The sequence below is a fragment of the Rhinichthys klamathensis genome, unplaced genomic scaffold (assembly GCF_029890125.1).
Source record: "Rhinichthys klamathensis goyatoka isolate OS25496 unplaced genomic scaffold, OSU_Roscu_1.1 h1tg000446l_1, whole genome shotgun sequence".
Taxonomy (NCBI): domain Eukaryota; kingdom Metazoa; phylum Chordata; class Actinopteri; order Cypriniformes; family Leuciscidae; genus Rhinichthys; species Rhinichthys klamathensis.
In genome coordinates, this window is record NW_026606941.1 from 902,922 (window position 1) to 975,010 (window position 72,089).

The window sequence follows — 72,089 nt, forward strand, 5'->3', positions numbered from 1 at the left end:
CATTTTGCCATTGTCGATTCAAGTTAAAAAGAGAGACTATTTTAACAGAAATGTCCAGAAGTATTTTCTGTCTCTGTTTCTCTTTATAGTTTCAGATTCTTCAAAAGGTCTGGTTCAGCCTTATATACGAATTTGAGGAATGATGCCTCCTTGTGGTGAGTTTGAATAGAGTTTGCTGAGCTGAACCATTTAAATTCAATTCATATTCTGACATAAATCACAGTGTGACTAATGTCAGAACCAATTAATTCAGAAATAAGAAATAAAATGACATTTATTGGACATGTTAGTTTGTACTATATGAAGAATTTAACTTTGAGTGAAGTTTTTACTTTTCATTTCCCTTACAGTAACCACACACACAGGTGTTTCAACAAGTGTAATTATATTATGTGAATTATAGATTGTGGGTTTGATGTGGCTTGGCATCAAAGGGGCAAAATTAATACGAGTTTTTGTACAGCTTCACATAGATTTTGTATCACTGGGCTCCAACTCTTAGAGCACAGTAATAGAGAGCTGAATCTGACAGAGTTACTCCGTTAATCATGAGTTCAGTGGATGAATCTGATGTCGTCGACTGAAAGCGAGGATCAGAGGGGTTCCCACTTGTAGTAGCTGATCCGGCAGGTTTAAATATTAAATATTGAGGTTCACTATTAGCATACTGTCTGTACCAGTAAAGATAACGATAACTGCTGCTAGTTGTATATGAGCAGCTGAGAGTCACAGTCTCGTCTTCCTTCTTTATGATGAAAGTTTCTTTATTTGGCCCAATCTGGTCGGCAGTCATCACACCTAAAACAATAAAAAGCAAAATCATTTGTGAGTCAATCATTTAGATAATTCTGAATACCACTGTAAGTAATTAAGAGTGATATTGTACCAGAAATTAGAATTAAAATCAGAAAAAGGTGTTTTTCCATGTTTATAGGTCAGATCAGTTGTGTATTAATCTGCTCTGTGTTCTGAGCTGTAGCTTTGTGTTACTGAGTTTCTGCAGTTTCACTCATAAACACACCGGAACTACTTTCATTGTGATGCTCCGTGTCTCATGTTTTTGCTCTGCCATTGCCTACCCCTAGAGGAAAACTTTTGCAACTGCGATAAATTATACATATTTATTTCTTTATTTAGCAGATGATTTTTCCTAAGAGAAATACAAATATGAATGATTAATTAGGCAATAATAATATTAACAGTGCTATGATAAGATTTTAACATGTCTAAAATAGTACTGATCTAGAGTAGAGGTATATTAAACCGTATAATTATAATATTATTATTTTGCAAGGTCAATGTCACTAATTTGATAGTGACCTAAAAATAGTTATATGAATCTTAAATAATTCTTGTTTATAGTGTCATAAATATTCTTGTTTTAAACGTTTCAAAGTCTAAATACTTTATTTCCAGATTCAGGTCCCCACTGCATATGCTCATGCATTAGTTAAATGTTCACTAAAGAGATGGACTTCAGGTGTTTTTGATTGTTGTGATGGTTTGAGGCTCATGTGATTGATTCAGATTTGGAAGTTCATTCCAAATACATTGAGTGTAAAAGTTTTTGTAAGATGTTGTACCTTTATTAGACCAATAACTGGCCGTGGAGCATGAATGCTGATCCAGTTTTGATCACACACACACACACACACACACACACACACACACACACACACACACACACACACACACACACACACACACACACACACACACACACACACACACACACACACACACACACACACACATCCTGGATTGTCAGAGGATTTGATCTTGATGTGGAGTCCAATGTCCAAAGGAGGAGCTAATGATCCTGTAATGAGGCTTGATACTGTAATATGAATATGTGGTTAATATGGTTACCCAAAAGCATTACAAAATGAGAATCAAGTTTAATTTAAGTAGTTTAATAAAGTCTGGTGTTTCTTCTCTCCCTGCATATTTTATTTTGTCTTGTTTTATTTTTTATAAATGCTGGTAGACGTTACATTGTGAAATATATTTAACTTACAGCACATACACTCACCTAAAGGATTATTAGGAACACCTGTTCAATTTCTCATTAATGCAATTATATAATCAAGCAATCACATGGTAGTTGCTTCAATGCATTTAGGGGTGTGGTCCTGGTCAAGACAATCTCCTGAACTCCAAACTGAATTTTCAGAATGGGAAAGAAAGGTGATTTAAGCAATTTTGAGCGTGGCATGGTTGTTGGTGCCAGACGGGCCAGTCTGAGTATTTCACAATCTGCTCAGTTACTGGGATTTTCACGCACAACCATTTCTACAGTTTACAAAGAATGGTGTGAAAAGGGAAAAAGATCCAGTATGCGGCAGTCCTGAGGGCGAAAATGCCTTGTTGAAACTAGAGGTCAGAGGAGAATGGGCCGACTGATTCAAGCTGATAGAAGAGCAACTTTGACTGAAATAACCACTCGTTACAACCGCGGTATGCAGCAAAGCATTTGTGAAGCCACAACACGCACAACCTTGAGGCGGATGGGGTACAACAGCAGAAGACCCCACCGGGTACCACTCATCTCCACTACAAATAGGAAAAAGAGGCTACAATTTGCAAGAGCTCACAAAAATTGGACAGTTGAAGACTGGAAAAATGTTGCCTGGTCTGATGAGTCTCGATTTCTGTTGAGACATTCAGATGGTAGAGTCAGAATTTGGCATAAACAGAATGAGAACATGGATCCATCATGCCTTGTTACCACTGTGCAGGCTGGTGGTGGTGGTGTAATGGTGTGGGGGATGTTTTCTTGGCACACTTTAGGCCCCTTTTAGGCCCCGTTTAAATGCCACGGCCTACCTGAGCATTGTTTCTGACCATGTCCATCCTTTTATGGCCACCATGTACCCATCCTCTGATGGCTACTTCCAGCAGGATAATGCACCATGTCACAAAGCTCAAAACATTTCAAATTGGTTTCTTGAACATGACAATGAGTTCACTGTACTAAAATGGCCCCCACAGTCGCCAGATCTCAACCCAATAGAGCATCTTTGGGATGTGGTGGAACGGGAGCTTCGTGCCCTGGATGTGCATCCCACAAATCTCCATCAACTGCAAGATGCTATCCTATCAATATGGGCCTTGTTAGCACCTTGTTGAATCAATGCCACGTAGAGAATTAAGGCAGTTCTGAAGGCGAAAGGGGGTCAAACACATTATTAGTATGGTGTTCCTAATAATCCTTTAGGTGAGTGTATAATGACTGTAATGTTGGGTTTGTACAAAGTTATTATGTAATTTTAAACATAGGCCTTTGAATGTGTTCTATCACTCTTGTTCTAAGTGTCTGAATTGGCAATTTGGGAATGTGATTATTTTGATTGTTATGTGCTTCAGTCTGTTAAGTAGAAGGCATAAATGCCTTTTCAGTGGTGTCAGGTTTTTGGACAGTGTTCTAGTGTTTCCTGTGACTGTGGGCTGCAGAGCACAGTAATACACAGCAGAGTCTTTCAGAGCAGCAGAGGAGATCTTCAGATCCACATGGCTTTGTTTTTCTTTTCTGATCTCAGAAGTGAATCTGGAATCTACATCAGACTTCTGAGCTTCTTTTGCACCGTCTGAGATGAGCGCAAGGAATTCAGGAGCTGATCCGGGATACTGACGGTACCAGTGAAGAATATATGCAGAGGAATAACTGCAGGATAATGTAACACTTGAACCCTCGTCAGCAAACTCCTCTGTTTCGGTTGGTTTAATTTCATTTCCATACGTTGCATCTGCAAAATCAAATCTTTAATGAACTGGTGTTTCAATTTAATCTATTTGAGATGTATATTTATACAATGCAATATACAACATAAAGGAATACACTTAATACTTGACAAGTATTCTGGATCCAGAATCCAGAATAATTGCTGTAGATGCAAAACACAAAACACTTAATTACTTACATGCAAAGGCAGAAAGCAGAAGGATAGAATGGAGTATCATTGTGTGTGTTTCTTATGGTCTGTCTTAAGTTTAACAACATCTTACCAAATATCAATGCTTTAAACCCTCCCTCTTCCAGAGAGCTCTTGTAGAGAGCAGATCAGTTTCATGTTCCAGTGTCATCACTATTGCAATAGCGAATAGCACCCTCTTGTGGTTACTTACAATCTCTGTCGTATAATATAAATCCACAGATCTCAACCTACAGAATATGATCTGCCTTATTTTGCTCATACTTTGGCTGTTACAGTATTCTAGATACATAAACCATCAGCAGATATTCTCTGTTTTGTGCATATGTACACAGCACAAATTTAGGGATTTATTTTTAGTGGTGCTAAAACAAGTATTCATCTGGTTTTGTATAGTTGGCACATGCATAGACAAAAAAGCTAGTTGAACTGTATATAAATGAACATTTTGTCAGTGATTTACATCCTAGAGTACAGTGTGAATAAATTTAATTTAAGGTATTAAGAAAAAATAAGCATACTTTATCATATCACTGCTTCAAAAGTTTTCACCTTCACATATTTATTTATATATTATGAATTCATAACCTACCTTTAATTCAGATAGATTTTTATGGTAGGAAATTAGTTGTGCACCTTCAGCTGTGTCAGGTTTTTGTACAGTGATGATGTGTTTCCTGTGACTGTGGGCCTCAGAGCACAGTAATACACAGCAGAGTCAGACACACGCACATCTTGGATTGTCAATGGAAATGATTTTGAAGTTTTGTTGAAATCGCTGTTAAATCTATCCTTGAACTGCTTGTCATTAGTACCGAATCTGTCCAGCATGTATTCTGGAAATCCATTCACTTTTTGCTGGTACCAGAAGAGATATGGTGAAACATCAGTGGTTTCATATTGACAGTTGATTGTTACAGCTGCTCCTTCAACAGCAGTTTGAAATCTTGGATTTTGTTCAACGCTGTCCAGAGAATCACATCCTGTAATGTATAACATCACTGATGAGGATCTCATATTCATATTAGAGGAATATTACAGCATATACTTACAGAATTTACTTACCCCAGAAATATGTGAGAAAGAAGACGACAATTTTGTACCAATTTGCCATCACAATAATTGTTAAATAATACTTCAGATAAAAAAAAAATGTTTTGTTGAAATACAGCAGACTCTTGTTTCAGCCTCTCTTTGATAAAGTTGTATTAACACTGTCACACATGCAGAGAACTGCAGGAGGAGTCTCACTGCACCACAGTTCCTGAATATTGAATGTCTCCTCCTTAAAGATTCTGGGTTTTTTTTTGTTTTTGTTTTTTTACTTTTCAATGTTCTGATGTTTGTTTTATCAGTCTCTTCACAGTTTTTCGTTCAAGCACAGATCTACATTTTTCTAGAAGATGGAGCACTTAACATAATTCTACTTGGGTATATTATGTGAAGAAGCTGTGAAAAATATTAGACCTGTACCATTAAAAGATTGAATGTTACTCAACTACTATCGTTTTTTATTATCATTTAATAACTAGTATTGATTCATTATGTAACATGTTTATACATTTGTCACCAATATATGTAAGAGAAGAGAAATGTGTTTTTGTATGAGTGTTGAGTGTGTTTGAGTCACAGTGGGCTTCAGAGCACAGTAATACACAGCAGAGTCTGACACACACACATCCTGGATTGTCAGTGGAACAGATCTTGATGTGGAGTTCAATGTTGCAGAAAATCTCTCCTTAAATTCATCCTCAGTAGTTCCTTTTCCAACTGTAAATTCACTCAGAATGAGTGTTGGTGATTTGTTTAGTAGCTGTTTGTACCAGAAGAGATAAGCATTTGCAGCACTCATGAGTGTATAATTACACAGTAAAGTCACTTGATTTCCCTCAGCTGAAGTCTTTTCTCTTAAAGGCTGATCAACACGGTCCTGTCCCCGGCACACTGAGGAGATGAAGCATAAATTAACAATCATATACAGATATACTCAAATAAATAAAGTGTAAATGATGAAAGACTGTTCTTACCTAAATCATGTGCCGTAAAGAAAAGAGTAATTATTGCCCATTTTTTCATTGTTGCTCTTGAGTTTAAGAGTGTGAGAGAGAAACAACTAATGCGAGTCTCTCCTTATGGTGAATATCTCTATCCTTAGTAGATTATCTTGATATTTTCAGCAACTGCACAGTCACACCAGAATTTAAGAGGTACTTCCCCCTGCTGGTGAATCTATTAAATTAACCACCTCAGTGTTTTGTAACCTTTGGAATAATTTGTGATTATTTATTTATATAAACCAAAGAGTGCAGTGTCCCTTTTTTGTACAAATTGTGCATATATGACATTATTGTGTAAAAAGATGTTGCATCGAATACATCTCTATGTATCTAAATTGAGATGTCGATGAGATGACAGGATAATGCGATTTTCAATCAAACATCTGTTTCTCTTAGTAGTTTTAGATTCTTTATTAGGTTCAGCCTTATAAGAGTTTGAGTAATAGCAAATTCCTCTTAAATTTGCTACATTACATATTTTTATGTTGTCAGCAAAGGTTTCTTAATTTGTTTTTGTAATTTAATCTTAAAATATGTTTGTTTATCGTTTGTGATATGTCCACATCTATGATAAAAATGTGAATACGTCAAATCTAAATTAATATTTGAATCCCAGATTCACCGCAGGACATGAATGCTGATCCAGTGGCAGTTTTTGAACACAAGTTATTATCTATTTCATGTTTTTGTATGAGTGTTGAGTGTGTTTGAGTCACAGTGGGCTGCAGAGCACAGTAATACACAGCAGAGTCAGACACACACACATCCTGGATTGTCAGAGGAACTGTTTTTGATGTGGAGTTCAATGTTGCAGAAAATCTCTCCTTGAATTCAGGCTCAGTAGTTCCTTTCCCAAAGGAAAATTCACTCAGAATGAATGTTGGTAAACTGTTTGATAGCTGTTTGTACCAGAAGAGATATGCATTTGTAGCTGTGGTAGAATAATTGCACAGTATAGTAACTTGATCTTGTTCATTTGCAGTCCTTTCTCTTGAAGGCTGTTCAACATTGTCTTGTGCCCGGCACACTGGAAAAAAGATTTAACTATTTATAATTTACATATATTGAGTACTAAAACAGATACTGAGGTGTAATTGATCGTCTTTCTTACCGAAGTCCTGTGTTGTGAAGAAAAGAGTAATAATAATCAGGTTTTGCATTGCTGAGATAGATTATTTTAATGTATTCTAATGAATGCGTCTCTCTGTCTTTACTGTAGCTCTATGTTTCCTCTCTGCTGCTCTTCTCTTGATATTTCAAGTCTTCAAGTAGGTCCTCACATGCACAGTTGATGGCACTTTTAAAGGATGCTGCCCCCCAGTGGTGAAATTATGTATTTCTAACACATAACCACTTTATGTTTACATTTTGTAGCAGTGGACATAGAGGACACACTTTTTGAAATAATGCCATAGGGCTAGATTTACTAACGTGCACTAGCGCAAATCCTATTTTGGCGTTAAAAAATGTCAGAATTTCCTAAGACATGCAGTGAAAAATTAGTAATGAAAGGGTGTGGACAGTTATTTTTGCAGCTGACCTCATTGCATGTGCTTCTAGAGGAGCTTTCCTTTCAGACGCAAATTGTATGTGGGGAGATATTTAAATAAATCATGCAATGTGATGTAGGCTAAGGTTTCCAGTAGTCAGTTAACTGGTATTTGCACTATTATTTGACGCAGGAAAAAATCATGTCTTAACCCATTTTGTGTTTGGAATGGCTGTGTCTTATGTGTTCTTAAATTTGCGTGTTGTCAGTAAATCACCCGCAGAACTTTCATGTCCACTTTAATAGAATTGTGGTCTAATTGACCCTGTTTAGTAAATCTGCCCTTTTCAAAAGAGTCATTTGTTATGGGTTAGGTGTTAAGTCCAAGGAAAATGAATGATGCAGGATGAACAATAATAATAGACTTTTAATGAACACAAAGAGCGATAGTCTACACATAATGATCGGTGGATGACATCAAAGTACCGCGAGAGCGTTTCAAAAGCATACAGAGCCATCTGCTCTCTTTGATCAGTCTTTCCAGCGCCGCTTCCAGTCGAACACACCTAGAACATGACTGTGACATCAGCTGTTTGCAGTCAGTTGAGGAAATACAGTGAAATTAAATAAATCAGCAGGTGTCACAGTTAAAAACAGAACAGAAGCCAAAGGTCTTCATCAACACTGATGATCAGTTTTACACCTGAATTTGCACTTTTATAACGCTTTGTAGTCAGTAATAATCTCTTACATTACCATACGCAGGTGTTGCATGAAATATTATGGGTAGCGGTTATGTTCTAAGTAAAAAATGAATTTGAGTTTGTGTACAGCTTCACGTAGACGTTGTATCACTGGGCTTCTACTCTTAGAGCACAGAAATAGAGAGCTGCATCTGACAGAGCCAGATCATTACTAATGAGTTCACTGGATGATTGGGATATACCGGCCTGGTTCATTAAATACTGAAGCTCTCTATTAGGATACTGTCTGTACCAGTAAAGTCTAACATAACTGCTGCTTGTATCATATGAGTAGCTCAGTGTCACAGACTCTCCTTCTCTCATGATGAGATTTGAACCCATATTTGGCCAAAATCAGGTCCTCGGCTATCACACCTGCAAACATGAACAGAAAGAAATGTTACGTGAGATCATGCATATGATCGATATAATTGATAGACATTCAATATATAATTGATAGACATTCAATTTGAATTATCTATATTGCTAATGTAGTGGAAAAGTTTGGTTCCTACAGGACATAATTAAAATCAAACTCAGGTGTTTTTCCATGATATGGGTTTGTTGGAGCTCTCAGCTGTGTTCTGCAGGACAGTTTCCTACAGTGACTCTCTGCTATTCAGTCTTTGGCACTAAAGAACTTCCTGCTCTCTGAGAAATGCTGCCCTGCATTTGCATGTCTATCTACTTTGATGATGTGTTTCATCAGATTTGTGCAGCCCATGAAAAGTTAACAATGCGTTAAGTGAACGAATTCATTGTTTTTATAAGACACTTCCGATTCAAGAAACCATTCACCCCAAATTGACAACTCTACCATTATTTATTCATTTTTTATTATTAGTAATATCATAATAGTGAAAACTATTACTTTGATCATATTCCCTAAAATCATTGTGATTGTGTCCAGCTAAAAATATAAATGTAAATATTATTTCTTTTGTGCATTTTTGCAGAACATTTGAATCTTTAGTGATTGTGCCAGTAAAGTGTAACATATTTATTAGCCTATGTGTAATTTATGTAACTGTGCTTTTAATTTATGATCTTTTTGGTCTGCACATCAGCAGTGAGATCTTCTCTGACAATATATTTATTGTGCTGTATATAAAATGTGGCAGGATCTGGTCTGTAGTAGAGGTGCCTGTTTTTGAGTGAAAGTGAGGCACATGTGATCACGGGCTTTAGAGCGCAGTAATACACAGCAGTCAGACACACACACATCCTGAATCAGCAGTGGAACGGTTCTTGATGTGGAGTCCAATGTTGCGGAAAATCTTGTCTCAAAAATAGGTTCAGTGAATCCTTTTCCATAGATTCATTTGCTCAAAATGAACTTTGGGGATCTGTTTGGCAACTTTTTGTACCAGAAGAGATTTACATTTGTGACGGTGGATGTGTAATTGCATATTAAAGTAACTTGATCTTGTTCATTTGAAGTAATGTCTCTTGTAGACTGCTCAACTGTGTCCTGTCCCCAGCACTCTGGAAAACACATTTAACATTTTTTTTTTTAATAATGAGTAACTTATACATTAATGTGTACATATAATTATGGAATGCTCTTACCAAATATGCAGTGTAAAGTGAAGAATAGAGCTATTATCAGCCAGTTTGTCATTGTGCCTTATATAAAAAAGAGTTTAACTGTGCATGTCTTTCTCATGAATGTCTGTATCCTTTCAAGTCTTGAAATTTGCAGCTCTTATGTAGCAAAGCCTTTAATATGAATATGAGAGATGCTGCCACCTTGTGGTCACATTTACTGATTTACACTGAAAATAAATTTTATTTAAGAGGCAGCGTTTGAAATAGTTAAATATTTACTGTTTTTGACTTGGAATGATGTTTCCTCAAGGCCTAATGTAATTTTTTTTTCTTTGTTCAGTTGCTGTAGGCTAAGGAGCCTTGCACATGCCATGCAGGAAAAATATGTATATCATGGCCACAAATAATAATTTGTTCTCACGACTTAATAACATGTCAGCGTATTTTACTAATTTGTATACCTCGTTTTACTAAATTGTGCGCATGATAAAATTTGTTCTCTCGTTTCACTAAATCGTGGTTTATTGTTATAGTTAAATCAAAACGCGGGAAAGCATTAGTACAACGTGACCACAATTTACTAAATCGAGAGAACTATTATATCGTGTACTTGATTCACTTAAAAAGAGGGGATTAATTGGTAGGCCTAAATACTAAAACAAGAGAACAATTTCTTAATTCATTGCCACAATATATACTTCCTTGTAGGGCACTTTTTTGTATGAGTGTTGAGTGTGTTTGAGTCACAGTGGGCCTCAGAGCACAGTAATACACAGCAGAGTCTGACACACACACATCCTGGATTGTCAGAGGAACTGATCTTGATGTGGAGTTCAATGTTGCAGAAAATCTCTCCTTAAATTCATCCTCAGTAGTTCCTTTTCCAAATGTATATATATTTAGAATGAATGTTGGTGATCTGTTTGGTAGCTGTTTGTACCAGAAGAGATACGGATTTGTATCAGTTGTAGTATAATTACACCTTAAAATAACTTGATCTCCTTCACTTGCAGACATTTCTCTTGAAGACTGTTCAACTTTGTCCTGTCCCGAAGACACTGAAAGAATAGATAGAAAAGGGTAATGAGCCTGGAATTGGTCATACAATTAAACTCACAGCCTGATGTATTTTCTCTCTGTATGTTAACATCCGCTTTCCATTAAGTGCATGTTTGTTTCCATGTATGGAAAGAGGTCTGGGCCAGCACACAGTGAAATAAACTAACAATAGGCTAAATCATTTACATGAAGTATCAGTAAACATAAATAATTTAGTAACCTAAACATAAGTAAATATTGTTCTGTTAAAATGTACCAAAACATGAAAAAGAGCTTACCATCATAATGTGCTGTGAGACACAGGGAAATCAAAGCCCATTTAAACATTGTTCTGTGCTGTAAAAGAGCAGAAAGAACTGTGCTTTCTGTGCTTCTCACAGCTCTGCTTTAAATGCTTTCATCCAGTGTCAGATGATATAATCATGCAGGAAGAGAGCAATGTTGACCCCTTGTGGATAAAGTTTGAAATTGTTAAACCTGATATTATTTTGTAAACCCTGAACAATTCTTTATAACGGTAGAATTGGTATAAAATATATACGTATCTCTCTGTATGTTATAAGGCTTTTGTACTGGATATACCCTGGTTTTTCAATGAAGGGAAGTTTTTCAATAATCTGAATTTTTTTTTTTAATCAAAATCTGCTAAGGGGCAAGTAAATGTAACAAATCATGTAAAAATGTATCAAAATGCAAATTAAAACAGCTTTTATTCAACTTTTATAACTTCCTTAATCTTTTAAACAACTGAGAAGATAGTGATCAAACAATTTATAATAAACGGAGCAATTCCAGGAGGGTCCTCACACCATCAGTGCTAGGGCCGTAAAAATCACTGTCAAGTTTATAATATTACATCAATCAACATATGAAAAACAAATTGGACGACTACAGGGACTCATCTCAAGATCACTCATTTAACAGTGTATCTATTGCAAAAATTATGAAAAAAAAGAACATTCAAGAACAGAAAATTAGCAGGAAAGTCCGAATCAGACGTTTTGGCTTGTCAAACATTTTACATTCAGCTTGAAAATCAATGTTTTTTGGGGGTTATTTTATGAGGCTTGGGGATTATTTCTGAAGAAGGTGTGACTTTTGTGTATTGACAACTTTTGTACACGTGAATAGGTCTGCCATGTTTTAGACAAACACTTTTTCACTTATAATATTAATGCATTTGCATGAAAAAAAATAAAGTTTAAGATTGCATGCCGCTTCTTGGTATACTGAATGGGATCTGGGAATAATTCAAGATTCAAGGGTCCCACTTCTCCCGAACTGTTGAAGACCATTGATTCTTCATCCAGAGCAGAAGCAGGTTTTTGTACAGTGTTCTAGTGTTTCCTGTGACTGTGGGCCTCAGAGCACAGCAATACACAGCAGAGTCTGACACTTCAGCAGAGGAGATCTCCAGATCCACATGGCTTTGTTTTTCTTTTCTGATCTCAGTAGTGAATCTGGAATCTACATAAGACTTCTGAGCTTCCTTTGCACCGTCTGAGATGAGCACAAGGATTTCAGGAGCTGATCCGGGATACTGACGGTACCAGTGAAGAGTATATGCAGAGGAATAACTGCAGGATAATGTAACACTTGAACCCTCGACAGCAAACTCCTCTGTTTCGGTTGGTTTAATTTCATTTCCATACGTTGCATCTGCAAAAATAGATGAAATCTTTAATGAACTGGTGTTTTAAATTGAATCAGTCATTTTAGATGTTCCAGCATAAAATACAATATTCTGCACAATATAAAGAAATAGACTTTATACTTAATTTTGAGCAGAAATGAGCAATTCTGGCTGCTCAGAATACTTAGATGTAATACAATACTTTAATACTTACATGCAAATGCAGAAAGCAGAATGACAGAATGGATTATCATTGTGTTTGTTCCTTATGCTCTGTCGAACAGACTCTCTAAACGCTTAACAAGATCACATCAGACGTCAATGCTTTAAACCCTCCCTCTTCCAGAGAGCTGAATGAAAGCAGATCAGAATCATAGTCCACACAGTGTCATCACTATTCATATGCTATAGTGCATAGCTTCCTCTTGTGGTTACTTACTAACTTGTACAACATAAATGCTCGGAACACAAACAGAATGTGATCTGGATTCCTCAAGCTTTGGTTGTTATACTGTAGATCTATAAATCAGGTATTCATTTTATGGCCCTGTTCAGTCACCACAGCTTAGACACAAAAAAAGCAAGTTAAATTGTATTTAAACCAACAAGTCAGTGGTTTGGAGAATATCCTAAGAGTACAGTGTGTAACAAAAATCATAATCTATCATACCACTGCTGATAGTTTTTACCCTCATATAGTTATATAGTATGAAAACATAATATATAGTGAATTTAGATTTATGGAAAGGAATTAGTTGTGCACCTTTAGTTGTGTCAGGTTTTTGTACAGTGTTCTAGTGTTTCCTGTCACTGTGGGCCTCAGAGCACAGTAATACACAGCAGAGTCTGACACTTCAGCAGAGGAGAACTCCAGATCCACACGTTTGATCTCTTTTTCTTTTCTAGTCTTAGTAGAGAACCTGGGATCTACCTCAGATGTCTTAGTCTCTTTCACACCCTCTATTATGAGCACAAGAAATTGAGGAGCTGATCCAGGATTCTGACGGTACCATAGAAGTGAATTTGCAGAGGAATAACTGCAGGATAATGTAACCGTTGAAGACACTGCAGCAAACTCTTCACTGCGGTCTGGTGTGATTTCATCTCCAAAACTCACACCTGGAAAAGAACAAAAGAACATTTTAATTTTCAAATAGTTTTAGTTTTGAAATTGATTGATTACAAGGATTTGAATAAATTAATAGTTAACAATTATATACAATTTTAATGTTACTTTCTTTGTCATTGTGAAAAAATACATTTAGTACATTTTCAATTAAAAAAACTCATTTAGCATTTAAGATGAAAAATTATTTCACGAAAGATATATGTATATTTTATAATTAGAAATCCTGCACTAAGAACATGCACAAATACACTTACATGCCAAGGCAGAGAGCAAAATGACTGAATGAAGTATCATTGTACATGTGTGTGTGTTCACTGCAGCAGGACTGAGCTTTGTGACAGTCTAGCAAATGTAACAAGATCATCTGAGATGTTAAACTCCTCCCCTTTCATCCTCTGTCAGTTTGATGCCAAAAAAAACCCCTCACATATACACACAGTTTAAAAACAAACATTACATTTAGTATAATAATTGTGACATTTGATATCTGCAAGATAGTTTTTAGCACATATAGACCTTTCGTAAAACTAAAATGTAGATGAGCGGATGAAATGCACTGCACAGCACAAAATCATTTAAAATTCTTATATATATATATATATATATATATATTTTTTTTTTTTTCACAGTGGGGATATTATTGCAGTGGGATAGAAGTCAACAGCATGTGGAATTGCACTTTGTCATAATTGAGCACTTCCTCTGTATTTGTATGAGTGTTGAGTGTGTTTGAGTCACAGTGGGCCTCAGAGCACAGTAATACACAGCAGAGTCAGACACACACACATCCTGGATTGTCAGAGGAATTGATCTTGATGTGGAGTTCAATGTTGCAGAAAATCTCTTCTTAAAATCAGGCTCAGTAGTTCCTTCACCAAATGTATATTTATTAAGAATGAATGTTGGTGATTTGTTTGGTAGTTGTTTGTACCAGAAGAGATATGGACTTTGAGAAGTTGTAGTATAATTGCACTTTAAGATTACTTGATATCCTTCACTTGCAGGCATTTCTCTATAAGACTGTTCAACCCTGTCCTGTCCCGAGGACACTGGAAAAAGAAAAAAGTAAGTCATTACCATGAATTATTTGCAAAGTAAAACATTTAATAACCTAAATTAAAGTATTTTTATTTATTTGCTTACCATCATAATGTGCTATAAAACACAGGGAAATCAAAACCCATCTAAGCATGGTTGTTCTCTGAGGTAAAAGAACAGAAATGCACTCAACAGTGCTTTTAAAAAACTCTGTCTCTGTCCGTGTCTCACTGAGATACTTTATGTATCATGTCACATGATCTACTCATACACGAAGAGAGCAATGCTGACCTCTTGAGGATAAAGTTTAAAATTACTTAAAATGTTTTTGTTTTTTTGGGGGACTAAACAATTTTTCACAAAAGTAGGACTACTAGACTAAAATGTTTATGAACACATGCTTGATCCCCTCTACTCATCTCTCGGTGTGTATATTGTAAAGCCATTTACTCACTGTATAAACCCATTGGCATTGTAGCGGCACATAAAAACAATCCTAAAACCGCTAAGGAGCTGAGTGCATGGAGGAATAACTTCTGTGACGCATTTATCCTTGAAGCTTGCATGTTGTTTTATTTTGTACAGGTTTCACGTTTGCACGGTCAACAAAATATGTGCTCCAGCACTCACCCCCATTCTTCCATATGAACACACACACACAACAGGTGTTTTAACCCCACTTAATTAATGACACTCCCATTATCGTTTGGTCACATGACTTTCCCATTACATGGCTCCTACAGGCATCATGCACCTGGTTTTCTTTTTTCTTTGCAGAAAATTATTGTAAATTATCTGAAGAAGATGTGCCTTGACTGTGTACATGCAAATGGGTGATTTCTGCCATAAAGTTTAAAACTAAACTAAAACACTTTTCTACCTACAATATTCATGCATTTGTTAATGTGGCTGCTTTGAATGGGCAAGAAGATGCTTCTATATGCCAGCGTCTAATTCAAGATTTAAGGGTCCTATTTCTCCTGAACTGTGGAACACCGCTGTTTCCTTTTTTGTACTAGGTTTTTGTACAGTGTTCTAGTGTTTGCTGTCACTGTGGGCTCCAGAGCACAGTAATACACAGCAGAGTCAGATACTGCAGCAGAGGAGATCTCCAGATCCACACGGTTTTGTTTTTCTTTTCTGATCTTAGTTGTGAATCTTTGATCTACATCAGATGTCTTCACATCTTTTACACCATCTGAGATGAGCACAAGGAATTCAGGTGCTGATCCGGGATACTGACGGTACCAAAGTAAAGACCATGCAGAAGAATAGCTGCAGGATAATTGAACACTTGAACCTTCGGCTGCAAACTCCTGTGTTTTGTCTGGTGTAATAGTATCTCCATTACTGGAACCTGCAAAGAAAAGTGAAATAGTCTCAGAGGGTGCAAATATGACTGTGCTGGTAAAATGTGAGCATTTCAGAAGTTCATTCACTTATAGTGTACTTTTATATATTAAGGCCACAAATAAGACCATTAACTAGACATATTGTATTGTGATAATTAATTTAAGGACAGCCTTGAAGTGATGGTACTTACATACTAAAGCAGAGAACAGAATAACTGAATGGAGTATCATTGTGTGTGTGCTGCAGTCTCAGCTTGAATGATCTTGTGACGGTCTCTGCAGGTTCAGTAAAATACACTCAGATACGTTAAGCTCCTCCTTCCTCTCCTGGAGAAAAGAGAGCACATCTAAAAATCAGTTTATCACTGTTGCTTCATATAATGTCACAAAGACAGCGAATCTTTTAACTAAAGATTTGCATTTCATTTCATAGAGAAGACCTTCACACTTCAGCAGAGATCTCCAGATCCACACATAGACACATTTGATCTCTTTTGTAAATACAGATGAAGATTTGGTTGAATATTCAGTGACAAGAAGTAAAATATCTGTTTTTTCTCTGAGATACTAGCGATACCACTGGAGAGAGTTAACAGTAACACCAGTTGTACTGTAGTTACAGGAGAGAGTCACATTTTCACCCCCAACAACTTGTTTTTGTAAAATAAATGGTTGTAACATTATCAGCCATATACTGTTTCTGTGAAAAAGCAAAGGGTGTCAATTAATCAAGCTATAAAGTGATTATCAGATTACAGTGTCACGGACACCTTTTATTATTATTTTGACTGACATAAAGCTGAAATGATTTCTGACCAATGCAAAGTTGGATTATTATCCAAGTAATATGAAACATGTTGTCCTCAGAGACAATGAATGATGCCAAAATAGTAATTGACCCTGTCAGCATCTCACACTGTCAACATCAGTGAATCAGCTCCACCCACTGCTGGAGTGTTTTATAATTAAGCAGGACATCTTTGTGGAAAAGGGAAATATGACCTACGTGTAATGGTTGGTGGCTGTAGAGAAGTGCACGATGATGGAGATAGAAACTAAAACAGTCTTTATTATAATCCACAAAAGAAAACTTACCGGAGCAGATTATTGAAGATAAACTTGGATAACAACCATGTTAGGCATTCATGCAAACAATACTGGACAAAGTAACTGAGGAGACACAGCAGCCCAGTCTCACACCCAAGGCGTCATCTAACTGACGCTTTTGACCATGTTTGGCCATGCGTCAATATGCCGATGCACAGGGTACCCCTTGAGCGTCAATATGAGACGCGCCTCCTAGTGGTCTAATCCTAACCCTACCCCAGACCTAAACCTACCCATAACGGAAGCGTCATCTAACTGACGCTAAAGGGTGCGCGGCATTTGATGACGCCCGAGGATGAGCGTCTCATGTTGACGTTTGGGGGGTGGTGTGTGCGACGGCATGTTGACGCATGGTCAGAAGCGTCAGTTAGATGACGCCTTGGGATGAGACTGTTGCAGCCAGGGGTTTAATAACAGGGAGACCTAATGAGTTAACTAATAGAATAACTGGTGAACCAAATCAGTAATTAAGGAAACAAGCTGGTACACACTGGGAAACTATAGGGCCGGCCTTGTCCACACGGACACGGGTATTTTTTTAACCGTGACTTTTTTTACGCCGTTCGGCCGTTCGTCCACACGGAAACGCAGTATCAGGACACTGAAACCAAACATTTTTGAAAACCCCTGCCAGGGTGAGGATTTTCAGAAAGGCCGGTTACAGTGTTGTTGTGTAGACAGTAAAACCGGGGTTTTTGCCTTGCGACATCAGAGTGTGCGCCCGCGCTGCGCCGTTATCCGCCTACCGGAACCTGTAATAACTTTTTGTTAGGCTTCTGATTGGCCACCGTGGCTTTACGGTTAGGGTTATATCGCCGCCTGGTGTGGCATGCTCTTGACAACGCTTGATAGCGTGTTTTTGCGTTTTCATATGGGCGGGATTTTTTTTTTTAACGCAGGAGGAAAAACTCCAGTTATAAAAATACCCGTGTCCGTGTGGACAAGGCCTAGGTCAGGGAACACACGGCAGGGAAACAGAACAACACAATGACCAAAACATAATCCTGACAGTATGTGTGTCATAAAAAAAATAAGTATACATTATATGAAGAGGTCTTTTCCAAAACGCGATAAACGCCATTTTTAAAAAAAATGAGTTTGTCATGTCATTTTGCTGTGCACTGAACCTATTCACTGCTCCATCAACATTTCATGCCAAATCGCTATATTTCCTTGTTTAAAATGTACTACAAGATGCAGTTTCTTTCCAAAACGCGATAAGCACCAAACCTATTTTTAGCCTAAACGCGATAAATCCTCTCGACTAATCAGAATTCGGTGAACGTATACGCAATCCAACAGGGTGGCGCTCTGAACAGAGGTTTGTTTATGTTCATTTATTCCTCAAAATGAGTGAGTTTTCTAGTCGACTAGTAGTAGTTCATTTAAGTTTAATCACATATTTATATTGATTTAATTATTTAAATATGGGAGAGAAACCATAATGAGCATTTTTTTTATTGCCTATTCCGGATCTCACGCATAAAGCTTGCCACAAAAAACCGACAAAAGTAATGATTAGGCCTATGCATGAAACATTTGAATTGTTTATTTTTTAATTAGTGTTTTCTGTCAGATATAGCTGCAAGGATAAAGTTGACTATGCTGACTCGCCATCTTCGCAGTACACTGTAAAACCCAACATGTTCAGCTGACTCATTTCATTTGAGGTAACTTATTACCTAAAACAATTTAAGTTTTTATAAAAACAATAGTTATGAGTGCTCTGAACTTATTTTCATTGAGTCACTAAAACAATAATAATTCTGAATACACAATTAAACTTTACACTGCATTTAAATACTAAATAAAGCTTAAACTTCACTTTATTGAGTAAAAACAGTGAAATGACAAACTTTAAATTAACTTAGAGCACCTTCAGTTACTGCTAGCTCACACCATCACACACAAAGTCAAATCCAATGAGTTAAGCTAACTCATTACATTTGATGTAACTGATTACATAAATTCTTTTAAGTTTATAAAAACACAAAAGTTATGAGTACTCTGATTTTTTCAGTTGAGTGATTAATTAGGTGATTAGTTAAGTGATTGGTAAAGTGATTAATTAAGTGATGGTTGAGTATTAGAGATGAACACCTGCTGTTAATCAGCAGAATCACTGAAGGAAAGATGAACACAAGAACTACAACTGACTTCCAACCACAATATTCGATGAAATCAACTGAAGATAATATGTTTAAACCTCTAAACATCTCAGCAGAGGATAATTGAACATCTCCACAAACAGCATTACCAGCTTCACTTATTACCAACCAGTTTGAGTTTTATCATGCGTCTACAGAAGTTTTTATTGTGAATGTACAGAGGTCTAGATGAAGATGATTTATTGAGTTTTATTTAAAGACACCATGATAGTGGTCAGTGTTTGCTTTAGTTGGGCTCTTGACCCTTGTCTTTATAACACCAGTTGGTCCTCTGGCTGCTGTAACTGAGTGTTTATGACACGCATTTGTTATGGCACAAAAGCCAATGTGAGCATGTGGTTGTGTTTTGACAATGATTTATGAAATTATGAATCATCATTTAGCATCTTGATTATCTGATGTCTGTACTAATCTCTGGTTAAAAAGGTGATGCATTACTTGTATTACTCTTAATAAGTTACTGTGATTCTGCTGTAAGGCCAAATGTTGTGACAATCAGATTTTAAAAACCTCTTTGGTATCATGCTGACTTAGACATCAAGAATCAGTATATGAATCTCAACAGTGGTGACCTTTCAAAAACGATTCATGCTGCAATGAATGCTGGAAGCCGTGTATGCGTTGTGTATTATGGTAGTACCCAGCATGCATTGCAGCATGAATTGTTTTTTCAAATGGTCACCATTCTTGAGATTCATATCCTGATTCTTGATGTCTGTGTTATGCATTGTAATGCAATATATTTTCTTGTTTTTTTTTGTGCGCAAACCATCTGTAAAATCCTCCAAATGATCTATAACATGGTGTTCTCTTATGCTATAGCATCACAGTTTAGAATTAAACTAAGAATTTTACCCTTTTAATCAGAGCTTAGACTCTGATTGAGATCAGTCAGTCAAGTCACTAAATGATGATCATCATCATTCCTTAACCAACATCACCTTATCATACTTTTCCTTGACCACTCTGCCATAACACATGTGTTTAAAAAAAATGAATTACAGCAGCCAAAGAAAAGCATATGTGCAAATGTCAAGCGTCAAGAGACCAACTAAAGCAAACGCTGATCTCCATCATGGTGACCTTAAACCTTGTTTCTCTTTCCTTCAGTGATTCTGCTTAATAACAGCAGGTGTTCATCACTAATGCTCAATCATCTCTTAATTAGTAACTTAACTATACAATTATCATTCAATTATCATTCTGGGATCAAGAATGTTCCATAACTCATAACGTTTGAGTTCTGTTTCAGTCTTTGTGTCCACATAGCTTTCGGTAATATTTGAGGCCAGTAAACTCAATTTAATTTAGTCCAAACAACTGTTAGGTTTTACAGTGGTGAACGCGTCTATAGAGAGAAATGCACACTTTGTATTAGCCTACATACGCAGAGAGTAGCCAATTTCTTTTCGTTTTTATTGTTTTGTTTAAATGTAGACATTTCAAGCTTTTTATAGATATACTTCTCAGGATTGTGAGGCAAGTATCGCTGTGTTTCGGTCAATTTATGTGATGCTCTCCAGATCACGCGCGGGCGCTTCCGTGTCCTGATTATATGTCTGCTATATTCGCTTCTTATTTATTTATTATTAATCCAGTCAATTTGTTGATGAAACATTGATTAAAATGAAGATACAATTTATACAAAACGAAATTCACTTTAAAGAAAGGCTTTCTACTAAACAAAACTTAATAAGTGGTCAAAATCATGTCTGACCCATTCCAAATGTTTTCCGATATATTGGTCATCTTATGATCCTATCATACTCATCTCATGCGGTTCCCTTTTCATATTATCAACATATATGAAATAAAAAAAAATAACAATAGCCTATATTATTAAACATAAATATGAAACGTATGTTTAAGTTTTTTTTTAAACTTAGCGTATATGTAAGCGTCACGCCGCTCCGCTTTGTTCACATGCTGTGTAGCCTATACAAGCATGTGTGTGTGTGGTGGAGGGGTGCCCATCACTACTTTTGAATATCGTTATCATTATTAAATATTTTTAATAATTCGTTTTTTTTACGCATATGTAGTGGACAAATTGGTCCTACTTGTTACAGGTTTGACACTTTACTAAAAATTACTCTGAATGTATTACTAAATAACTTATTGAATAGCTATTCTGCCCTACAAAGGCAAAAGACCTTAACTCACCAGAGTGTGAAACTGAGAAAAATGACTTTAAAGTTTTTTTGTTGTCCAGCCAATTGTATGATAGGTAGGACAATGAAAATTTGCCAAGTAGTTGTCATAATGAATATATTTATCTACATTAAAAAATATTTAGCTCAAACTTGACCTTTGACCCCTATTCGGAAGTTACTGTATTCTGCCTTTGCATTATCTGCAAAACAATAATGGGTCATACAAAGGCAAAATACCTTAACTTCTAATTTATTGACCATTTTGCCTTTTATCACTCTATACAAACATTTCTATGATAACAACGATAGCCTTAAAATAACATTTAGTAAGTTCTGTCTAGTAAGGGTTAATATTACATCAATAGTTACAAAATATTACAAAATAAAACAATTATGAGAAAGACCTTAACTCGCTAGAGTTTGGAACTGAGAAAAATGACTTTAAAGATTTTCAGTTGTCCCTCCAAATTAATTATAGGTAGGACACTGTAAATCTGGCAATTAGATGTTTTAGTAATAAAAATTATCTACATAAAAAATCTTGAGCTCAAACTTGACTTTTGACCACTATTTTAAAGTTACTGTACACTCTGCCTTTGCATTGTCAGCAAAAAGTGAGAAGTTATGCCAAGGCAAAAGGCAGTAACTTCCACATTATCAATATTTGGTTGATGATCACCATTAACAAAATCATTATAGTAACACCTGTATAAAATCTAGTGATCATGGCATTTATTTTGTATGATTTACACTTATAGACATCTACTTATTACTACCCTGTGCTTTGGTTGCATTCTGGTGGCATTATTAATACATGAGACATGGCAAAATACCTCCATAGCGGTAAGATCTTCAATTGGTACCGAGTGGCATAAGACTTGATAAACGCGCGTTCAAAATGATCACGATAAAACAGGTCCTCGCGCACATTCGACCTGGGGACTCGCTTATAGTATATTCGTGTTCGAAGGTGTCATGCTCCTCGTACGTTCACGAAAAGTACGAAGTACGAACGCAGTGCTTTCCATCTTGAGACTCGGTGGGGAGCGCGCTCTGGACTACCTAGACGACTAATGCATTTATAGCACAACCTTCTGTGTTCTGCGTCTTTTCAGTAGCGGTGGTTTCAGCTGTCTGCCCTATTATTGTGCAGTGCACTTCGCTCGTCCCGCGGATTTATTCCGGACAGTGTGATTGTAGGTTCAACCCGCTTGTAACAGCTTGTCTGATGTTGTATGCACCAACAATTCTTGCTGCATTATGTTGTGTGCACCAATATACCGTTGTTGCTTCATTATTATCACTCTGTGATATATTAGTCGCGCGTCGGCTCGACCGTGTTCAGGGCGGAGCTGAAGGCGCCGGCGAAGTTTTGGCACTCTGCCAGCTAGATGCATGATTGTTTCAACCCGATCTGGGTGAGGCGGGGATTTAGTTCTTTGTTGTATTCACCTGCTACGGCGTGTGTAACATTTTTTTCTGTCAACTCTCTGCATATATCATTCGCGATGGATAGCCTATCGCACGTTTTTCATATGGAGCGGGTTCAGACCATACTAAATGTTCTGACCGCATTTGTGCTGGACAAAGCTCTGAGGACATCAGAAGTTACAGGGACTGATGGCAGCTGTACAAAGTACACAGGCTACATCGTAATTTCAATTTTAATGGAGAGCAAAACAAAGGCAGAACACCGTACAATCTGAAAGGTAGCATATTTGATAGAATGCCAGCACCGTAACTTCATATTGACGCGCGGCTAAACAAAGGCAGAGTGCCGTAACTCAAAATGAGCGTTCCAAAACAAAGCCAAAGAGCGGTAACTGGTGTTACGGTGATCTGCCTTGGTTTCTCACGGGCTTTTGGAAGTTACTGTTAAGACAACCCATTATTTTCTCGAAAAAACGACGGAATTGACTCAAGATACTTATCCACATGATGAAGGGGGTCTTGAATGTGCCAAAAATATAAAAAACTCATTTTCGACCAAACACGAAGTTACGGTCTTTTGCCTTTGCACGGCAGTATTGATATCATTACTATTTTCAGGTTCTGCACCAAATGACTTCTAGCCTAAATGTGTTACTAAATTTAATTTATAGTAATTTATAGTATGAGCCCCTGATTATATGTTACATGCTCTCGTTTTTTTTTTTTAAAGACAAACCATACAGTTTTGGAAAAAAATTATGGATTTATAGCGTTTTGGGAAAAAAAATAAATTAACTTTTAATTTATCATAAACAATATTGTTGTTTGATTTAATAATCATTGTTCAACATGTTCAGACTGAGCCAATAAAACATTTTAACAGGATAAATTGAATATTCACAAAATGTGTGGGTCTAGGTAAAAAATGTAATTTTCCTGAAAACTATTGAAATGGATTTATAGCGTTTTGGAAAAGAACTCCTCATATCAAACATTGTAATACATTTTTGCATTAGCAATGAGCATCACTTTATAGCCATTGTGAATGTTTACTAATGTCACATTGATGCATTTAAATGATGTTTTATTTACAAAGTTCGGGAGGACCACGTTCAGATAATTAACACGGGTGGAGAGCACTCAGCAATCAATAATAAAAGGTATATATAGATTCAGCAGTCTCACCTCAATCCATTGACAGTTTTGCAGCATCCCTCCACCACCCCTTCTCCACTCTTCTAATCCTCCTAACCATTTACATATGGACGGGAGTACTCTGGGTTCGGGCTGAATTCCGAGCTCGGAGCCCTCCCCCCGGAAAGCACGCCAAATGCGCATTAAACTTTACTCCCTCTAATTGTATGTAAGTGTGAACTCATGAAAGAAAAGTAAATTAATTATTAAGTTTGTTATTAATTATTTAGAATTAATTTTCACTACTGCTTGATCCAGTTGAGAGTTTATGGATCATGTAAACTGGGAATCCACTGGTTTTAGGTTGGTACCAATAAAGATAAGGGTATTGGTCACTGTGAAGTTGAACCACGTCATGTTCAGAAGTGTACTCTAAGTGTAATACAAGTGTATTCTGATATAAGGATAATAAGGAATAATTTAAACTAAAAGCAGTCAGACTAGAACTGCTGCAGCCAATAGAAGTAAACTCTTCTACCAGATTAACTTATTTTACTTTTCCTCCCCGGCCTGATAAATGAACTTGTTCAATGTCAAAATAAAATAACTCACAGAAAGAATGTAAATGCTCTTTGAAATATTGTGCTAACGGGTTACTGACTGTACATCTCCATGTCTTATGGCACTAAAATGTTTACAAATCCAGGCTCTCAATTCTCTTGATTCACCAACAACAACAATAATCCACATGGGCAATGTATAACATCAATGACATTGCATGAATTACAAGTGATGATACTTTTTATAAATATGTTTTTGCCTGGTTTTCTTTTATGCCTAAAATAATTTACTTCACACAGGTGTTACCACATATTGTATTACATTTGGGGCTTGATAGATTGTGGTTGTTATTGTGGTTTTCACTAGATCGGTTGAAAGTGAAATGAGCTTCAGGTTTTTGTACGACATATTTCATGTTTTGTATCACTGGGCTCCAACTCTCAGAGCACAATAATAGAGAGCTGAATCTGACAGACGTACATCAGTAATAGTGAGTTCAGTGGATGTGTGTGATGTAGTCGACTGAAACCGATCATCAGAGGTGTGTGCAGCACTCAGGGATCGAGCACCTCTATACGCTAAAAACAAAGGTTCTGCATGTGGAGACTGTCTGTACCAGTAAAGCCGAACATAATCGCTGGTTGTTCCATATTTGCAGCTCAGCTTGACAGTTTCTCTTTCTTCATTGATAATAATTTCCTCTTTATCTGGGTCAATATTGTCCCCAGACACCAAACCTGTGAACAATAAGCAGCAAATTATTTTTGATTTGTCATAGAAAGGCTGACCAAAACATTGCAAACACAAGACACAATCCAAACAGTACAAATGACTCAAATAAGATTGTTGATTTTTTTTTTTTTTTTTAGGTTTTCAAACCTTCACTGTTTCATCATCATTTGCTGAATAATTAATGTACCTGTTCCCATAATTGCAATGAGTAGAAAACACCTCTCCATGATGAATAAGATCAGCAGTTCTTTGTTGAGCCTTTCGGTGTTCTGCTGCACTGCTTATGAGACACTGAAGGATGTAAAGACACCCATGAACTTCCTGCTCACTGGCACACACTGCCTGACTGTCTAGGATTTTTACAAAAAAAAACAAAATAATAATAATAATTGGGGGTCGAAATTAACAGTAAATGCTTACATCTTTATACAGACATTAAATATGTGTATTGTAATCTGAGTCTTACTATATTCTAGTATTTTATGTCCTTTTTAAAAAAATAATTTATACTGCATCAAAAAGAAAGAAAAAAATAAATAATAGACTATGTGCAGTTTCTTACCGTTTTTCTCAGTTGCTTTTGGACATTTCTGGAAACATTCTTAACGTTTGCAAACCAGTAAACATTTTGCAAAGCAATTCATACAAACAGCGCCATACAATGGATTACCTGCAAAAGCCTGTGACTTGCTCGAAATCCTCTTAGTAAGTACTTACATCAGTGAACATATCAGTGCCATCAGAATGACAAGTCATTGAGTCATTGTTCACAAGCAAGGTCAAAATTAATCTTATTAATATAACAGTGTACTCTGGCAGTATTTCCTGATGTAAACTATGGTGACAGTTTAGATTTTTGATACAAAAAAAGTGCACAAGCATGTACTTTTTCTGTATGGCATATATAATTTTCAACATTACAAATTAGTGTATTTTTGTAGAAATCGAAATCCTATTTTTTACAGGATTTACCAATGATATTACAGGTGGGTCTGACAACAAATTACCTATAGTATGATGTCATTGCGATACAGAAAAGAAAAAAAACAAGAATATATATATATACTGTATGTGTGTGTTACAGTATAGTATGAATGTATATATACTGTATAATGCAATATGTAATATGAACTGTTATAGAAAGTATAAAGTATTACAGTACAATGTACATTGTTGGATTACATACCAGTTCTGTCCACAAAACATTTGAATTTTTAAGGGCACGTTGTTCTCCCAACATTCGGCTTCCCTTCGGCCCGCCTCACCATTGTAAGGCCATGAATGAGAACATGGTCCACAAGTGGGCCTTATTTAATCAGAAACGTGCATATATTTTGGTCTCTTCTACCTCTTCCTCTGTTTTGCCTCCCTACCCTTCCACTTACTTCTCTTCTTCTTTCTGACTGTTGACCCTGATTGTTTCCATGTTCTTCCATTGTCAGAAATATAACACTGTGTTGTGTGCGGTCTATATGCTTGCCAACCGAAGGGTATTGAGATGCACCTCTGAGCTATATTTGAGAGAACTGGTTGAACATTGATTGAATGCTTTACATTCCCCTTATTAGTGAAATTCAAGATTTACCTGTGCTATATTCATCAATTCAGGACACATTATACAAAAAAGTCTAATAGAAAAGTATAGAAAATATGACAACGGTTCAACCATTTTGCTTTTAATGACTTATACAATGAATTATACCTTGATGTTTTGGGGGGTTAGACTATTCAACAGAGAACCAGAATAATATATTTTAAACAACATGACATAAGTAATTGCTCATAGGAACAAATGGACAAAATCAATTGCATGAATGTACCTGTAATGTTGAGTCAGAGGCGTTGAGATCCATTTGCAAGATTTTATTGACACATGCAATGAAGCAGAGAAAAGCAGACATAAAACAGTGCAGGTAGAAGGGCAATCCAGAATCCGTAACAGTACACAGGCAAAGGTCAGGGCAGGCAGCAAAGGTTCACAAAAACTAGAGTCCAGGCAGAGAACTAGAAACAGGGAATGACGCTCGGTAATGACAGCAGAGCAAATCAAGACTTCGCAAAGTCACACAGTGAGAGACAAAGTCCAGATAAAGGGGCAATAATGGAGAACAGGTGACGAGAATGGGGATAATTAGATAAACCAGGCAGGGATGGAGATAGGTGATCAGAGGGAGAGATGGGAAATGCAGTTTCTTAATATTCCGGAGAGAGGGAACGGATGAGGCCAGAGGGAGGCGCAGCTGAGCGTTCTGTGACAGTACCAAAGGATTAGCAATTTGTTCATAAGAATGATAAATGGCTTTTATGATGTGCACAAGTGACAATATGATGTGGAGGTTGAACAAGTAGTTTTGAGAACTTCAATTGTGATCTGAGAAATGTATCAAAGAGACTGAGGAAAAACTGTCAGAACATTTGACAACACTGAACCCCTGTGGCGGAAATGTGCCTGCACAATATGATTATTACACTTTATATAGCTAAATATTAGGCTATAATATTATATTAGTCTAAATTACTTGGAGTGCATGAAAAAGTGAAGGACAGTAGTGTGTTGTATGGATGTAATATCATTTTCAACTTACAGACTGACTTACTATCAGCTATTTTCTTGCTCTCTCTCACTGAGTAAGGTGTTTTTGTATAGAGCTGATGTGTTTCCTGTCACTGTGGGCCTCAGAGCACAGTAATACAGAGCAGAGTCTGACACTTCAGCAGAGGAGATCTCCAGATCCACATGGGTTTGTTCCCCTTTAGTGAGTTTAACAGACAGTCTTGGATCTACATCAGACTTTTTGGTGATTGTTGCACCATCGAAGATGAGCACAAGAAATTCAGGAGCTGATCCGGGATACTGACGGTACCAGTATAGATAATCTGCAGAGGAATAACTGCAGGATAATGTAACATTTGAACCCTCCTCAGTAAAAAGCTCTGTTTTCTTCGGTGTGATGTTTCCCAACACAGCAGCTGAAAAAGAAATACGGAAAAGGTACATTTTTAATTATTTTTGTTTTAATTAAACTCATCATTAACAATAGATAATATACTTATTACATTTAAGTATACACATGTCAGACTGTATATGAGAATAACTGAATAAATATCCATTGCACAGTGCACTGTTCACTTTAAGATGATTCAGACTGAATTGTTTCTACAGTCTGTATGATCAGATTGTGTCAGATCTGTGTAGTCCCTCCTCTCTGAGACACATCATAAGTTTTACATTTCACACCTGAGGAACAGAACAACAATCCAGTTTCACTCATGTTTTTGTCAGTTTTTTCTTGTACTACAGAAAAAAATATAATGTAAAATTATCTATGATCATTATTTGATTATTTAAGAATAAATATAGTAGAGCACAATTTATTTTTAAACATCTTATTATCCAATGTCAGTTACTTTAATTTATTCTTTTTTTCATATATTTCATATATTTTTATATTTTGTAATGTTATAAATCTTAATCAAAAATATATATTAATAAAAGACATTTAATATTGTATTGAAAACTTAATAAATAAATATTTATTTCTTATATTCATGTGGCAACACATTAAGTTTTTAATGTAAGTTGTCTGGCAAATAAAACACACTGATGCATATTTATAGATTTTATAAATGTTCTCCTATACGTAATTTTGCCTTCTCACATGTGTCAGGGTTTTAAAAGTGATGATGTGTTTCCTGTGACTGTGGGCTGCAGAGCACAGTAATACACAGCAGAGTCTGATACTGTAGCAGAGGAGATTTCCAGATCCACATGATTTTGCTTTTCTTTGTTGTGTTTTGCAGTGAATCTGGGATTTACATCAGACTTCGTATCTTCTTTTGTTCCATATACGATGAGCACAAGTAATTCAGGAGCTGATCGTGGGTACTGACGGTACCAGAATAAAGTCAGTGCAGAAAAATAACTGCAGGATAATGTAACACTTAAACCCTCAACAGCAAACTCTTCAGCTTTGGTTGGTCTAATTTCATTTCCATATGTGGCACCTGCAAAAGTAAATCAGCTTTTAATCCTCAATGATTTTTATTTATAATGATTTTTTTCAATTATATGAATACCACACATAATAAAAAGCTCCTCACATTGTGGTTGTTTAGAATATTTAGATCCAGTACAAGAAAACGAAATACTTGCAAGCAAAGAGAAAGAGTGGAATAATAGATAGGAGCACCATTGTCTGTGTTCACACTGTAACAGACTCTGAAGGGGTTTCACAAGATCACAGGTGTCAGTGCTTAGAGACACACTGGGTTGAATATAACTCAGACTTTGAATGTCTTGAAAGGGAAAATAATTTGAACGCAATGGGGATAATATTTAAAAATATTTTTTTAAAGAAACTATTTATTTTTAAAATGACCATGACCGCAAATATTAGGGACTCATTTCTGTTCCGAGTGCAGTAGCCTAATACAAAGTCAGAGTCAGACACATGAAGGTTTTGAAATGCATTTTTTGTGGCATCTGTGTGATGAATGAATGCAAAACAACAAACTTCCTCATGTAAGTTCGGGTGTACTCTGGTAACTGAAAATAGCAGCATCTGTGTTATATTTTACTATGATGGGATTGGGAAAGATCTAAAAAATAAATGGTTGAAAAATATGAAAATATGCTGAAAATATTTGCTGTTATGTATCTTTTGTTATTGTTGTAATTATATTATATTAATATAGTGTTATAAATAATGTAAACATTAATTAGAAGGTAATCCGTACTTAATTTGTTTCTCATCAGTTAGTGCAGGACTGATTTCAAGAATCATAATACACATGATTTATTGTTGAGGAAGTTTTTGTACAATGTTCTAGTGTTTCCTGTCACTGTGGGCGTCAGTGCGCAGTAATACAGCGCAGAGTCTGATACTTCAGCATCAGAGATCTCCAGGCTCACAAGATTGTTGTTTTTATCAACTTTAGGTAAAAGACGAGGAGGAAGAGGGTCACTCGTGGTTCCTTGTGGGTTAATCCAAGCCAGGAACTCTGGTTTGGATCTGGAATATTGGCGATACCAGTGCAAATTAGTTATGGTTCCTTCATATTTACAGGAGAGAATGGCCTTTTGTCCCACAGATGCAAGTGTCCTGTTTGTCTGTGGTGTTATTGACTGTGCCATTGTGTCACCTGCAAACCGTAAAATTTAAAACATTTCATCAAACTGAATTTGTATCATTAATGTTACAGCATTAAACAAAAGTATATCTTAAAATATTGTTTGTACAAATGTCAAAAGTCATGGGTAAGCTTCACTTACTTTTTATCAACAATACCAGAAGAAGAGTGCAAAGAATCATCATGTTTGCTCTGTGAGAAGTTTAATGATCACTTTGCTTTTACTCAAACCCACATGAGCTCCTCCTACAGTCAGTGTAACAGAATGAACTGCACCTCTGTGTGATATTTGGTATGAAACAAATCTAGAAATCTCATTTAGTTTTTTTCACAACATGCAGTTTATTGTATTGCTATTTTTTTAATATATATTTTTCATTTCAGTTGAGATTTATAATATTTGAAGTTACAAAAATGTATTTTTATGACTTTAGTAATAATCCTGCTTTGAAGAGCTGAATGATGAGTGTATATCACCCTCTTCTGGTGCCCAAAACGTTTATATATTATAGCAAGTGCATTATTTGACACAAATGTGCACTGAAATGTGATTTCTGCTCATATCATAATACATTTATAGTAATAACCAAATACATTCAATGCATGTGTTTTAACAGCATATTGATCACTGTAGATTTTTTGACAGGAAATGCTTGCCTAATATAATTTATACGCTTACCGGTATGTTAATGTCAAATTTAAAAATTGGGTAAATCGATTTATGATATGAAGTGGAATAGTTTAAAATGATAGACTTAATCCAAAGACAAATCAAGAATATTTAATTTAGGACTGTATTTGCAAGATTTTTTAGTGTGTTTGAGTCACAGATGACTTCAGCATTAATATTGCTATTATTGCAGTGTTTGTCTTGTTGCTATCCAATTGTTCTGTATGTTATTGTGGTCTTTAAGATGGCATAGATACAGGCCAGATTATAAAATAAATTCAATGCAAACTTTAACTGTAAAATCAATTTAATTTATACATTGTCGTCTATACATTATATCTTACTTAGTAGATTGACGGGACTAAATGCACAAGCTCCTTTTAACATTTGTTAAACCACCATTAAGTGTAGTTTTTCATAGCATGTAAAAGTTGCCCCTTTGTGTAATTGAAATGCAATACTGTGAATTAGGTTTTTGTACAGTGTTCTAGTGTTTCCTGTGACTGTGGGCACCAGAGCACAGTAATACACAGCAGAGTCTGACACTTCAGCAGAGGAGATCTCCAGATCCACACGTCTGATCTCTTTTGTAGCTTTTGAATACAGACGAAGATCAGGCTCAGATTTGCCAGAATATTCAGTGACAAAAAGTAGGAACTCTGGTTTTGCTCCAAGATACTGGCGATACCACTGGAGAGAGTTAACATTGCCAGTAGTGGCACTGTAGTTACAGGAGAGAGTCACATTTTTACCCTCAGCAACATGCATTTCTGAAAACAATGGTTGAATTGTATCAGCAAAAGCAGTTTCTGTGGAAAAGAAAAGTCTCAATTAGTCAAGCAATAAAATAATATAACAGAGGTTTTTGTACGGTTATACTGTATATTATTAATAACAATTATTAATAATAAACATTGAATTAATATTTCTTACCCATGCAAAGTTGTATTATTATCCAGGTAAAGAGAAACATGATGTTTTCAGAGAGACAGTGATGGAATAGATTGTGTAAAGAATTTGAATAACTGTTTGACTGTCTCACAGTCTCAACCGTGTGAATCAGCTCCACCCACTGCTGGAGTGCTACTGGGCACAACTTTTTTGACTTTCTCAGTTTGTGTAAATCCACTTGGGGTTCGGAGAATTAATTTTTTCCCATGTTCACACGTCTAGTACAATTATGTGGTTTTGGTTCAATTAATACAGTTCATTAATGCTTTTTTTCTTGATATACCTCAAAAGAATGTAAGTGAAGTGTGACAACATGCCCCATTAGTGGGGTACATTTCTAACATGTGAGGGGCACATTGTAACATGACCATATGACAGCTTAAAATGTTATCTGATCTAATAAAAAAAATATACAGACAAACTAAAATATTTTGTCAGTAAAATACAATTATTAACTTTTTAATATAAAATAATGGAATTTATTTTTAAAAACAAATTTTTGAGTTTGACAACAAAACACAGCTATACAGCATAGTTCAAAACATAATAATAATAAATTATTTCTGCACATTGACTCTCAGTCTTTATTCACCTTTTTCTCATGGTTTCTTAATATAATTCATAAAAGACATAGAGTAGAATAGCGTAGTTCTATAGGGGCACATTGTAACGCAGTGTTACAACATGCCCCACCCGTGCAACTGGGATTTAAATTCTATTTTGCTGCTGCTTGATCCAGTTGAGAGTCTACAGAGCATGTAAACTGGGAATCTTACCAGAATATTGTCTATTGCACTGTCAATAAATATACAAAGCAAAAGATAATGTGCTAAAGATAATACAAATTTGTTACATTTAACAAGTTACATACCAAGAACTGCAGCCATTAAAAGCAAATTCCTCAACCAGATTCACATAGATTATAACAGTCTATTAAATATTCCAGTGCGGAAATGTTTGCAGATGTTACACACATACAATGGGAGCTTAAATTAATATTTCCCATTATCACAGATTATGCCACACTGTGGCCAATTTCTGAAATTACATTGTTTTTGTCAGATAAAAAAAAAAAAAGCCAAAGTGATAGCAGCTCCTGTTTGACCTTTAAGGTTTTTACCTTTTTTTTTTTTTGAACTGTGGTAAAAATATGTATATTCATTTTATTGAAATAAAATATGGTCACATATGCATCGAAAACGCATGTGGTTTTGCATTTGCTACGGAGGAGTTTGAATTTTATTCGAGCAAGACAATGTCCAGTTAGTTTGTCAGTGTGAGACATTTAATTGTCAGGAATAACCAAGAATAGAAGTATTGATTAAACTAAATGTAAACTAAAAGTTTTGTCAATCTCCTTTGTCATTAAATTTTAAAATGCATGCAATTGTCTTTTATTTTCTTTATGAACAGAGGAAGTTTTGTTGCAATCTGTGTTGTTTTTCAAATTATATTATTTCATTAAATAATTGTATACTAATAAAAGCAGAATATTTTATTTATAAGTTTTAAGTTCATATCAATTTCTTAACAGGCATAATACCACCTCACACAGGTGTTACCACATATTTTATTACATTAGATTGGGGTTTTGATTGTGGTTTTCACTAGATCGGTTCAAAGTGAAAAAAGCTTCAGGTTTTTGTACGACATGTTTCATGTTTTGTATCACTGGGCTCCAACTCTCAGAGCACAATAATAGAGAGCTGAATCTGACAGACGTACATCAGTAATCGTGAGTTCAGTGGATGATCGTGATGTAGTCGACTGAAACCGAGGGTCAGAGGTCTCTTCATATGCACTCGCTGACCGTGCATTTTTGAGTAATAAATACTGTGGTTCTCTGTTTGGATACTGTCTGTACCAGTAAAGTAATACATATTCACTACTTGTTGTATATGAGCAGCTCAGCTTGACAGTTTCTGTTTCTTTTGAGTTTTTATCTGTCCCTTTATCTGGCTCAATGTTGTCTCCACTCACCAAACCTGTCAACAATAAAAAGTGTTTTTTTTATTCGTGAAAGCAAGGTTGTCAAAATAATATTGCAAACACATTTCACAGCACTTACAATATATATATATATATATATATATATATATATATATATATATATATTAAATGTTGTATTTAAATATGCTGTTTTAGTTCCATCAGTAATTTGTTTTCCTCCATAAATAACGTACCTGTTCCCACAATGAGAATAAGTATGAGGCATCTGTCCATGTTGAATCAGATCAGCTCAGTTCTCTGTTGAGGCTCTCAGTTCTCTGAGCTGTAAGTCACTGAAGAACACACAGAAACACACACAGGAACTTCCTGATTTATAAAGGCTTATATACTTGATGTCTTTGCATTTGTCAGTCTGACTAATTTCCTCTCATTCCTCATGGACATGAAAATATTAACTGATGGAACTATATAATTTTTTTTTAATACTTTTTGACTTTCTCAGTTTGTGTAAATCCACTTGGGGTTCGGAGAATTATTATTTTTTCCATGTTCACACGTCTAGTACAATTATGTGGTTTTGGTTCAATTAATACAGTTCATTAATGCTTTTTTTCTTGATATACCTCAAAAGAATGTAAGTGAAGTGTGACAACATGCCCCATTAGTGGGGTACATTTCTAACATGTGAGGGGCACATTGTAACATGATCATATGACAGCTTAAAATGTTATCTGATCTAATCAAAAAAATATACAGACAAACTAAAATATTTTGTCAGTAAAATACAACTAATTAACTTTTTAATATAAAATAATGGAATTTATTTTTAAAAACAAATTTTTGAGTTTGACAAAAAAAACAGCTATACAGCATAGTTCAAAACATAATAATAATAAAAAGTTTCTGAACATTGACTCTCAGTCTTTATTCACCTTTTTCTCATGGTTTCTTAATATAATTCATAAAAGACATAGAGTAGAATAGCGTAGTTCTATAGGGGCACATTGTAACGCAGTGTTACAACATGCCCCACCTGTGCAACTGGGATTTAAATTCTATTTTGCTGCTGCTTGATCCAGTTGAGAGTCTACAGAGCATGTAAACTGGGAATCTTACCAGAATATTGTGTATTGCACTGTCAATAAATATAAAAAACCAAAAGATAATGGGCTAAAGATAATACAAATTTGTTACATTTAACAAGTTACATACCAAGAACTGCAGCCATTAAAAGCAAATTCCTCAACCAGATTCACATAGATTATAACAGTCTATTAAATATTCCAGTGCAGAAATGTTTGCAGATGTTACACACATACAGTGGGATCTTAAATTAATATTTCCCATTATCACAGATTATGCCACACTGGCATAATCTGTGATTTCTGAAATTACATTGTTTTTGTCAGATAAAAAAAAAAAAAAAGCCAAAGTGATGGCAGCTCCTGTTTGACCTTTAAGGTTTTTATCTTTTTTATCTTTTGAACTGTGGTAAAAATATGTATATTAATTTTATTGAAATAAAATATGGTCACATATGAATGTAGAAAACGCATGTGGTTTTGCATTTTCTACCGAGGAGTTTGAATTCTATTCGAGCAAGACAATGTCCGGTTAGTTTGTCAGTGTGAGACATTTAATTGTCAAGAATAATAGAAGTATTGATTAAACTAAACGTAAACTAAAAGTTTTGTCAATCTCCTTTGTCATTACATTTTAACATGCCTGTAATTGTCTTTTATTTTCTTTATGAACAGAGGAAGTTTTGTTGCAATCTGTGTTGTTTTTCAAATTATATTATTTCATTAAATAATTGTATACTAATAAAAGCAGAATATTTTATTTATAAGTTTTAAGTTCATATCAATTTCTTAACAGGCATAATACCACCTCACACAGGTGTTACCACATATTTTATTACATTAGATTGGGGTTTTGATTGTGGTTTTCACTAGATCGGTTCAAACTGAAAAAAGCTTCAGGTTTTTGTACGACATATTTCATGTTTTGTATCACTGGGCCACAACTCTCAGAGCACAATAATAGAGAGCTGAATCTGACAGACGTACATCAGTAATAGTGAGTTCAGTGGATGTGTGTGATGTAGTCGACTGAAACCGAGGGTCAGAGGTGTGTGCAGCACTATATGATCGTGCACCTTTGCGTAATAAATACTGTGGTTCTCTGTTTGGATACTGTCTGTACCAGTAAAGCCAAATATATTCACTACTTGTTGTATATGAGCAGCTCAGCTTGACAGTTTCTGTTTCTTTTGAGTTTTTATCTGTCCCTTTATCTGGCTCAATGTTGTCTCCAGACACCAAACCTGTCAACAATAAAAAGTGTTTTTTTTATTCGTGAAAGCAAGGTTGTCAAAATAATATTGCAAACACATTTCACAGCACTTACAATATATATATATATATATATATATATATTAAATGTTGTATTTAAATATGCTGTTTTAGTTCCATCAGTAATTTGTTTTCTCTCCATAAATAACGTACCTGTTCCCACAATGAGAATAAGTATGAGGCATCTGTCCATGTTGAATCAGATCAGCTCAGTTCTCTGTTGAGGCTCTCAGTTCTCTGAGCTGTAAGTCACTGAAGAACACACAGAAACACACACAGGAACTTCCTGATTTATAAAGGCTTATATACTTGATGTCTTTGCATTCGTCAGTCTGACTAATTTCCTCTCATTCCTCATGGACATGAAAATATTAACTGATGGAACTATATATTTTTTTTTTATACTTTATGTAGTTATTTAGCAAGCTTTTTATATATTATATTTCCATAATTTGGAAAAAGCAAGAGTTCTGAATATATTCTCTATATATTATAAGAATCATTTGAGATATTTTAATGTTTTTTGTGACATTTTATTGAATTACAGGATATTCTAAATTGATTTGTCAAGGACAATAGACAATATTGTGTTTTAATGTACTTCATATTTATATTGCCAAAGATTCACTGACTTTAGAATCATCATCATCATCATCATTTCTTTATTCAGGACATACATATAAAATGGTCCATAGCACTATACAAGATAAAGTATACAAAATAGAAAAAAAGATAAAAAATTGTAAAAAATGACTTCACAGTCAAAATTCCACAATACACAAAAAAAGTGTTCAAATATTGGCATATAGACTAAAGCGCCAGTGATTCCACAAACCCGAAGTGACCCTAACTGCACTCAATGCAGGGTTCACTAGTGTTGCGATGATGCTGTAATGTGACTCCACTAGTCTACACATACATCTGTACAAGAGATTCCTGAGTACAGCAGGACACGTGAATACATTGACACTTACACACATTTGGCACACACTGCCCCCTCGTGGCAATTTAAGCAGCAGCCTCAAACCATCATTATATGCCACCTTGAGTTTTTGGATACTGCTTTTTTTATAGCGCCGCCACAAGTAGGCAGTGTACATCGGAGTACAAAAAGCTTTAAAAAGTGTATTCTTCACAAAAAGTGAGCACATACTAAATTTGCGATTCAGCATATTAGCTTGTGCATACAACATACAATACTGTCTATGAATGTCCCTATCATCAGACAGGTCATCAGTTATATAATGTCCTAAGTACTTGACCTCATTACACACTCTAAGTAGAGTACCAGACAGATAAAAAGCAGGAAATGAGAGTTTACTGTCCTCCCTGCTTCTAGCAAACATTATATTACTCTTCTTAGAGTTAAACGTAATATCAAAGTCCAAGCCGTATTGGGAACATACCCTTAGTAGCTGTTGAAGGCCAGCACTATATGGACAAAAAATGACCAGGTCATCCGCGTACATTAGGTGGTTGATAATGGTGTCCCCAACCCTACAGCCTGTTCCACAACTGTTAAACAACTTCGATAGGTCATCCATATAAATATTAAAAAGAATGGGAGACAAAATGCTTCCCTGCCTAACTCCATTACTTATATTAAATGAGGCAGACATAGAGTTACCCCACTTCGTATACATTGACTGATGAGCATACCAGAAAGCCAAGATTCTCACTAGATATTTGGGAGCCCCTCTGTTGTACAATTTGCTAAATAGCTTCTCATGATTTACCCTAGTATCAAAGGCTTTAGAGGCATCAATAAAACACAAAAAAAATGTGGAACTATGCCTGTTATACAAATCTAAAACCTCCTTCAGGGCAAAAATACACATATCAGTGCCATGTTTAGGTTTGAAACCAAACTGATTGTCAGAGGTCAAGACAAAATGTTCCAGCCTATTCAGAATAATCCTCTCCGAGACTTTGGATAAGATACTGGCTAGAGCTATAGGCCTGTAATTATCCACGCTATTAATCTTACCCGCTTTTTCTTTAATGATAGGCACTAATGTGACAGATAAAATAGAATCAGGTAAAATACCATGGACTAACAGCCCAGTGAAACAAATAGCAATTAGCGGACAGAGTTTTCTACTAGCAAATTTCAAATGCTCCGCAGATATCTCATCCATACCGCATGCCTTATTATCCTTTAGCATCATAATTGCATCATATATTTCTTGAGGTAAAACAGTTGTATCTTCATTACTATCAATGTCACCCAACGTAAACGACTTACTTTTAACACAGTTAAACAGCTCATAATGTTTCTGCCACAACTGAGTAATTTCTTCAGAGCCATTAGCACCATCAATATTTGTTGGTAACGATGTTTTACAATTATTCATTCTCTTGATTTCTTTCCAGAAATCACAAGGATTATTATATTGCAGCTTCCTCGCCAGAGAGTCCGACCTCATTGTGTTTTCCTTCCTCTTAATGAAACGTAGAGCATATAGAGCATATAGCACAGAATGTTATTTTGTTTATATTTTTATCCTTTTTACAATAAGCTGATTAAATGATTTGTTTACCTTTATTTTGGTAGCTACCTGTTTCCATTATTTCTCTGACATACATATTGTTGTAATTGGCAGTTAAAGCTTTTTTTTCTCACTGTCATTTGCTCTGTCTCTGATGTGTTTCTCTCATTGTAACAGGTTTTTGTACAGAGCTGATGTGTTTCCTGTGACTGTGGGCTGCAGAGCACAGTAATACACAGCAGAGTCTGACACTCCAGCAGAGGAGATCTCCAGATCCACATGGATTTGTTCTTTTTTTTTTACTTCAACAGTGAATCTTGGATCTACACCAGACACCCGAGCTTCTTTTGCACTTCCAAAGGTGAGTACAAGAAATTCAGGTTTTGATCTTCCATACTGCCGATACCAGTGGAGATAATCTGAACCTCCAGGAGAAAGACTACAGAATAATGTAACACTTGAACCCTCCTCATAAACAACATCTGTTTTGTTTGGCTCGATGACATTTCCAAAAACAGCAGCTGAAAAAACAAACATTTGTAAAAGTACATTTGTACATTTTTAGTGAGAGATTTAAAAAAAAATATATATCCGAAGTAACTAAATAAACACACCTGCTGAGGTACAGAACAGAATAACTGAATGAAGATCCATTGTTCAAGTGTTCACTGTGAGAAGAGTCAGACTGAATCGTTTCATCCTCAGACTCTTTCAGACACGATGAGATCATGTCAGATCTGTGAACTCTGAGTCCCTCCTCTCTGAGCAACATCACAACTTCTGTTCTGTAAATTCAATTCTGTTGTTCATTGTTGCAGTTCATTTAGTTATTGTCTGAGAACACTGCCATCTTGTGGCACGTTATAGCTTCCTACACAATGTGTTATTTGTACAAAGTACTTAAAGTATAGGTTCTTGTAGACTTGGTATTAGACTCATTACATATTTATCAAATGATTTACATAATTATTCTACTTTATGTACTGTGTTAATCACAGCTCTCTTAGTCTTTGTCTTTGTGTATCTTTCTTCTTTCACTAAATAAGATAATGAAAGGTTTTTGTACAGTGTTCTAGTGTTTCCTGTGACTGTGGGCCTCAGAGCACAGTAATACACAGCAGAGTCTGACACTTCAGCAGAGGAGATCTCCAGATCCACACGTTTGATCTCTTTTGTAGCTTTTGAATACAGACGAAGATCAGGCTCAGATTTGCCAGAATATTCAGTGACAAGAAGTAAAAAATCTGGTTTTGCTCCAAGATACTGGCGATACCACTGGAGAGTAACACTAGTGCCACTAGTGAGACTGTAGTTACAGGAGAGAGTCACATTTTCACCGCCAAAAACAAGTTTTTCTGAAGTAAATGGTTGTATCACCAAAAGTATTTCCTGTGAAAATGCAAATGACCCTATAATTAATCAAACAATTAAACATATTTATTCAATTTAAATATTTAAATATTATAAGCCTTTATATTTTTTATAATAAATATATTGATTGAAAGAATATGTCTTACCCATGCAAATTTGCATTATTATCCAGGTAAAGAGAAACATTGTGTCTTCAGACAGACAGCGATGAGAAAAAAAATAATATTTGAATAACTGTTTGACTCTGTCTCACACTCTCAACAGTGTGAATCTGTTCCACCCACTGGAGTGGTTTATTCAATAACAGTAGGAAAAAAATGTGCTGATGTTAAAAAGTCAGAGCTCTTAGTTCTTGTCAAGATGTTTATGTGTTTAGTCACAGTGGGCTTTAGAGTACAGTAGTACACATCAGACAAACACACACACATCCTGGATTGTCAGAGAAACTGAGCTTGAGGATTTGTTGAGATCTGCATGAAATCTTTCCTCAAATTATTTTTCACTGCTGCTTGATCCAGTTGAAAGTTTATAGAACATGTAAACTGGGAATCCACTGGTTTTATGTTGGTATCAATAAAGATATTGGTCACTGGTACTATACTGTTAGCCCGGATTTAAATTTATATCTAATAAAGAATTTAATTACAATATTATTTAAATTTTAAGTTGATTGCATTACTAATAAAATATAAGTATATTCTACTAATTTGTGGACATAATTTGAATGTGTGAATAAATGTAAGTTAGATGGACTCAAATTATGAAGTTTTTCTCCTGACCACGCCTTTCACAAAGTGGTTTGATTCTGCGAGTCAGGTAACACCATTTTGTCGTGGTGTGTGTGAATTCAAGGAGCTGTTGATGACAAGTTGGAACCAGAGCCGTTGAAAAACCGAGTTGCGACACTCCCATAGACCGCCATAGGAACTCTGGAATGCAGAAGTTACGCGTGTCGTGGAGCGGCCAATAGTTCCAAACACTGATAGTTCCAGCATTGATTTGAACCCCATTCATTTTCAGTGTTTCCGAAGTACGCTCACTGGTAAATGAATGAAATTACTGTATTTTTTTACTTTTACACACATTAGCCGACCTCTCGTGAATCTAGTCAGTAGTTATATTTTATGTAGCCAGTTTTAGTTATTGTTTTTTGGAAGATAATAGGTTAATTGCAGCTAGCTTCACTAACGTTACGGTAACCAGATGTATATAATATTATTAATAATAATATGTTATATATATATATATATATATATATATATATATATATATATATATATAATATTATACACACACACACACACACACAATTCATTTATTTAAATGGGTTAGGGTTATGTGTGTATATGCATATGTCAAAATGTGTGTTTGTGTAATACATATACATAAATACATGCATTCATATATATACATACATGCATGCATGCAAGCATATATATATATAGTATATATATATATATATATATATATAGTATATATATACATATATATATATATATATATAGTATATATATACATACATATATATACATGTGTACTGTACACAGTACGTATATATTTGTGTGTGTTTTCTGATGAATGGTTTAGTCTATGATTTGGGTAGGATGAAGGGGTAGCCATACTGAAATGAATCCCGTTAACAGTTATGGATCGTATATTAAATGTTATGGATCGTATTTAGGAACATAGTTAATTCACTCATTAACTATCTCTCCGGTTTCATTTTATGAAGTTAATATTTACCGAACATTGCTGCAAATATAGTCGTTACTTTCTACGTTATGGGAGCAGTCCATTTCCCTCTTAAATCATTCATTACAGGCACAGCGTAATTATTTATATTTTATGTTGGAACTTGTAATTCTGAACGGACCGCCACTGCAGACCTCTGTACGTGATCACGAAGGTAGGCTAATGGCTGAATCGGATAAGCAAGATTGTAATTGTAAAAAAATGAGAATACAAATGGATTAAACTACTTAATTTAGTTAGTATACCATGATTGACAACATGTGGTTTGATACCTTGCAGCAGCCATTTTGTAAAATTAATTTTTCATGAAAATTGTCACTGGTGTTACTGTCACTGGTGTCACCTTTCTTATGGGTAACACCAGTAACACCAGTGACTCCCATTTATAGATAAACTTTACTCAAAGCTATTAGTTTAGATTATATGCCAAATGTAACAATTTAGTCTCATCTACTTAATTATAGTTGAAGAATAATGATATTTGGTCTTATGCATGTCATTGGTGATTCATTGTGTCACTGGTGTTACCGTCTTTTTTTTCTGTCACAGTCACATTAAATACAATGCCATATGTGACATGATAATAATTTTACATCCATTTAATTCTGCTATACACTCAAAAGTTAAGATTTAAAGGATTGCATCATTACTTGATTTTAACTGGTTTTCAAATATTTTCATTGTTTTAGCAAATACAAGGTTGCGCAAATGAACTAACCTCATTCAAGCACACTTTTAACAAACCTGATTAAAATAAATAAAACATAATCTCCTTATTTGTTGCATTATTATTATTTTTTGGTAACTACATGACTACATGTGCTGAATTTAAAAAAAAATAATATTTCATAAAAACATTTAATATTGCCAAAGTAAGGCAGTGACAAAAAAAATGGTACATGCGATCTTTAAATAAATGCACAAAAAATATAAAAAATCATTAAGCTGTCATTTATGCATATTTATAAAGTCAAAGGGTAATCTAATAATGTGGTGTAAGTTTAAATGTTAGAAAAAGAAATACATTTTAAGACATCTTGCCATACCAAAAGTGGACGTTTCTGTAGAATGACCCATTTACCATAATTATGAGATTCCAGCTTGTAAAAAAGCGCTCTCGTAGAACTCGTAATTGCAACCTGTAAACTGAGAATTTTCTGAGAGCTCCTACTTTTACCACATGACCTTGTATGACATAGGGTATGACATGACATAGGGTGTACTGCTGATGAATAATTTAGCCGTGGATAGTGTTGCCTTTAAAATGAATAATTCCCAGTCAAAGAACATGAATTTTGTCATCTCGGAATTACAGTAATACGACTTGGCGTGAATGCAGCATATGACTGAGTATTCGACAACAGAATCATCTGACAATGTATTTGTCTATCTTTTTCTTCCGCTGTTAGGATGCAGCTGACAAGGACTCATACAAACTCCAGTGAGAATCCTCTGCGTCAATCAAGAAAGTCCTTGACTTTTCTCTGTGCACAGGGGTATTTTGTCATGCTGAAATAGTAAAGGACCCTCCAAAACTAAAGAGCACGCAGTTCTCTAGAATGTTATTGACAGAAATTATAAAGACAATTTAGATAAAAAGGTCTTAAATGGATAAATGTAAACTTACTGGAATAGCAAAGCCTATTACTTTAAAGTGATTTTTACATACTTTTAGCTATATATAATGTGGCTTTGTTTTTTGAGAACTATAGATTTGAGCATTGACAGTGGCTTGTCAGAATAAGCTCTATATAGTCACTGCCTTGAAAATAAACCCAACAATTGGTTAGATGTTGTTGGAGAGACAGCAGAGCCATTAACTCAATAGGAAAGACACGGTCGCTTAAAGAAATACAAAGAGTCCTAATATCTCAGCACAACATAGGCTTAACTGATCTCTCTCTGCTGGCTCCCTATTTTTAACCAATTATTTTAAGAATGTATAAAGTGCTTAAGGAACCACATGGAACGTGATATCTAAATATACTGTTAATGTTTCCCTGAAGTTTTTTAACAGGCCAAATTCAACCTCACACAGGTGTTACCACATATTGTATTATTTGGGTGCTGTATAGATAGTGGTTTTGATTGTGGTTTTCACTAGATCGGTTCAAAGTGAAAAAAGCTTCAGGTTTTTGTACGACATATTTCATGTTTTGTGTCACTGGGCTACATCTCTCAGAGCACAATAATAGAGAGCTGAATCTGACAGACGTACATCAGTAATAGTGAGTTCAGTGGATGATCGTGATGTAGTCGACTGAAACCGAGGGTCAGAGGTCTCTTCATATGCACTATATGACCGTGCATTTTTGAGTAATAAATACTGTGGCTCTCTGTTTGGATACTGTCTGTACCAGTAAAGCCAAACATATTCACTACTTGTTGTATATGAGCAGCTCAGCTTGACAGTTTCTATTTCATTTGAGTTTTTTTCTGTCCCTTTATCTGGCTCAATGTTGTCTCCAGTCACCAAACCTGTCAACAATAAAAAATAAATTAAAAAGATTTCTGAAAGCAAGGTTGACAAAATAATATTGCAAACACATTTCAAATCATGTTTCACAAGAATACAAATGATTAAATTAATATAAATGTAGCCTTTGGGGTTTGAGAATTAAAAACAAAGTAAATATTGATGTACATGATTTAATTAATCATTTAATAAATAATGTACCTGTTCCCACAATGAGAATAAGTATGAGGCATCTGTCCATGTTGAATCAGATCAGCTCAGTTCTCTGTTGAGGCTCTCAGTTCTCTGAGCTGTAAGTCACTGAAGAACACACAGAAACACACACAGGAACTTCCTCCTCGCTGAACTTCCTGCTGCTGTTTGTGATTTTATTTTAAATATTACAGAATTTTGTATAAAACACACAACATGAGAAGAATGTTAATTAAACTGTCTTGATGGAGTTCCGTTGTCTGAATGTGTGCAAACATGATAGTGATGATCATGATGGTGCATAGAGTGCATGCGATGGAGTATTTCTACAAAAAAACATTAATGTTCAAAAAAGTCTACTCAATAAGTGCCACAATAAAGTCCAACTATCGGCCGTGAAGCACTGTACACCGAAATATTAGTTTATTAAGACTATTGGTTTAAATACTTGATTCCTGTATTTTTTCACTTTGTCTAGTTTCCTTATATTTATTATAAGCATACATCCATCTTCATCCGCTTATCCGGGGTCGGGTCGCGGGGGCAGCTGCTCCAGCAGGGGACCCCAAACTTCTCTTTCCCAAGCCACATTAACCAGCTCTGACTGGGGGATCCCGAGGCTTTCCCAGGCCAGGGTGGAGATATAATCTCTCCACCTAGTCCTGGGTCTTCCCCGAGGTCTCCTCCCAGCTGGACGTGCCTGGAACACCTCCCTAGGGAGGCGTCCAGGAGGCATCCTTACCAGACGCCCAAACCACCTCAACTGGCTCCTTTCGACGCAAAGGAGCAGCGGCTCTACTCTGAGCTCCTCGCCTGTGGAAACCCATTTTGGCCGCTTGTACCCGTGATCTTGTTCTTTCGGTCATGACCCAGCCTTCATGACCATAGGTGAGGGTGGGAACAAAAATTGACCGGTAGATCGAGAGCTTTACCTTACGGCTCAGCTCTCTTTTCGTCACAATGGTGCGATAAAGCGAGTGCAATATACCGCCCCTGCTGCTCCGATTCTCCGGCCAATCTCCTGCTCCAGTCTGCCCTCACTCGTGAACAAGACCCCGAGGTACTTGAACTTCTTCACTTGGGGTAAGGATTATATTTATTTAGGGTAGCCTATATTTATTAAGCATTCATATCATAATATATTAACTAATGAAAATTAGTTATAGAATATGTATTTTTACATAAAGAATATTTCATTTGTATTTATAGGGTTAGGTTTTTATTATACAAGTATAATATTTTCAATACAGTTAAATGCTGCATAACATATGCATATGCATAACATAATATTGTAGAATGACCATATCTTCTCTTATTATATAATATTTATGTGAATGTGTGTGAAAACTGCTATCCTGTGGCATATATGTACCTGCAGTAGTGGCCACAAGTGATGTCCAGCCTAGGAATATTCATATCTTCACTCTCTATTCAAATATTATTTAAAAAAAAAATTGTTAAAGATTTTGTAAGCATATTGTATGCTTGGAGTGAGTTGTTTTATGTGTGATTATTATTTTTCTTCTTTATTTTTTTTATTTTTTTGCATAGTTAAATAAAACCTGTAGCTGTTCTTCCTTCATATTTTAAATATTGTCTTCATATTTCATATTTTGATGGTTTAATCAATCTTGTAGCATCATTAAAAATAAATATCCCCTCCGGAGATCACTTTTGGCCACTACTGTATTTTTCACATGAGAATCATCTGAGATGTTTTTATTGTTTTCTGCATTTGACCGTTTTCTGAATAACAGATATTACAAGTTCATGTGGATTTTAATTGAATTTAATGTAAATCTTTCACATTGTCACACTAATGTAGGCCTTATAATTAAAAGAAAATAAATCTGTTCCTGCCTTTCGATTTTGGTAGATACTTTTCTGATATAATAGCCTACTGTAATTGTCAGTTACATCTGTCTTAATCCCTGTGTCTCTATGTTTCTTCCTTGTCTCTCATTGTAACAGGTTTTTGTATAGAGCTGATGTGTTTCCTGTCACTGCGGGCTCAAGGGCACAGTATAGAACAGAGCAGAGTCTGATACTTTGAGGAGATCTCCAGATACACATGGGTTTGTTCCTTTTTTTTAACAGTGAATATTTATCAGACACATGAGAATCTTTTGAAGTACTTTCGGTGAGTACAAGAAATTCAGGGTTTTTTTATTTCCATACCGACGATACCAGTAGAGATTATCTGTAAATCCGGTGGAGGAAAAACTACAGGATATTGTAACATCTGAACCCTATTGCATAATTAATTAAAATTAAAATTGAGATAATATTAAATTGCCATGGCCCTGGATAAGTGTTTTTGAGATTGATGGATAAATCATTTTAAATTGATGAGCATTTTTGTTAATTTCATAGCTTTTACATTTCAGGAATGCTTATTGTAAAAAAAACAATCACACATATGTTTATGCCTCAGAGTTTTTGTATGTCGTTTGACTTCAGTTTTGTCACAGTGGGCTTCAGAGCACAGTAATACACAGCAGAGTCAGACACACACACATCCTGGATCATCAGAGGAACTGAATTTGATGAAAGTTCAGAGTAAAATCTCTCCTGGAACTCAGTGCCATTTTCTCCTCCATATTTGCTTCTCCTCAGGATGTATTTAGGAAAGTCATTTGCTCTCTGGATATACCAGAATACATTTTCTTGTACTGAATCTGTTTTATATTTACACTGTAATGTCACAGATCTTCCTTCAGTTTCAGTCACATGTTTGTCTAGCTGATCAACTGAGTCCTCTGATCTGCACTCTGCAAAAGTAAAAAATAATAATAATGAATGTACAGTACAATACAAAATGTAAGCAATTTAATGAATGTGTAGCTGCATTAAATGAATATTCATACCAAAAATGAATAGTGCGAAGAGAAATATATTCCTCAACCTGTGTGACATGACTGTGTCTATGCTGAAGACACCTCGAAGTCCAAATAAATCAGTGAACATGAGAGTTTTGCTTTTGCTATTATAATGATGGTCCAAGGAGGAGCTTGTGGACGCCCATGAAAGGTTATGTATTGTTCAAGGTAATATTGAGGAACTGCTGCCCTCTTATGGTTAACTGCAAGTATTGCAAAAGTGGATCTCAAGCTTAATGTAATTAAAGATCTGCACCATTTCATTTCATTATTTTGTGTTCCTCTTTGTTTATGTATGAGCTAAATTTGTCTGTGAGGTGACTCATTATTCCTTAGTGCACCGATCTTTAAAGAGTTTTTATAAGCATGGATTTATCAGGAAATATGAATAAAGAGCAGTACTACAGTACTACGGACTACTGAATCATTCTGGAGGACCATGTGCACCTAATGGTTCAAACATTGTACCCTGAAAAGGAGGTGGCATGTATCAGCGTGATAATGCACCAATACACACAGCAAGACTTGTGACAGAATGGTTTGATGAACCTGACAGTGAAGTTGAACATCTCCCATGGCCTGCACAATTAACGGATCTAAATATTTTTGAGCAACTTTGGGGTATTTTGAAGAAGCAAGTCAGAAAATGATTTCCTCCACCAGCATCACGTAGTGACCTGGCCACTGTTCTGGAAGAGAAATGGCTCAAAATCCCTGGCCACTGAGCAGCAGGACACATATCTGTCATTCCCCAAGATGAATTGATGCTGTTTTGGCCGCAAAATGAGGCCCTACATCATACTAATACATGGTCTAAAAAGGTGTTTCCGTTTCATTGTCCAACCCCTGTATATTATTCTTGAGAATCATTTGAGATGTTTTAATAGTTGTAACATTTGTATATTCATTTTTTTTATTGTGAACAAAAGGGCAGTATAAGGGATATAATATAACTCATATTTCATGTTCCCACTCAAATGACTTTTCAATTAATTACTTATTACTAATTCAAATTACTTCATTGTTCCTATTATTTTTCTGATATATTATAATGGGTTTCAGCCTTTTTCTTACTGTCATTTTTTCTCTTGTCTCTCATTGTCAAGGTCAAGGTCAAGGTCAAGTTTATTTCTATAGCACTTTTAAACAACACGAATGTTGACCAAAGTGCTTCACAGTGCAAGTGCAGCTGCACAGATAGCATAACATTTCCAAAAATTCAAACCAAAAAACATATATATAAAACCTAGTAACAACAATAAAATAGACAACTCACATGCTATTTACACTGTAAAACCTGATGAGTTAGTTCAACTCAAACCGTTTGAGGAAACCGATTGCCTTAAATCATTTAAGTTTATTAACTCAAACAATTTAAGCTTAAAAAATATTTGATTTGTGTTCAAGTAACTCAATAACTTATTGTTAAGATAACTTGGGTAAATAAAGTTATTAGTACTAATTCCATTCAGTTAATATAACTTAAATCTATGAAGTACACTGTAAACCCAAATAAGTTGGCAGAACTCAAAATACTTTTACTAATATAAACTTAGTTAGCTTTAAAAAGCTAATCTGCTAACATATTAGCAATAGTATGTTATACAGAAACACTTGCTATATGAGCACAGCAATATAAATGGATTATTTGCTCTCAAATCAAGCTGCACGCACCACTTGTCACCATGATGATGATAACCAGGGCCGGCGATTGCTATAGGCGAACTAGGCGGTTGCCTAGGGCGACAAATGTGTTGGGGGCGCGGGCGCCCTCTATTGTCTCCCCTGGCCTACTTCCCATTAATCATAGAATTAGAATGACAAGCGAAACAAAAACATGTTTATTAAACATGATCATCCTAAGGCGCCCCTCAGCCATACGTTTAATTACTTGTCAACCTGATTATTAGATTGAATGGATGATTATTGTCGATCATTTCCTAAAGGGGGGGCGGGGGTTAGTTGCGTTACGTTACGTTCTATGGTTACGTTAGGCAAGTGCTCAGCTGCTGCGCGCGCTGATCGAAAATGAAGCGGTCTAAACCCTCTGGTGCACAGGGACGAAAACGGAGAAAGCAACAAGATAAAAAGAAAGCCCAGTATAGAGGTAAGTCTTCTCATCTCATCCATTAAGGTGTCAAATGTTCTGGCCATCGGGACAACCGGGAGATTCCCGCGGGCCCGACGTGCTTTTTGGGCCGATACATACATCTCATACTTTTATTTTTCTATTTTTGTCTTAACGGCCCATAAAACTCGTACATCGGTGGCCCATTCGTTTTGTTTTGTTTTGCTTAATTGGCGGCGCTGGGTTACTTCCAAATATATAACTTACTTTCAAGTATAGAAATTTGTACAATACTCATGAAAGTTTCCTTTATTTTTCAGTGCATTTGTTTTACAATATAGCCTATGGCAATTACTGTCATGGGATTAATATTATATCTATTATGTAGTAGTGTAATGAAGACAGACACTGTAATTAAAAGAGGTTTGAATTTTTCTTTGTTCAATTTGCACACTGAATATGGGTTGGAGCTTTTAGTTTTGAACTCTCAAAGTGCACCAGATTGATGAATTTAACATTAAAATGCACAAAATTTTCTTACGGGGAAAACCCCCCTAAACCCCCTTATCAGGCACGTGCACACATAGACATCAAAGGGGGCTTGAGCACCTGCCCTTTTTATTCCTGGAGAGAAAGTGCCCTTTTTTCTGAGGTGCTTTTTTTAATTTTTTTAAAATAATATATATTATTGTTGGTCGTCGCTAGGCCCAACTTCTGCCTAGCCCCCCTAAAAATTTGTGATTAATGTAGGCTACACAAATTCGTGTTCGCTTCAGTCTTGTTATTATCAGATTCAGCGCGTTCTTCATCTTCATTCCACAGCGGCGCAGAGAGCACGTCAGAAACAGAGGACAGGGTGTGTGTGTTCATCTGAGCCTCATTGGTCTGTCACTGCTCGTCAATGTCAGAATATTTGAGATGACCAATCAAATCAAAGTAGGCGGGCTTTATGTTCACAGACGCTGCTGCGCGCGAATTTTAACCATTGTAACAGTGCAACTCGACGCGGACGGTCAAGTGCGAGATAAGTAAGTAGCTAAACTTATCATTTCATATTTGACATTTTTTTAGGTCGTAAATGTTAAACGAATGACTAAAAATAATCAGGCAAACTAATATAGTTTTGTCTAATTTCGCCATTTTGAACTGAAAATAGGCCTATGTAACATGACTCATGTAATGTAATAATTAGTTTACTGTCATTGTGAGGGGACAAGACACATTAACAAAGCCGTTTTCATCATGTTCGGCACAAGATTAATAATGAATGTGTACATATTGAGAATATAATTGTAAATTGTAGCCTTTGGTAAATTAAAAAAAAGCTCAGCTTTAGGAGAGGAAGAGAAAGTGATGAAGAGACTGAGAAAAAAAGAAAGAGTGATGGAGATGAGAAGAGAGCAGGTATTGACAAATAATCTACTGCCCACTGACATGGTTTTAAAGCTATTTCTTATCCCTTTTTAGGGTCTTCAAACGTCTTGAAATGCACATATCAGACAAATAAAAAATTTGAACCCCCTACCAACCTCAAATTTAAGACCTCTTTGATTATAAAGCCCTGTCTACGGCCCTGTATTAGGCATAAGATCAATAATGAATGTGTAGCCTACATATTGTGAATGCATTTAATTAACTTAATTACCTTTAGTAGCTTTCAGTAAATAAACGCGTCTGAGAAAATGATTCATAGGCAAAATCAACCTATCAGTTGACCCTATGTTTACTTTCTTCAATTACAGAAAAAAATGAAAAGCCTATATCAGTCAAAGCTCAGCTTTAGTAGGGGAAGAGACAGGGCAAGATAAAAACAAAGAGAAAAAGAGTGTGATGATGCTGAGGAGAGAAAAATAATCAGCTGCCCACTGACATGGTTTTAAAGCTGTTATCCAATTTTTTTGGCCTTCAAAACATCTTAAAATGCACATATGTAGATCAGAGAAATCAACATTTTCTCGGGGAAACACCGAACCCTCTTCCGTACTTCACATTTGGGACCACAGTGATTATAAAACCCTGACTTTGCATGGTAATGAAACTGATTAATAGTGAGCATTAGATCCTAAACTACCTTTTTTTTATTTAAAAAAAAATATATATATATATACCCTCATTGGGGGCTTACCCCCCTAAAATGAAAGTCCTAGTGACACCCCTGCTACAGATGCAAACAGATGGAGGATAGTAGGTTTAAAACAAACTCCATCTAATTGTGAATTTTGAAGGTTTTATTTGATGATGATGATACAGTCATGCGTGAAACAATTGTGTGAGTTTGAGGAAGATACAATTAATTAACTTTTTTTTAATTAATTTTTTTTTAAAGTCAGAGTTGAGTTAATATATATACTTTTTTGTTTACATTTTTTTTTTTTTTTTAAATACGTAATTATGAGAAGTGCCCTTTTTTTCCCTTGAGCCCCTGCCCCTCAAAATGTCTGTGCACGTCCCTGCCCCTTATAGTCCATGGGCCAAGCCAGAATTTGGTACCACCTGCGGTGGCAAAATTTCTTTGGTACCAGTTTGTTTGTTGAGTCCATATAAGTACTTTGAAACATGATAACCTTTTCAAATGAGTAGCTTTACTAATATTCTGGGACAATCATTATTATTGCCATTATCGTCGTCCTACAGTATCTGCCCCGCAGGTTTGTATAAAGTCTATTATAAGAGGTAGCCATACATGCTATATGTTTATTTTTTCAGGACAGTCAGGGCTATCCAGATCTGCCATCATTTGACATGATATATGTGGTATACGTTTTGTATTAGCCTTCATATTAAAGAAAAATATTTTTGCATCTACTAAATTATTATATTTGTAAATCTATCTCAAAAGATATTGATGTTAAGGGGGGTATCTTTTCAGATATGGATAGACAAGACTGTCTGTAATCTGGTGATATCAGAACCATGATGGTGGGACAATCCATGACCTAGCAATTTGAAAAAATATGTATGTACTGTATATGAAATAATATTATGCAACAACAACAACGACTGGTGCTAGTTTCAAAAGTTTCAGATTACTCCTCCATACCTCGTTGTACAGATAAAAGCCACTATGTTCATCTGAAAAGGTGAGTCCTGCTGTTTATTTTGATATGCGTTACCCTTGGAGGCTACAGGCACTTCTCAACTTATTCAGCTATGACTCTGCAGTGTGAAAATGAGTGAAGAATTGACCGATGATTGCAACTTTGTTTTATTTTAATTAGATTTTTCAAATCAAGATTACTCAGACCATCTTTGTTCTACAAGCAATCTACTAGCATCACTGTGAAGCAGAAGGTCCACTTTTTCATTTGATACCTATTTTATAAAATAAGAACTTTGTGAGTAATTAAAAATAGATTGATGAGTGTGTGGAGATGCGAAGTAGTTTAAGACGGCTGAAATTTCAAGCATTAGCGAAGACATCATATCGCAAGTGGCACTGAAGATCACAGGTGATATTCGGAACCAAGATATTAGTCAAGCATGGCCACCACATGCGTCAGATCTTGAGATGATGAACAGCACTCCTACATCTCTAGTGGAGTTTCTCCAGACACTCCTAACAGGTTTATCCAAAGTAGGTAATAACCCATCCCAGAGCTGTCAAGTCACTCATCGGAAATGTGGAACTGATAAAGATACTGAATAGACTTGGCCATGGTGTTTCATATTCTCAGGTAGAAGAAATTGACACAGACCTTTGCCTTCAGAAGCAAGCAGCAAGTGGAGGTGCTTGGAAGGAAGTGGATATAGACAGACTAGAGGAGACAATCAGTGGTGAAGGGACATCACTTGGAGTGAACGGAATTGCTGTGCAAACAAAGCCTATTGCTGATCATAATGCTGGGACCAGAGCTTTGCCTTGCATCCCCAAAACCAAGAAGAGAAGCATTGAAGCAGTAGAGATGGTACTTCCCATTTACAATGCAGGAGAACGTGCCAATCCTCCTGTTATACAGACAGTTGAGACTAATCATGCCTCCTTTCTACAGGATGCAGCAGACAGAAACCACGTGTGGCTAATGGCTCGTCTTTCCAACAAAGATGTTTGCAGCTGGACTGGGTTAAACATCCTCACCCACAATGATACAAGTGTACAAGAAGATAGTATAGGCTATTTGCCCACAATCAATGCTCCTGCTACACAGTTATCAACAGTACATGAGGTACTTAACCAATAAGGATCATGAAGTCTCTGCAGCTCAACAACATTGTTGTTGTTTTTGACCAGGCATTATATGCCAAAGCTGCAGAAATTACATGGAAACACCAGGAGGTATTCAAGAACATCATCCTTAGAATGGGGGTCTTCCATACCACCTGTACTTTCATGGCAACAATTGGAAAACGGTTTGCAGATGCTGGTCTAAGAGACCTTTGTGTAGAGGCAGGAGTGATAGCTGATGGCTCAATCTCAGGGGTTACTGATGGTCACAGGTATAATCGAGGAGTAAGGCTCCACAAGCTGCTCTATGAGGCTTTCCTGAGACTAGCATGGAAAGGTTTTCATGGTTAGAACAGAATCCATGGTCAGGAAGATCTTATTCATTTGGAAGCAACTCTGCAAGCAGTCCATAACCTGTGTGAAGAAATATCTAAGACAAGATTTGAGGGAACCCTCGAGCAAGATTCATGTCAACGCATTCTGACACGATTCAATGAGTTCCTCAGCTACCTTAGAGATAACAATGGTCCCCTGTCTGCCTTCTGGATGTCTTATGTCTTATATAAATATCTATAAGTAATATCTTGACATTTGGACACCTCACCGAAATGGATGAGAAATATCTCCCACTTATTTGTTCAGGTATGCTCATGTTAGACTGAATGCGGGGACCCCCAGCACCAATGGCTGTGCTGGAGCTAATGGCCTGCAAGTGTTCACGGACCTGCAAGCTTCCCGACTGTTCCCGTCTTGCCAATAAATTAAAGTGCACAGAAATGTGCAAGCTACAAACCTGCAGCAATCAGAGGGAGGAGGAGGAGGAGAATACTGATGTCGTGAAACTGTTTGAATATGATGACGATGATGATGATGATGAAAAAACAGAAACATTTTGCAATGGCCAAATAAGTTCATGAATAAGGTATAATTATTTAGTTTTTCTTTGTATGACATGTTCTGTTCAAATAAAGTTACAAGATCTTTTCATTCTTTGGCTCAACAGGTCTTTGGCTCAACGGTCATTGAAGGCTAATTTCTGTGACAAAGCTACCACTTACAAAAGGTTATCATGTTGAAATATCATCTAGAGATATGGACTAAAAAAAAAAATCAAACTAGAATTTGCCACCTTTGTCGGTACCAATTAGTGAAAATTGTGGCCTGGGCCCATGGACTATTAACCTTGTAGCAGCCCAATAGATTGTAATAATAGTAGCCTAGGCCTAGTGGTGGTAGTAGTTGTAATTTATCTACAAAAAGTTATTTATGGTCAGATAAAATATAGTTGTACAATGCAACTATGATATAAATATCCTTGAACGTTCTTTGAAGCATTTGTATGAACAATTTATTGTTTAAGTTTTCGAGTAACTATTAAACTATTAAACTATCGAGCATGTTTAGTTTAATAAATACTTATAATTTTTATAAAATTAATATCGCTAAACTCAATATCGCCTAGGGCAACCAAAGGGTTAGAGCCGGCCCTGATGATAACTATCCTAAAGCCAACATTAACAGAAATTCTTCTAAATTAGCATAACAAAACATGAATCACTACTAAATATCACACGTAACATTAATCTTACACACAAAAAAACATTATATTACACTTCATTTTAGCTTTTACTCTCCCTTTCGAGTGCCATCGGCAAAGCATGCTGGGAAATAGACATCCCAGCTTTTTCAGTTAAACTTAAGTTCGTCTAAATTAAAAGAAATAATTTCATAAAACTCAAAACAATGAAACAGTTCAGTTTACTTAAAATATATCAGTTCAGTGAACTTGAAAGAAAAAGAAAGTGCTAAATACTCATAAAAGTTAATTTGACTGAACTAATTTGTTTAATTTAAGTTTGTCCTACTCAAACCAATTAATTATTTTGAGCATTAGGGTTTACAGTGTACAGAAAATATATATAGCATTTAGATGCATTTCATGCTTGTGCAAAAAGGTACGTTTTAGTCAAAGTTTTAAACATTTTTAATGTAGGGGAGATTCTGATAGATAATGGAAGAGTATTCCATAATTTTGGCGCATAAACTGAGAAAGACCTATCGCCCTTAGGGTTTTTGGGACGATTAATAGTAACTTAGATGATGATGTAAGTGATCTCTGAGGAGAATATAAGCTTAAAAGTTCAGATATATATAAATCGGGGCCAAACCGTTTAACGCTTTGAACACATAAGTTAAAACCTTCAAATCAATCCTCTGTTTCACGGGTAGCCAGTGGAGGAAGGCCCGTATAGGTGTGATATGTTCCCTCTTTTTTGTCCCAGTAAGGAAGCGAGCTGCAGCATTTTGAACAAACTGTAAACGTGAAATTAATGATTGACTAATTCCAGCGTACCAAGCATTACAGTAATCGAGTCGTGAGGATATCAGAGCGTGTATTACTATCTCCAAATCTTTAAAAGTTAGAATATGCTTTAACTTACGAAGACACTTTAGTTGAAAAAAGCTGGCGCTAACTACAGAGTTTATTTGTTTATCAAAATTCATCTCATAGTCAAAAATGACCCCAAGATTTCTAACATGAGAGTTAACTTTTAACTGCGAATTATACTTAATAAAACAATGTATTTATCAATTTGAGTTTTAGAGCCAAAGGATGACTTCTGTTTTCTTTTCATTCAATTGAAGAAAATTTTTGTCCATCCAATCTCTGATATCCTTCAAACACGCTAACAAGGACGAGACAGATTCATTCCCAAAATCTAATGGTAAATAGAGTTGAGTATCATCTGCATAGATGTGATAGTTGATCTTGTAATGTTCGAAAATCCGACGCAGAGGTAGCATGTAAAGAGAGAATAGAACTGGACCCAAAATGGAGCCCTGGGGCACCCCACAAGTTATTGGTACTGAGGATGAGGAAAATTCTCCAATTTCAACAGACAAACTCCTATTTAAAAGATACGACTCAAACCACTGTAATGCATTTTCATGGATGCCGACCTCATGTTTTAATCTCTGCAACAAAATAGAATGGTCCACAGTGTCAAAGGCTGCGCTTAGGTCTAACAAAACGAGGACTGCACAGTTTCCAGCGTCAACTGATATCAAGATATCATTAGTCACTCTAAGTAAGGCAGATTCTGTACTATGTTTGGCTTTGAAAGCAGACTGAAAAGGATCTAAGATGATGAACGCGAGGGGAGAACGGAACTAAAAAATGAGAAGGAGAGACATGTGAAGATTGTGCTGTGACAGATACGAGTTAAAAGTTGGTAAAACACCATGAGTTTAAAGTTCGTTGTGATAAGTGACATTGTATACTGCGCGAAGAGTGAGTTACAGACACTTATATACGTTACAGTGTGATAGTTCATTAGTGATGGGCAGATCGAGGCTTTGTGAAGCAATAAAACAGTCGAAGCAAATGTGCCATTTTGTTTCGAGGCTTCGAATCAATCCGAAACCCGTCTCCACGGTGACACCTAGTGGTCACTTGCAGGTGTTGATCTGAAACAACCTTTACAAAGAGCTAATAAAAAAATGTGTTGGTTTTTTTTTATTATTATTGTATTTTTGTAATATATGAAGCTTGTAACCTGTAGTCTCTTCACATTGCATAATGTGATTTTGGTCATGAAAAATGAATATTAATAAAAATAAATCAAGCCACAATGTCTCCCTTTCTTATAGATTTTTATTCAAAAATATTAATTTCTCTGCTGTTGAAGGACTCAGCCTACTTCTTTTTTTACAGATAATTTCTCCAGCCTTTGAAAAAATTCTCTCACAAGGGACACTTGTTGCTGGCATACAAAGATATTTTTTAGCTAGGACATACAAATGAGGAAAGATTACTGCTCTCTCTTTCCAGTAAGTTAGAGGATCATGAGTTCTGGGCAAAAACGCATCGCTGAGGTATTTTTTCACTTCCACTGTGGCATCAGCTGTAGTATTGTGTATCATCTGGGTCTCACAGATACGATTGTCAAAATGTTCCCATAAACTGTCTTGTGTTTCAACTGGTGTTGATGATGATGGGCCTGATGTTGACATTTGTGGTTCTGAACTAAAAGAAAACGGCAATTAGTAACAAATCATAAACTGACAACACATATGAAGTATAAATTTCATGAATCACATTACATAAGATAACATAGACTGAAACTCACCAGGAGTTGTGTTTGAACGCATCAGTGAAGCACACTCCAGTGTGATGTGCTTTTCAGCATCCAGGGCTTTGGCAGGATGTCAGTAGCAGGCCTTACAGGGGGAACACTACCATCCTCTGCACCCTGCAGAATGGCAGGATGAATGCTCCTCAAATGGCGCATCATGGATGATGTATTGTTGCAGTAGGCTAGCTGCCGATCACAATACACACATCTCACTTTATTTGGGGTTTCCAAATGGAAATGCTCCCACACCACAGATGTACGGCATCTCTTCTGTGGAGCCTCCATTTCTATCTATCTATCTATCTATCTATCTTATATGTAGCCTATCTATCTAATAATCTATATGTATCTGTAATATATGTATCTATCTATTAATCTATATATATATATATATATATATTTCTATCAATGCATCTATTAATGTGTCACTATATGTACTCTGTGTGTCTCTAAGTCAATGTGTAAATGTAAATTAAATCCTAAATATAACTAAACAAATCGCACTATAAATGTCACTATATCACCAAAAATCCGCTATCTCAAAACCAAACTCCTCTCACAAAAACCCACGATATGAAAATGCGTTGACAAAACTTTTATACTGTGTGATTGTGTGATTTGTTCCCGAACCGACCAATCAATGAAACCCTGATTCGGAGGAGCACTCCACCTGATGAAACACTGGGTGTTTCTCAAAACCATGAATGCAAAGAACGGACTCGTGTTCTTGGGGAGAACGCTCTTGCTAGTTGTTCTTGGAAGAATGAACTCACAAGGTGACGAGCACACAGAACGCTGCTGACAGTTTGAGACGATGTGTTCTTGCTGGTATTGCGCAATAATTCCCCCGCACAGACACCGTCTGCAGTACCCAAACATAACGAGAATTGTTGACGATAACAGCCAGGCTGCAATGGTCTCTTGACTGTGGGGAAAAACGAGTCTGTGAGCAAACTGGCCGGTTGGCTCGATAGCTAACGTTACACCCGCAGGCGCTTATGGAGATTCTCACTTCCGAAAACGTTTGAGCACATTTTCGATTAGCCATACATTTTCGTAAAATGCCAATATTTGAAATCTACACAGTTGATTTCTCGCATCAAATGTTCTCAGAAGTGAATTTAGTGATGAAATAGTGTACGTAATTGTAGAAAAACGAAATACTGTATTGACCTGCCTCTCCTTCCTCGAATGCCGAATTGAATGCTGGGATATTTCTGCCGTCAAGTTCACACAAGTTACCAGCCGATGCATCCTCGGTAAAATGGGCGTGTCAAGAACACATCCGGGATTTTTAACTGTTCTTGCCAAAATGCAAACTTGTGTATTGGGACAGTACTTGGGCCACAAAAGATGACGTTTCACAAGAACACAAGGACACAAGTACAGACAAGAACACAGATTGAGAAAGGCCCACTTAGACGCTTCATTTAGCCGTTGTCACGTGACGTGGGTGTTTTGAATCACGCTTCGGATCAGTGTTTCGAATCATCTTTGCTTCGGGATCTCGCAAAGCTTCGGAACGTCTGTTTCGCGCCAGCCATCCTTATAGTTCATGTCGTGAACTTTGCGGTTATAGTTAGCAGCACCACGAGGAGAAAGTGTGGACGGCTAATTACCACGAGTGAGCTAAAGGACTTTGCCAGCGAGTTGCCTGCTCGGTTGCTGTGTGGAGTGCATCGCCTGAAAAGATTTCGTCGAGGAGGAGACCATGAAGGTTCGGAAGGTTGTTGAGCATTGGACGCATCGTGTTCCGGAGAGAGGAAGGACGACCCGGTGAATCAGTTTGTTGCGTGAGTTTTATTTTGTTTGTTGCGCCGAGAGGTGAAGCGACCATTGTGTTTTAGGTCTCAACGATCTCAAGCTACACAACATGACTGCCACGTATTCATTTGACTGTCAGGGTATTCATTTTGTTTATTCATTTTGATGGCCATTTAGTCATTTGCCGGCATTAGATTTCAATTGGTTTAATTCATAACTTGTTCATAACTATTTCCTGTGACGATTGTTTTTTATATATTTGGTTTTATATATTTATACGAGTGATATATTGAAAGTAAATAATATCATTTAGTATATAATAATTTGGTTCAGAGTGGACGTAATTATTTGTGGTAAAGTTACATAATAATTCTTTTCCAGTCAAAGTAATATTAGCCTATGCTTAGGGTAGTATAGTAGTTTTAGTAGGTGTAATACTAAAACGGTTATTAAAGTGAGTGTTCATTTTAATTAGCATGTGAGATAGAGACATGTAGTTAATATTTTATTTTATTTTAGCTATACAGACATTGTGTGGTTATTATAAATTAAGTAAAGTTACTATTAGGAATAAAAGAGAACATATAATAGGAAGTTAGTAATTTACATTGGTGCATTAATTAATAAAAGAAAGAGAGATCTTTCGCCAAATAGAAATTCGGGGAGCGCACTTCAATAAAATAGCTAAGACACGCTAAGGGGGCGCTGCATTCGCAAGGGGTGGATCACAGCGTGTTTTAAGCAGGATGGAACAGTGCTGCTTTTTAGAGATGCATTGATAATGGAAAGTACTGGGTAAAACCACCTCCAGCACCTCATTTAAAAGGACAGTGGGAATAATGTCCAAAGAGCAAGTGGTTAATTTCATTTTTGAAATCAGAACCCGCAAATCCGAATCTGATATAGGTTGAAACTCAGACAGACTAGAAGAGGTCAGTAAGTTATAACAACTTTCAGATGAAGATGGTACAATCTGGGAACTAATGCCATTTATTTTATCTATGAAGAAGCTACAAAACTTCTCACACAGATCAGGACTTGGGACCAAACTGGATAAAATAGGAGGATTTAACACAGAATTTAGTGTGGAAAATAAGGATTTTGGACAATGAGAATTTTTTTCAATCAGGTTTGAGAAATAATTTGCCCTGGATAATTGTAACAGGTTTTTGTACAGAGCTGATGTGTTTCCTGTGACTGTGGGCTGCAGAGCACAGTAATACACAGCAGAGTTTGACACTTCAGCAGAGGAGATCTTCAGATACACATGGCTTTGTTCCTTTTTTTTCAACTTCAACAGTGAATCTTGGATCTACAGCAGACACCCGAGCTTCTTTTGCACTTCCAAAGGTGAGTACAAGAAATTCAGGTTTTGATCTTCCATACTGACGATACCAGTGGAGATAATCTGAAGTTGAAGAGGAATACATGCAGGACAATGTAATATCTGAACCCTGATTCTCAAATACATAATTTTTTTTCTGGTCTGATGACATTTCCAAAGACAGCAGCTGAAAAATAAAAAGTACACAGTAGCATTTTAGTGAGATTGTTTTTTAGTTTTTTTTTGTAAAACTCGTTGAAAGAAAAAAAAGCTAACCAAATAAATATACACACCTGCAGAGACAAAGAAGAGAATGACTGAATGAAGATCCGTTATACAAGTGTTCACTCAGGAAAGAGTCCGACTGTCTGAGTCTGTCAGACTTATTACATCATGTCAGATCTGTGAACACTGAGTCCCTCCTCTCTGAGCAATGTCATTCACATCTGAGTATCAAAAACAGAAGCCAATTACACTCATCTATGTTCTTGTGTTTTTCGTGTTATATTGTAATTTAGGCTATACATATAATAAACCCTGTACGTCCTGTAAAAGAATTTCTCCTGCAGTTGCAGTCACACAGTTTCTCTCAGTTTCCACTGCATCTGATACATTGTGTCTAGGTCTATTTGGTAGTATTACATTTAATTTAACATTTTTAACACATGCAATTTTACATCTCCAATATAATATTTAGTCCATACCATATTGTTTTTGTAGTAGCCTAGTATTGTCCTTGTTTTAAATAATAAAACTACATCGTAGCCAAAAGATTTAATTTAAAGATTGTCTACATGTAGTTAGTCATCATGGGTTTTAATTTTAACCAATAATTCGCACAACAAAAGTAACATAAAATAAATAAATGAAAAGAAATGGACTTACAGCGCTCTTTATCAGGCAACATGATAAGCACAGCATTGATATTCATTTAGTTCTGTATTATGACAAATCACCCGGGAGCTCCCCGCGAAGTCGCGCGTGAGTCTTGATCCTGACTGACCCATGATGTCACTCGTTGTCACTTGTTTTGGTCAGTCAGTTAGCGACTCAGACGAATCGACGATGTCTGACAAGAAACGAAAATATCTTTCTGGCCATGAAAAACGACAAAAAAAAAAAGAGCCTGGAAGAAGAGAATAAGCAAGAAGATAAAGGCACGTAAGCCTGGCTTAATTAATTTTCCGATATCTGTATGGATAATCTACACAAAGTCTTAACATTAGCCTAAATCGTGCTTGTATTAATTTTCGTTATTGTTTACATGCTAATAACATGCTGCATAAAATTGGTTTAGTATTAGGCCTAACGTTATACCATTTGATGTGGTGTTAAAGCATTTAAAGGCACACTGCGGAACTTTTGGCCACTAGTGGCGCTCGACCTGTAACTTTCACGTCTAGCGTCCCTAGAGGCCACAAGCTCCGCAGCACTGTCGCAAAAGTCAACAAACAGTCAACCGGTCCGCCCATAGACAGTGGGTCAGCTTCCCGTGTCTTTAGATTGTGTGTGCTTGCAGTGTTTGAGGCGGGCAGCCTGGCCGCGCTCGATTCCCTTATAGCAGTCTGCTGAGAGAGAGCGAGCGGGGCGAGCCCCGTGGGGCTTAGTGCTAACATGTCTGTGAGTGAATGTGGGCGCGGGACGGCGGGCCGGGCACATTTACTGCACTAAAAACAACGTCGGCCTGAGCTGACTGTAACCTATGTGTGTTGGTTTCGTTTTACAGAAACCGTGGGACATGTTGTGAATGCTAGTACTAGCACACTAATGTGTGTAGTGTTTGTGGGCACTGAGTCGTGGGAACGTTCACTACATTTAATGTACATTTGACATGAGTCGATTTTATTTGTTCGAGCCCTGCACTGTGTTTGTGTGTTGAAATGAACAATGGGCTGTGGGCATTTTATTACACTCATAACACCATCGGCTGTGGCCGGAATACCAGAAAATACTACACTGCTTATATGATTTATCTGTGTCACCTTGGAAACGGCATTTGTGTGCAGGCAAGCGTTAGCATCGGTCGGGCACCCCTCCTCCACCTGTAGCTCACGCCAGCGAGCGAACGCTGGACCAATGGTGATCCTCGTCCTGGCTTTTCATTTGTCACTATGCCTTTTTCTTTTTTTTAGTGTCCTCTGACAAAGCCTTTGCCTTCTTCCTTGTAGCTGTTGGTTCGGCCATAACGAAAACATACAGACGGCAATCAAACGCGAGTTGAGCACTCACGTCAGAATCTGAGGAAGTTGTGGGTGGTGGGGGAAGTGACGTATGCCGTAAAGCGGTCGAATTTTGTAGTTCTTTTTGTGCTCGGGTTACTACCCGAACCCCGAAGTTACATAGTGCTAGGAAAAGCGATACAGACACCTTCAGGCTACGGCAGACGTGTCATTCAACCTATTGTAAGTCGATGTACCATCTCAATGGGTTTTGGTAATATATTATAAAGGTTGAAAAGTTCCACAGTGTGCCTTTAACAGAACAATATAAACCCAGTTTGGCTTCTACACGGCTAACATTAATTTACTCCTTATGTCCCCTTTCCAGGAGCACTATTAATGTATATGCTGCCAGTAAGCAAAGCTCCAGCTGTTAGTGAGTATAAAGGGGCTGTAAAATGATAACCTTCTGCATTTTAAAAATTAAGTCTAACTTTATGTATAATTATTTTCTTTATAGTAATTGCTTTTCTTTCGGCCCTACTTAACATGGTCAAAGGGGCCTCCAACCAAATTTAGCTTAGGGCCCCCAAAGATCTAGGGCCGGCTCTGGTGCAACAACATACAAAACTTCGCAGTGAGTGAATGAGTGAACATGGTATAAATAGATCGAGACTAACAGGGTAATGAGACACAGGTGAATGCAATCAGTGATGATGAGTCTGGAGTCTGTACAGTGAGTTATGGGAAATGTAGTTTGTGAGGGAGTGATAATAGTCTGGTGTGGAGTGCCCTCTAGTGGCTCTCAAGGGCACTCCAGCTGGAGACCGTTACAGTAACACACAGTTGAAATGTTCAGTTGCTGAAAGAGGAAAAACAACACATTTGTAGGAAAAGAGGCATGTGAGACAAAAGCTGGCATATTTTCCTGTGGGTTTAATAAAACGACTTAAGCGCCATCACACTCTTCCACATACATGGGGATTGAGGGAGAAAAAGTATGCAAATAAATATTCAATCAGGTCACAACTAGAAAGAGGAAAAACTCAAAAGTCGGCAGAGCAGCTTTCTCTTCTTCTGCTCACCTTCTATAGCTCTTACAGACTCAACCTCTATGCACATGTGCAGTTGTCTTTCTACCACAAATGACCAAAAATGCTGTAAGTGACCGTTACAACCTATATTTGTCTGAGAATGCTTCTAAATATGTGTTGCGCGCTTTCATCTCAATAAAATGTGCATACAACAAAAATAAAAGAAATGACAGTCCATGGTGATGGTAGAGCGAGGACTGACCAAGGTGCAGCCAGAGGGACGAGGAAGCCTGGTGGAGCCGGAGGGACGATGGTCCCAGTTGGAGTTACGGGCTTGGAGGTTCTAGGCGGAGCTAAAGGGTCTACACTCCGGGGCGGAGTTGGCGAAGTTGAAGCCCCAGGTCGGATCAAGGATGCTTGGTGCAGACAGATTAGGAGGATCCGAAGGGCTGAAAAGAGCCAGCGAAGGCAGGGCCAAAGAACTGGTTAGCACAGACAGGGGGTTACAAAATGGCCTCTTTGGCCGATTCAGGGCAGGCAGAAAATTCAGAAACGGCCTCCTTGGCCGATGCAGGACAGTCAAATGATTCAAGAACGGCCAACACGGGACAGGCAGATAATTCAGGAACTGCCTCCTTAAGGGACGGGACACGCAGATAATTCAGGAACTGGCTCATTGGCCAACACGGGACAGGCAAATAATTCAGGAACGGCCTCCTTGGCCGACACGGGAGAAACAGAAACTTCAGGAACAGCCTCCTTGGCCGACCAAAAGGCAGATAATTCAGGAACTCCCACAGTGATGGATTCATGCACCTGGTCATACATTTTACTGGGCTCCAGCAAAGTCCTTTTGGGCAAGTCATGCCACTCTGCCGCCATCTTGGCAACGCCTCCGGGCAGCTATTTCCGACTAACAAGACCAGGCTCCTATCTAAATGAATGGGCAGAGAGTCAGAACTGCACTTTCACTGGTCATCGGGACATAAAAACTGCATGTATAGAAACAGCAGTAAAATATGATAAAAATCGCTGAAAAAGTTTGATGACTTTGCCCCAAAAGAAGGTTTAAAACACCTTTTTCCCCACAGGTTATACTTTTACTACGCATGCGTAAGGGTTCACGACACCAACTTCATTTACGTCTCTATCCAGAATGCCGGTGTCGTGCTCTACAGCACATACTTAGAATGTAAGGTAACATATTTGTGGTCGATATAAAATGCTTTAACTACTGTAACAAGGTTCAGATGTTATGGGAAGAAGGAGGCAGGAACCGGCGAACATTCAACCATTTTAATAAATAAACAAATCCAAAAATGGAAGTATGCCAGCAGCCCCGGATGAGCTGCTGGCCACACAAAACAGGAACAAAACACAACATAAAATCAGGCCTGTTCCTCTCTCGATCTCCATGTCGTCGCTCCACCTTTTATGCCTCCGCTCCTCCGTGAGAGATACGAGACCGATGCGTCGCGCAGGTGCCGCTCATCAGTAATCACGCCACCGGCCTCACGCAGCTCTCTCACGTCCCTCGTCCTCGGCCTGCTCGCCACAACTACCTTGGTAGTCCGGTGTTTTCGCGTTGTTATCACCCTCTTCCATGTGGATTCCATCTGATCTTGCACACAACACCATGGCACAAAACAACTCGCTGTCGCCAAATCGTCTCCGCTGTCGCAAACCTCAACTGTGCGCATGCGTCAGTGGAACCAGACGATAGGCTTAAATGTTTCCCGGCTTGACTGTTAAAAGCTGACGATTGGCTTTCCAGCGGGAGGGGCGGGACATATGCATACAACCGCCATCTTTGACGTTACGGGTTTTCCCTATATAGTTGTATTGAGGATTGAGGAAGTGGCATGTCTCTATATAAATAGTCTCTGGCTCCAGTCACAGGTCCATAATCAATCAATGGAAAGCACTCAACCACATGACACTGAACCAAAACACATGCTAAACAAATACAAGAACACTCGTTACACTGTTATTTTATTTTTCATGTCAAAACAGTTTTACTGTGCACAGTCTTTAACAAGCATTACCAAATTTATTGATTGTCACTGGAACTGAATTTGATGCACAAAAACAAAAATGACAGAGAATTAATCTGCATGTAAGATAAAACTCATAGATTGCAGGATTATACTTGGGGAAAAAGTCACAAAATGAAAAGACAGCGTCTCTTCTGTCTCACTACAGCGCCATCTTCTGGCAAAACTGCTTTCTGTACAATTTCAGTCATATGGTAGATGTGAACCTTTCACTATATGAATATATATGTTATGACTTGTTTCAGCAAAAGGAGAGATTAATGTGGCAATGATGCATTGGCATTTAAGACCAGATGAAGCAAGTGTTTAGAGCTTCATCTTGAATGATGGCATGGGAGGTTTTTGTATGACGCTGTTAGGTTTCCTGTCACTGTGGGCCTCAGGGCACAGTAATACATGGCAGAATCTGCCTGTACAGCAGAGGAGATCTTCAGATCCACTTGTTTAATATCTTGCTGAACTTCAGCAGAAAATCTGTCTGGTCTATCTTTACTCATATCTCCATGTGGGAAAATGGAAAGGAGGAACTCCGGTTTGGATCTGGGATATTGTCTGTACCATTGTAAACTCTGTACAGTACCCGTATCTTTGTAACTGCAGGACAGAGTAACAGCGTCACCAACAAGTCTATTTTCATCCCCTGACAAGGGTTTTATTGCATCTGCCTCTGTGTGGCCTATAAATGAAGAATAAACGCCTGGTTAGATAAATCAAACAGTAACTAAACCGTAGAAAGTGGTAGTAAATACGTAATATTTATCTTACCAATAAATGTCCAAAACAAACTGAGGAGAGTGAAAATAATCATGATAGCAGAAATCTGAAGAAGAATCGGAAAGACTTGAGTATCATTCAGACTGGATGCCTTTGAGTTCTGACAACCTCCTTCAGATGAAAATGCTTTTACATCATAAAATTAAGCTCCGCCTTCTGGCAATATGATTTACTTCTGTAATGGAGTCTTTATGCTTAAACCAGTTCATGTTCAAAGTCTCTGGCAGTGTGTATTAAAGAAAAGGCCAAAGACTGTAATACTTTCAGCTTCAACTTCAGCTGGAAACATTAAACGTTGGAAACATTTCTCTCTCAAATATGTTTTTAAAAGCTACTTAAATGTCCTAATTGAACAAAGACCTACTCCTGGCTTAATCGAAGTGGTCGTCATATCTTTTTTTCACCATTTTAAATGAACATTTTGAACAAATATTCCTTGTAGCTCCACAATAAATTTGAGGTATTAAAAAAACAGCATACATAATAAAAATAAAAATGAATAAGGATTCGACCGTGTTGTTAAAATACTTTTCGATGGAGTTTGGCATGTCACACCACAAGAGAAAAATGCCACAGGAGCCCACAAGACATTTATTCATATAGATTAATCAAAACATTGTTTTTGTGTTTCTGTGTTGCAGGCTTTTCTGTCACTGTGAGCTCCAGATCACAGTAATACACAGCAGAATCAGATACAGCAGCAGAAGAGATCTCCAGATACACACATTTGTTTTTATGGAGACTGATGAGGTGCTGGCACTAACTTTGGTGTATTTATCAGTCAGTACAAGAAACTCTAACCATGATCCAGTCTTCTGTTGATTCCAGTGGAGACGGTAAGCTGATTCATCGAATGTACAGGACAGAGTTTCATTACTGCCTTCTTTTGAAGACACAGATGCTATAGGACTCTCATTAGCTTCAGCTGCAAAGAAGAAAACAATCCAGTGTTATCAGAATCATAAAGCTTTACATTTATATAGTAAGATAAAATGAATATAAAGTGTCAAAGATCTATGGCTTATAACTCAATACACATGTTAAAACAGAGCAGATGAGGATCATTGTTGTATGTAGTTTGAATTTAATGATAAATCAGTAAGTGTATCAAGCCTCTTCTGAACTCTTCTTGTATACCACATTAAGCTTGTGTGTGTGTTCTTTATGGAAATATGTATTATGTTCTTGTGGAATTATTAATAGATCCTTGTGTTACTGATAGCGGATTCAGTCACAGACACGACACACAGAATACATGTGCTTGTTAAGCATCAATGAAAAGGCTAATATGCAGGAAGATTATGTACTGAGGAAAAGGGTTTCCTGTCACTGTGGGCTGCAGGGCACAATAATACTGTGCAGAGTCTGTTACTTTAGCAGGGCTGATTTCCAGTTCCATGAGCTTTCTCTGTTTGTCAACTTTAGCAGAAAACCAGTGGGCTGATGGATCTGCTTTAACTGGATCTCCAGATTCAGTGATGGAGAGAAGGAGTTCTGGTTTGGATCTCTGATACTGACGATACCACAGTAGATTGTAAACAGCACCACTGTAGTTACAGGAGAGAGTAACACTGTTTCCATCTTGAGCTGCTTTTTCAGGACCATGAGATGTTATTAGATCACCAAGAGAGTCTCCTGAAGAAGAAAAAAACATACTAAATTCACTATTGTGTTTGGATAAATGTAATATTAACATTTTTAAATAAAAAGATATGGTGATAAATGAAATAAATGGATCTTACCTGCTAGTACTGAAAATATTACAAGTGCACAGAGAAGCATGATGGAATGAAATGACAAACTCAGATGTGCCTTTTCTTCACTCACTGTGATTTAAGTCTGGAGCTCCACCCTGTGGCAGGATTTGATCTTCTGTGATGAGTCTTGAGCTCTTTGTGTACATGAGGACTACAGAAATGAAAAGAACACCCTCTTCTGGATAAAAACAAACATTCATGAATCATAGAGGACTTGCTCATCTGTATTTTTACACTCTAAAAAGACTACTGTAACGATAAAGGTTCTTACATGCATCCATCTTAAAGCTGTTCTCAAGATTTATAGATTTTTAGATGTTAGATATAGGAATAATTTTATAAAATAAAATTGTAAAAACATTAATTTTAAGTTATTGAAGCTTTCTTTTAAAAAGATTAAAACTAAAATGTTCTTTTCATATTCTTGACACAAAGATTATTTTTAAGAACTGTTCACAGAAAGGTTCTTTGAAAAACTCAAAAATGTTTATTTTATGGCATTGCTGAAAAAAGAAGAAAAATAAATTTAAAATGTTGTAGAAGAGATTAAAAAGGAAGCGAGACAAAAATAAATGGTCAACCAAATTTAAATGGAGTTTACAGCACAGAATATTTTAACCTAAAATCGTGCCCACAAACTTATATAATTTTACCATGTAAGAGCACTAATGTGATCATATTTATGTTAAAATATCTTTGTTAAAATGTTTTTACATTATTTATAGAGCTATTTTTAAATAATTTCTTATTTACGAAAGGCTCAATCTGCAAACACACATGAGGCTATGACAAAAGACAGATATTATGTTCTTTCTCCTTCTAGAGTTTTTTGTACAGTGATGATGTTGAAGGAGCACAAATTCAGGTCTGGATCCAGGATACTGTCGATACCCATGCAGACTGTCTGCACTGCCATTATATTTACATGAGAGAGTGACCGGCTTCCCCTCAGTTACATGGGTGAACGTGATTTCACCAAGTACCACATGTTCCTGGATCAACATCTTTGTTGATCCTGGATCAATTTTCCAATCAACCAATCAGATTTGAGGGTACAAGTTTACAGTTTATGTCAAGTTTAGGCTTAGAACCAGGGTAAAATGTTATTCACCTATCATTACCCTCTGATTTTAGGGAAAAGTTATGGGGGTTAGGTTTAGGGGTAGGGATTGGGGAAGCACTACATTTTGGGACAGGAATGTTGATCCAGGATCGAATTTGTACGAGTGAGGTTTTACGAATTCATACAAATCAGTCACACTTTGTACGAATTTGTACGAATTGGTCGTGAGATAGCGTGCATAGCTCCCTCTTGTGGTTCTTTACTAACTTGTACAAAAGGCTCAGAACAAAGTCAAACCGAATGTGATCTAGATTCATTCCTCAAGCTTTACTGTAGATCTATAAATCAGGTATTCATTTTATGGCCCTGTACAGTCGCCAGCTCGCCACAGCTTAGACACAAAAAAGCAAATTAAATTGTATTTAAAACAGCAACTAGGTTTGGAGAACATCCTAAGATTGCAGTGTGTACGAATTGTGTTAAAGTGTAAATTGCAGGTTAAATTTTTCACAAAGATAATGCAATGTGCTTACTAAACATACAGATAAGAACCGCCCACAATTGTTTTTTATGTGTTTTTTTATACCAAAATGCTGCATATAATATGAAAAGTTGGTACGTTTTACAGTGGTTTATTTAAAAAAAAAAAAAAAAAAACTCACATATACACACAGTTTAAAACCAATTTAGTTAATTTAGTCTATTGTATGTCTGCTCATGCAGGTCATAGTTTTAATGCAGGTTCAAAGAAAATGAAGATGGTTTTTAGCATGACCACTAAAATGTATAGGGATGAGCGCATGAAATGCACTTTGCACAGCACAAAAAAAAATCTTAAATATATATATATATAATTTATACAGTGTTCATATTGTCATGGGACAGAATTCAACAGCATGTGGATTTGCACTTTGTCATATAATTGAGCACTTCCTCTGTTTTTGTATGAGTGTTGAGAGTGTTTGAGTCACAGTGGGCCTCAGAGCACAGTAATACACAGCAGAGTCAGACACACACACATCCTGGATTGTCAGATCAACAGATTCTGATGACACTTTAGAGTGAAATCTCTCCTGAAACTGAGGGTCAGTATCTTCTGCTCCATATTTGTTTCTCCTCAGGATGTATTTAGGAAGGTCATTTGCTCTCTGGATGTACCAGAAAAGATCTGGTTGCGATGAAGCTGTTTTATATTTGCATTGTATTTTTACTGATCTTCCTTCAAATTCGGCGAGGTGCTTGTCTGGCTGATAAACACTCTCTTCTCCACGACACTCTGTAAAGAAATTTTAAAATGTACTCATAAACTGTAAAAATTGTAACCTGTAATAAGGTATAAAACTGTATGAAGTAATTAGGAAAACCCCCACTTACCATGATAAACCGATGCAAAAATGAACAACTTTAACAATCTAAGATTTATCATTTTTTTTATGTGGTGACTGAAATAGGAGAAAAAGATGAATCATTCAACCAGTTGTGTCAGCAAGAACAATGATGGTGTATAGCAGGGAGGGGAGATTAAACATAAAAAAGAAAAGAAATTCAAATAGACTTTAAGTGTCTACACTGCCCTCTTCAGGATATTATTTAAAAAAAGATTTTATCTGAGCCAGTTTTTCATTCATTATTCATGTATGACAGAGCATGATATTTAACATTTTGTTCCCCGTGTCAACATTGAAGTTATTGATAATCTACACTTCAGACATGTGCTGCACAAAGTGGCAGGAATATGTTTAAAGCATCCTTTACCATAGTGTGTATTAGGATTAACAACATACAGTATACCCTTATTAATGTAACATACTGTACACCCTTAATCTTTAGGGAAATAAAGAGAATAGAAAAGTTAGATTACACTTTTTTGTGAAATTGTAAAGCCATGTGTAAGATGTATCTAAGAAGTCCCTTTAAAGGTACAATATGTAAGAATTTTGTATCAAAATATCCAAAAACCACTTGCACATGCAGTGTTATATTTCTTTCAATTGTGTACTTCCATTATCCTAAATGTTTCCAAGAATTTGTAAATTCAGAGAAATTCACAATTTTATAAAGTGCCCGTCCCTGTTCACTTGTCGCCTGTCAATGACGTAATATCCGCGTTATCCCTGGTTTTCGTAACCATGGCGACAGATGTGGACTGCGTAGTGCATAACTTCTAGCTGCACGCTCACACTGTTGTTGTTTCGTTCAAACATTACGGACCATGGCAAGCAGACTTTGGGGCAAAAGGGGAACTAAAACGAGGATCAATATCAGCGTGGCGTTTTCCAGAAGCCGAGAGCTCCACGTCCGCGACTAACTGAGA

The 72,089-nt window shown here is 36.5% G+C and overlaps 7 gene segments (V, D, J or C); all 7 read right to left on the reverse strand.

Annotated features, from left to right (window-relative positions):
- Positions 1-403: 403 nt before the first annotated feature.
- LOC130071612 (T cell receptor alpha variable 18-like) lies at positions 404-1,035 on the reverse strand. The segment is given in 2 exon segments: positions 404-798; positions 887-1,035. Coding segments are annotated over 2 exon segments (357 nt in total).
- Positions 1,036-3,276: 2,241 nt separating this feature from the next.
- On the reverse strand, positions 3,277-4,151 carry LOC130071611 (T-cell receptor alpha chain V region RL-5-like). The segment is given in 2 exon segments: positions 3,277-3,746; positions 3,921-4,151. Coding segments are annotated over 2 exon segments (489 nt in total).
- Positions 4,152-12,058: 7,907 nt separating this feature from the next.
- LOC130071574 (T cell receptor alpha variable 18-like) lies at positions 12,059-12,804 on the reverse strand. The segment is given in 2 exon segments: positions 12,059-12,487; positions 12,676-12,804. Coding segments are annotated over 2 exon segments (441 nt in total).
- Positions 12,805-13,212: 408 nt separating this feature from the next.
- LOC130071588 (T cell receptor alpha variable 9-2-like) lies at positions 13,213-13,975 on the reverse strand. The segment is given in 2 exon segments: positions 13,213-13,580; positions 13,845-13,975. Coding segments are annotated over 2 exon segments (408 nt in total).
- Positions 13,976-27,865: 13,890 nt separating this feature from the next.
- Positions 27,866-28,519, reverse strand: LOC130071589 (T cell receptor alpha variable 5-like). The segment is given in 2 exon segments: positions 27,866-28,236; positions 28,338-28,519. Coding segments are annotated over 2 exon segments (411 nt in total).
- A 10,456-nt stretch (positions 28,520-38,975) lies between these two features.
- Positions 38,976-39,650, reverse strand: LOC130071590 (T-cell receptor alpha chain V region RL-5-like). The segment is given in 2 exon segments: positions 38,976-39,331; positions 39,425-39,650. Coding segments are annotated over 2 exon segments (396 nt in total).
- Positions 39,651-68,023: 28,373 nt separating this feature from the next.
- On the reverse strand, positions 68,024-68,756 carry LOC130071512 (T cell receptor alpha variable 12-3-like). The segment is given in 2 exon segments: positions 68,024-68,590; positions 68,698-68,756. Coding segments are annotated over 2 exon segments (411 nt in total).
- Positions 68,757-72,089: the final 3,333 nt, after the last annotated feature.